At 36.7% G+C, this 72,089-nt stretch overlaps 2 protein-coding genes across 5 annotated transcripts; one reads left to right on the top strand and one right to left on the bottom strand.

The window, feature by feature from the left end:
* Positions 1–8,895: 8,895 nt before the first annotated feature.
* On the top strand, positions 8,896–14,929 carry CCDC28A (coiled-coil domain containing 28A). 3 transcript variants are annotated; one of them, XM_029962679.1, is made up of 6 exons: positions 8,896–9,003; positions 9,589–9,783; positions 11,432–11,595; positions 12,548–12,702; positions 13,343–13,365; positions 14,395–14,929. In XM_029962679.1, exons 2-6 carry the CDS (start codon positions 9,626–9,628, stop codon positions 14,447–14,449), a joined length of 555 nt encoding a protein of 184 aa, XP_029818539.1. In that variant the 5' UTR covers positions 8,896–9,003; positions 9,589–9,625; the 3' UTR covers positions 14,450–14,929. The 3 variants fall into 3 exon arrangements, with proteins under 3 accessions (XP_029818539.1, XP_025751526.1, XP_025751527.1); XM_025895741.2 differs by lacking the exons at positions 13,343–13,365; positions 14,395–14,929 and having other exon boundaries at positions 12,548–12,901; XM_025895742.2 differs by lacking the exons at positions 8,896–9,003; positions 13,343–13,365; positions 14,395–14,929 and adding an exon at positions 9,300–9,386 and having other exon boundaries at positions 12,548–12,902.
* A 9,625-nt stretch (positions 14,930–24,554) lies between these two features.
* On the bottom strand, positions 24,555–71,184 carry REPS1 (RALBP1 associated Eps domain containing 1). 2 transcript variants are annotated; one of them, XM_025895738.2, is made up of 19 exons: positions 71,064–71,184; positions 67,565–67,764; positions 59,626–59,779; positions 53,953–54,080; positions 53,310–53,472; positions 52,950–53,013; positions 51,932–52,086; positions 47,114–47,232; positions 42,438–42,518; positions 39,373–39,460; positions 38,444–38,545; positions 36,043–36,115; positions 33,745–33,863; positions 32,949–33,013; positions 31,717–31,902; positions 30,411–30,506; positions 29,800–29,948; positions 29,037–29,142; positions 24,555–27,959 (listed from the first exon to the last, which is right to left on the bottom strand). In XM_025895738.2, exons 1-19 carry the CDS (start codon positions 71,080–71,082, stop codon positions 27,891–27,893), a joined length of 2,136 nt encoding a protein of 711 aa, XP_025751523.1. In that variant the 5' UTR covers positions 71,083–71,184; the 3' UTR covers positions 24,555–27,890. The 2 variants fall into 2 exon arrangements, with proteins under 2 accessions (XP_025751523.1, XP_025751524.1); XM_025895739.2 differs by having other exon boundaries at positions 27,848–27,959; positions 29,843–29,948; positions 47,114–47,253.
* Positions 71,185–72,089: the final 905 nt, after the last annotated feature.

The raw sequence follows: 72,089 nt of genomic DNA, 5'->3' as shown, positions 1-72,089 counted from the left end.
GGACTCCAGTTCTTGGAAAATGGAAACAACCCCAAGCTGCATCTCCCCAAAGAGAAACCAAGTTACTGAAATATTATATCAATGGATCAATAATAATATTCCTGGAGTTGCCATACTAATTTTCTTCATTTGGTTGAAGCATTTCTGTGTCTTTTAACAAAGTACATTCTGCACTTCCACTTCCTCCGTGGCAGAAAAACTTTTGATATATTCGATTTTTTAATTGATAAAGTGTTTAGGTTTCTGCTTCACAAGGACTTCAGCCAGCAAAATATCATGGAATCACAGAACCATAGAATGGTTTGGTCAAAAAGGGACGTTTAAAGACCATCTAGTCCACCCCTATTGCTGTGAACATAAACACTTTCCGCTAGACCAGGTTGCTCAAAGCCCCGTGCACTCCAACCTTCACCACCTCCAGGGATGGGGCATCCACAGCTTCTCTGGGCAACTTGTTCCAGTGCCTCAGCACCCTTATGGTGAAAAAATTCCTCCTTATATCTAAATCCAACCTAAGTCACATATAACTGTTCATTATTACTGAGTATGCATACGGGTATGCATACAGCAAATTATTGTAGGACAGGAGTATGGGCGGCCTTAATTTGTACAAGAAAACTTTCATCTGGAAAAGTAAAGGCTGCAGGAATTACCGGCTGAAAATCAGACTAAACATATGGAGATTTCATAAGTACTGACCCAAGTCTTTTGTTGCTGTCCCTAGCTTTAATGACAACAGATCATGTTGAAATTTTGTGTAAATTATTTATAATTTTTTTATTTATCTAAGACACATTTATGTCTTCTCTAATTGTGTTATATTGCAGTCTCCTTTGAAGCAATTACACAGTTTACATTTTGATTAATTAACTAAATATCATAACAAAAACCCTAAAACAGTTTGAAAAATAACTTCATCAAACAAGACTTGAAATTGTATTCTTTTAACAAGGCTGATTATCTTCTCAAATGAATGCCTTGGGACTCAGAGCAAACAATACATCAAATAGACAGAAGCCTCTTAATTGCATCCCAAACACACAGACTATGCTGGTCACTAAAGCAGAATTGAATTTCTCCTTAGGTATTATCTTCCCACCACCAGTCACTACAGCTACAGCAAAATTCTTGTTTAAACTATATATATTTATATATATAACACTTTTTTAAAAAGATGCCACTGTGTTACGTTTCAGTTGATGAATACAGATGGTATGCCAGTCAGTCACAAATGAGTTTTGACACATTGCAGCAGCTCCTGCCTCATAAATAAAACACAGGGTTTGGTCACTAAAAAAACGCAGGGCATGATAAACCATCTATCAACCAGCAGAGATTTCCCCATTCTCTTCCTTGTCAGTGAGCATGGCTTGTCACTGGAATCTCTACCATGGCTGAACCAGTCACTAGTGAAATTATAGTGGGTGTGTGTGCAGCAATCTGCAACATATTCCACCACTGCCTAAACTCACCCCTCCATTTTCAGATTAAAAAAAATGACAAAATATTTTCTAAATATATATAATATACTATCCATGTTCTGGATATTTATAGGATGCCAGAAAAAAATGCTTTTGGCTTTAAGGTGACTTTTAAAAATATTCATCCGGGGAGAATTTGCAACTGTGGTAGATCATTAAAGGTCTCTGGCTACCTTGTTTATTTTCCTTTGCATAATTTCATCTACCTTGGTTGCGATGAGATCCAGTGTGTTGATGCTGCAAAGCTCAGTGGTTTTGTTTATATACACAGTCAGTCTCAAAACCTGGCATATTGCTAATAAAAAAAGTATGGGAAAATATTTTCAAATTCCAAAATAATGATTTGAAAGGCTGACAGTATTATGGCTATCTAGAAATTACATTGAGTAGTAAAGTCTACACTATATGGAGTAACAGCTGTGGATCTATACAGCTCCAAATTAGGAAGCTCAAAGCAATACCTGTGAAAACTGGCATCTTTGTATTTTCTATGACCTGTGCAATGACAATTTCACTCTTTACAGCTGGTGCAAATTATCTGAATTGCTGTTGTTGCAGAATCATTACTACTAAAATGTCTAACTTACATAAACAAAAACCTTATATTAAATATAAAATGAGACTGATATTAGAGAAAGTAAAGGAAATTAGGATTTTTAGCACATACTGCTCTCTGAATATTCCCAGAAGTTTGTGGGTACCAAATATGTGATTATACAATCGCTGTAATAAATGCAGCTGTGTTTATTTCACTGCATGAATCAGACAAACTGTACAAGCTAAGCATTGGTGTCTTGTTCATAAATCAGTACAAAAAATGTAGCACTGTATGCAAGATATACTCAGACCTTTTTTCTGTTCCAAGTGTTTTCAGACTTGGCAGAGTACAAGTTCCTTAGAGGACTATGAACATGCCCAATTTTAAGCATTTCTCGCAAAATCATTTTTCAGTTAGTTCAAGAAAAAACATATTAATTCCTTGTTTAATAGCATAGGAATCAACTTTTAAATACAGTGAAATCCAGCTAAAAAAGTTCTGTTTAGTTTTGCTTAAAAATGGGGTGAAAGAAAGTATAAAGAATTTCAGCCTATTTCCTTTCAGGAATAGCTTCTCTAGAAGAGAAAAAAAAAAAGTTGACTGTATTTGAGCCTCCTTCCAGGAGTCTCCATTTTTATCTCCTCCCAAAAGTTTGCAAATTTAGTCCCTGGTTGTACATACACAGAAAAAAGAAATAAAAGCCAAACAAACCCAAAAAACCAGTGTCAGTGATGCTGCTTTGGCTCTTTGCTGGGTCAGTTTTTCTGTGCTTTGCATTTAATGATAGTTACAACTGCAGTTTTGACTACTAACACAATCCTAGTGATCCACAACCAAAACATGTAATGCATACAGTCAGTTGTTTTCCACTGAAGTCTATAACTTTTTACAATTCTTTCCATATAGTTGGGGGTTTTTTTAATATACCTTTAAAAGGAAGCCTTATTTAAACCCATGATTCTATTATAATTAATTTAAAGAAAGCTTCAAATAGAATCCTTCTCATTAATATCTACTGTACTATAATTAACTATTAGTCTATATACAATTGCCTTCAGTGAAACAGTGCTGCTTGCATGCCCACTGTATTCCATCATGTATTTAAACCTTAAACAATTTTCTCTGGAGGCTGTCTTTATTCCACAGCAATACAGTGCCCACTGTCACAGGTATCCTTTTTGGAGATGAGACCTCTTGCTGCTGTTTCTCTTTCATATTTCCAATGCAAAGAAAAATGCTTCAGGTATTTATTTTTGCCTTTGCTAATTAGAGTTATTGGAGTAAAATGATATTAAAAAGAAAACTTAAGAATACCATTTAGTGTCTGTATTGCTTGGAAACAGTTTTCTGTACAGATTGTGTACACTTATTCTCTTTAGGGAATGGATTTTTGTTTGGTTTTAGTTCCGCATTTGTATATATCTAACAAAACAGAGTATGAAATTACAAACATGCTTTCCAATGTCTGTTTGAGAGAACAGACATTTAGTCAGTGGAACTTCTCAGCAATATGTCTTCTAGCCTGGAAAAAAACAGTCACTCGATGCTCTTAAAACATCGAAGCAGTTGTATTTGTACTCAGCCACCAAGCTACAGAGGGGGAAGGGAATTCAATTTCCCAAGCAACACAAAGAAATTACTTGAGGCCAACTACAAATCTGACCAGGAAAAATTGCAGACTGCAAATAACTCACAGGCCTACTTTATTGCTATGATAACAATCTAAGTTATATTTCTAGAATATAACTTTATTTCTGTAACTGTAAATATAAGAGATATATTTCATGCTCTTAGCACATTCAGTAAAGGGAGCCTAGCTGCCTGCCTTCACAGTTCTTTGCAGGCATGATCTTCACAGATCGTCTCAGAAAAATTACTGGATCTTCTTGAGTTGAATTAAAGTTTCCAAATAAGACCTGTAATTTTGCATATGGAGTTTACCATTACAAAACAAACAAAAAAAAGCATATTTGAGGTAGTTTTATATTGTGTGGCTTAACAAGAAAATTGTAAGTTTGCCTGCTTTTCTTTTAAGCCAAATTATCCATCAAAAAAGTTCACCTACAAATTCTTTCCTGTAAGCTATGAGTTCATCCTTGCCCATGATGCCAGTAGAACCTTTGACAAAAATGATGGTGGATCATGTAGCACGGGCTATCTAATTGCTTCCTTTTTCTTTTTCCTCTTCTGTCTTGTATTCATTTGTTGCATGGTCTGTGTGGTAGGAATTGCATTTATTTGCTCCCTGAATTTGTACAGAGTTTCACACCATTGAGATTCTTGGCCATGACTTTCAGAGGTGTGTGCTGTACACACTACAGGTGAAGCTGAAATTTAAAGTTAAACTTTATTTACTGGACCTTCCCTAGCATGCCTGTGTTACTCTGTACTAGTAATACTGTTCAGTGGCACTTCATAGAGAGAATGTGATTAGTAGTTCCTCCTACTGACATTAAGTGTAAACACTGGCAAAGAAAATAAAACCATTTTTGTAGGCCCTTAGCCAAATTATTAAAACAATTGAGCAAGTATTTTATTTCAATTGTGATCTTAAGACTGTTTGGTTTTCTGTTTTGTTTTGTTTTTTCCTGCAAGGTCTTTCTCCTCTTGTGATAAATTACTGAACAGTTTAAAAAACAAGCTACAGAAAACAAAAGATGCTCCGTGGTTCTTTGTGCTATGAGCTGCATGTTCTATCTTGTACTAAATTAATCATAAACTGTTCAATATTTAAAAGGGGAAAAGAGCAGGTGCCTGCCAGGAACAGGTGTTAAAATTTTAGGTTAAATAAAATCCAACAATCCTTTCCACACATTATTTCCATAATATACATCAGAAAACATACTCTGCACTAATACCTCCCCAGCTGTGCATGTGTCATATCTCTTCTGATCTGGTCTTGGTTTTAGAATTTATTTTTCATTTTGGTTCAGAGTTTTGCTGACTTTCATGGAATTCTGTAAACACCATGTTGCCGATCTTAGAGTGATTGTAAACATCATTACATTTACAGTGAGTAACCCGATGAGTACCTGCAAAAATAATTCAACAGGCTGCACAAGGATGAAGAATCCACCTAACATTTATTTTGATTTATTTTAAAACCTCATATGAAATTCATCATTGTCTACTATTGAACAGGAACACAAGAGTAGTATCATATTATCCCAGCCTTTTCTCAAGTCTATTAATGGGTTATTTGAGTCCCGTGAGAAAGGTTATTATGATAAAAATAATGAAATGGTGTGAGAGACTAGACTGAAGCAGGGTTAACTGTGGAATCCAACTGCTTTCTGAATATAAAAGTAATTTTATTTTAAAATTGCTTAGTGATGGAAAGATTTCCCCTTAATTTAAAAGCAGACCATCAGATGTATTTCAAACACTTTGCTAGAAACAAAGGACACCCAGTCACCTTCCATCCAAACTGTCAAACCTCTTTGCTTTATTCTGCATGCACAGAACACCTTTAATCACAGGGGGAAAAACAAACCCCACTTCTATATATCAATGGCAAGGTGGGTACATTTGTTTGCTCATATAGCATGTGAGAAATGGAGCTGAATGAACACAAACATTTCCAAAGTTACTCTGCAGAAACACTATTTATCTCATACAAATCTCCCAAATATCTACACGATTCTGTCTGCAAGTCTTGCTTTTTCCTCTTTTTGCAGTCTTCCATATATATATGTATACACATATATGTATGCGTGTAAATGAGGATTCTTCTTGGGCAGGCCTGTGGCTGGGAATTTGTGTCTGGCTTACAGTCTGTGTGAATTTTGCTGGCTCTTGTTTCCCTGTAACGCATGCCAAACCAGATATCAGAAGCCATTTGTAGTAAAGAATCAACTGTTTTGGCTTTTCTACCTGCCCTTAAGTCTTGTACCACCACCTTATTGTTTAATGCATCTCCAGCGTTATAGATTAGAGATTAATTTCTTTCTTCTCAGTTACTTACATGCAGACACCCTTAGGCTGTTTATTCCCACAGCTGATCTGTCAGTATACCACTGGTCTATCACAGATATCTTTCAACAACACTGATCTTAATGCATTGGAACTGATCCAGCTCCTCAGACCCAAACTGTGTCCTGTTGCATAGAATTACTTTCACTGCAGAGTGACCTTCAGTGAACATGCAGTCCCTGTCCTTCACCTGAGAGTCATTTCAAATGCAATCTCCCTTTGACAGCTCCCATTCTTGGACTCAAAGTGGCCATTGAGTCTCACAGCTGCAACATGCTATGCAAGTCTTGATGAGGCACTGCCATCTAATAGCCCCTTAGGTCTAATTCAAGATCCATGAGAAGGTTCAGGATCAGGGTACAACTGGAGAATCATTCTCTTGGTATCATCTAAGGTCTAGACAGAGATAGGCATGCATCCTAGCTGCATATCTGTTAAGCCATGAGAGAGCTTCATATTGAGACATATGCTTGCAAACACCAGTAAAGTTTTGGTTGATGTTTTCACTGTGGGTAATGCAGATTACGCCCCCTTTGCAGCTGGTGTGTGAATAATGTCTAAGAGTCTTCATCAGAAAACATACAGTTATGAACAATACACTTCTCAAGTGAAAACTAAGATCTCGTTGTAGGTGGAAGAAATTCAAGTAGACAAGTTGTAGAGATACTTGATACATTCATCTCTCTAGGCAGCAAACTGCTGTCACATGGGGAAAACCAGCTTAGGCTACCAGCCACAGCTAGGAAACATGTGCCGAGCATTCAAGTCCACAAAGCCATCAATGATAAGGAGCACTGAGGAGACAAGTGATGACCAGAAATGCAATAGCGACAGCACCAGGAAATAGACTTGGTGGGGCTGAACTCGTTAATCACTAAGGCTAGGTAGGCACGCCCTGCTAATAATGTTGCCTGCCTTGAAAATTAAGTTCCTGCAAGCCAACGATTCAGGACTGGAATCCAGGTCGGAAATGACACAGAGAGCTGCATCCAACTACACGTGGCAGCAGGGCCCCCGTTTAACTAAGATCGATAGCCGTCCTGGGCACATCTGTCGCGGGGATGAAGGCAGGTCCATCAGACCTGTGCCTTACCTCGGGTGCTTCCACAAGGAAAGCTCGGGAGCCGGGAAAGGAGCGGCCGCGGCGAGCTCCGGAGCGCGGGGTGCGCTGCCCCCTGCGGGCGGGGACCGGCACTGCCGAGGTGCCCGTCCCTCCCCGCACCCCGCCAGGGGCACTGCGGGGACACCGGCACGGCCCCCGGTGCCGCGGGGGGACGGTCCCTCTGCCGACCGCTCTCAGCTTTCACCTCCCGGAGCTACGGAGTCACAGAATCAATTAGGTTGGGAAAGACCTCTGAGATCATCGAGTCCAACCTGTGACTCAACACACCTCCTTGGCAACCAGACCATGGCACTGAGGGCCACATCCAGGGTCAGTGACTCCATCACCTCCCTGGGCAGCCCCTTCCAATATCTAATCATGCTTTCGGTGAAGAAATTCTTCCTAATGACCAACCTAAACCTCCCCTGGTGCAGCTAAAGACCGTGTCCTCTCATCATCTTGAACTTGCTGTTCCACCGGTGGCATTTCTAGCCCATCATATCATGGCTAGGCTTCACAAACGAAGATTTGGGAAAGGCTCTATCCACATTTGTTACAAGCATGCTGGTGGCTAATGAGACCAATACGAGATAGACTTGTCCGATCGCAAAAGGCACAGCAGAAAGACTCCTTAGATGGTATGTTCTGCAGGACACGAATCTTTCTGCGTTGTCTTTTCTCCTCGAGAGTGATCCTGCGTGCGTTCTTAAAGGAAGCAGCAGCGTTATAGATGGTGTGTCTCCAGGCCTCCCGATTGGAGGCCAGAGTAGACCAGTTATGTTGATCAATATGGCCAAGGCTGAGATGTTGTTTCAGGGAGTCCTTGTATCTTTTCTTCAGGGCTCCTCTCTTGCAGCAGGCGGTGGCAAGTTCTAGCCCATATAGCTCCATTTAAGGACTGAGCTCTTCCAGCATGTCCTCTCAGAGAGAATTCCTATTGCTGACCCCATCTGAAGATTCAGACGCCTCACACTGTCTGAGAATAATTTGCTGGAGGGCTCTGTTGCTGCCTATATAAGCACAGTTCAATTGGCTTTAAACTTGTGCTATGAAACACAGGTAAGGAAGGCTACGAATGAGTCAACTCCCCGATTAGGGCTCCGTAAAGTCAAATGCACGAAGTTCCACCTAAACATGGGGAAGAACTTCCTTACATTGAGGGTGGCAGAGCACTGGAACAAGCTGCCCAGGGAGGTCGTGAAATTCTCCCTCTCCGGAGACATTCAAAACCCACCTGGACGTGTTCCTGTGTCACCAGCTCTAGGCGACCCTGCCTTGGCAGGGGGGTTGGACTGGATGATCTCCAGAGGTACCTTCCAACACCAACAATTGTGTCATTCTGTGATTTTCCGTACAGTGTAAGACACTCGTCTGAGGCACTCAGTGCTCAGGGTAATTAATGGTCTTGAAAAGCAAAAGCAGCTGACACCTTTTCAGTACCGAGCGGGTCGTGGCCGGTAACTACAGGTAGGAGATCGCGCAAACAAAGGCAGGAGAGCACGGTGTCAGCTGGGAAAAGGACCAGAAGGTGGCAGTGCGGGGGTTTTCCCCTTGTGTTTTAAATCGGACATTTCGGGAGACACCCAGGTCTGTGAGGGCCGTGAGGCGCCGCGGGGGGTTCTGGGAGCTGTAGTTGCCGTGCCCCGCCCGCCGGGGGCGGGGCCCCACAATGCACCTCGACCAGCAAGTCACGTGACCGGCGCGCTGGGCCCGGCCGGGCTCCGCTTCCGTGGGGGTTCGCCCGCGCTCTGGGGGCGGGGCCTTCCTTCAGGTAAGGGGCGGGGCGGCTGGGGGGCGGGGGCCCTCCGGGCAGCGGCGGCGGGGGCGTGGCCGTGGGGGTGTCTGTTCCTCTTCCTCCTGTTCCCCGGCGCCACGGCCGGCGTCCCGAGGCCCCGCGGTAATAAAATGAGGTAATAAAACCCCAGCGGGCAGGGGTGTCGTCTCCCCGGGAGGTGGCGGTGGGTCCACGGTGGCGCCCGGGGGTCACGGCTGTTCCTACAGCCGGCGCTGCGGGGGAATGGGTGTCACAGGCGCCTCCCCGGCGAGGAGGTGGCGATGTAGCGCCCGATAACAGCACCTCCCACGGCACACGCAGGGCTGGGCAGCGCCCGTCGGTAGCCCGGCACCGGCAATAGCAACTGTGTAACAGCGACAGCCCCGCACCGGCAGTTTGGCCGGGGCACTGCCGCTCCCTGTGGGGGAGGCTCTTTGTCACTCGGTGTTTCGATTGGCGTGGGCTTGGCAGCCACGGCAGCAGTAGTCCACGGGACACAAAGCTTGAGATCATGTGGAGGTACCTGTCAGCTGGAGCTGGTGCAGAAGATCTTAATTACTGCAGGCCTGGGCAGCTTCTGAAAACTGGATTCTCGTGTTCTCAGGAACAAGTGACTGCTTATCTTTGAGGGCTGTATTTCCATGAGCTGCTCTCCCCCTTGCTTTTATTGTAAATGCCAGTTTTAATGGATCTTTCTTACTTTCTTCTCTTTCCTGTGAAGGACAAGATATTAGTCTACATGCAGTAAACTGGAAGAAATGGAAGAAAGGAAGATCAAGAGGAGGAGCCCCAAATCGTCTACCAGTCACCCTGCTCAGGTTGCTAACTCCAAGAAAAGCTCAGTGCCAGTCAGTAAGAGTACAGCCTTTTCCAACCCTGCCCCACAGCCTGCTGTGCAGAAACCGAAGTTGAAACGGTAAGCTCGGGGCGCATCTTGCAAGCTCAGAGAAAGTGAAAGCCAGAGACTTGTCAGTGCTCAGACAGGCTAAAGGACGTTTAGACTGTCTGTAACAGTCTTGTGAACATTTTTGATGACATATCTTTTTTTACCAAAGTGATCTGTGTTGAATGCAATATAATGGTTATTTTACAGAAAAGGAAGGTGCTCGCTATTCTTCTTGTAAGCTTTATAAAATGTAACACGATGCTGTAGAGTCATACTGGTAACAATTCAGCTGAAGCAGAGGACGTGAAAGACAGAGCTGGGTGGTCAAATCTGGGCACCAGATAGCAGAGCCCCAGATGTACAGTTGTGAGGAGCAAATACAGTACATGACTGCAAGGTTGGAACTGACAAGTATGGCAGGAAATGAAGGACAAAAATGTGTCAATATTTTGAGGCAAATATTAGTAAATACTAGTGTGCCATAAGTTGGTGGTTTCTTCAGCTGGCTATACAGTCTCAACATTATTCTGGCATGTACTAGAAATTATTTTCTTGCAGTCCACAAGATTATCTAGAGAAAAAAATGTCCTTTCTGCTTTAATTTCTGGACATTTTTGTGCAATTGTTAAACTTATCAAGCAGTGCTAATACAGACAATTTCTTGAACTTTCCCAGCAGGAGTGGTGATTGACATAACAATGTGAGGATGAACTGCTGTTGTGATAGTGGAGGAGAAGTATTTAATTAATTTTCATTTAATCTACAAGAATCTAATGAAGTAACTTTTCCAGGAGCAATACATTTTTTTAAAGAGCAGAAGCAAGTGGAAAAAACGGATGACCTTTCTGTCACGCAAACTTTTAAGTCTGAAATTGAAGCACAACTAGCTAAAGTTAAACTTGAATTGAGATGTGCTGCTGTTGAGTTGAACCAGATACCATTGTTGGACTGCTGATTGTTTCAGCATATATGGGCACATGGTGCTCTGAATAAATGTTATGTCTAAAGTGTTTGAGATCCAGGAATTGTGATGTTTTCTTGCAAGAAAGGCTGTAGAGAATTTTTAGCTCATCTGATGTTTGTTGCAGTCTGTAGGTGTTTGCGACAACAGAAGTATATGATTTTTGAGGGGTTTCTCTCAGGCTTAGAGTGTGCCAAAGCTTTTTGAGTGATTTTGTGTAGATAATGGCTGCCCGGGTAACTGGTGGAATCAACATCCATGGAAATGTTCAAAAAACATGTCGATGTGGCTCCTGGGGACATGGTTTATAAGTCAGCATGGCAGTGCTGGGTTTATGGTTGGTTTCTGATTTTAGAGGTCTTTTCCAACCTTAACAATTCCGTGATATTGCCCCATGTGTCATTGCTGGGTAATGATGGTCCACTTTAGATTATTAAGATGGCCATCATATACATGTGGTCCACTGATGCTTCCTACTATTAGTAGGAAAGCAGATTGTTGGAATCTTTCATTTTGCAGTATCAAACTGTTAGGAGAGTGATGTCATTTATTTTTAAGACAAGCTGGTGGTAATGCAGTTTTTATCTTAAAAAGACTGATTATGTATTATGTATTTCCCATTTCATTTTCAAAGCCCAGATGTACACTTTTCTTACACTGCAGATTCACACTGAAAGTGAAAGCAGGAAGTAATATTCAGTTTATTTTTTTTTCCAGTGTAATAAAAGAGAAAGCCAAACCTCCAGGAGGTGAAGCAAAAGGGGCCCAGGCAGCACCAATCCAGCATTCTTTTCTCACAGATGTATCAGATGTCCAGGAAATGGAAAGGGGACTTCTGAGTCTCTTGAATGACTTCCACTCTGGCAAACTTCAAGCATTTGGTAAGTGCATGAATTGTGTGTGTACAATAGTTGGGTTTTATAGCTGTACAATAGTAACATTTGCTAACAAGTGCACTGCATGGACAGACTTGAACTGCATGGCTTGTTTGTCACTAGACTGCCATGTGAAATTACGTTTAACATAATTAATACATCTTAGTGCATTTTTAAATTACAGTCCTATTTTAAGGTTGTTCTTGTTTTGAGATTATTCATATGCCATTTCATTGTTCCTTCTAGCATGGAAGCACCTTGGCTTATTTTAATTTAAGATACCAAGTTTAAAGCCACTTATTTATGACAGTGTAGGAAGAAGTAACTGTATTTAGCACCCAGTTTTGCTGCATATTAACACTTTTGACTATTGGTAACAACTTCCATGAAATCCAGTGCAAGCTGCATTTTATCCAGCTTATTCTGCTGTCTTAGCTTCTTACTATTCTTACTGCCTCACAGTTGATGGAGGTTTCAGAAAAACCATCACACGTTTTTGCTTCTTTTTTCCCTTGCACTAAGTAGAAAGATGCACATGTGCTTTTGCAAGTTTAGTGTTAGGTCAGTGTGTTGTGTTAATTCCGCACTGATTTTACAAGGAAACCTGAGAAGTCTGTGTTATATAAAGCACCAGTTAGAAGAAAGAAACCCCTAGATTAATCAAAATTAGAAGTTCTGTTGTGATCATATTTAAAGCTAAAAACCAGGGCTTTTCTAAATCAGACTAAAATTCAGGAATATAGAAAAGCTCTGAGGACATTTAGTAGTTAAGTTCAGCACAACATAACATCAAACAGGATGACAGAAACTTCAGTAGTGAAACAGTGAGAAATCATTGAGAAAGGACATTTACTTGTAAATTTGATGTTTAAACTCCTCTGACATAAAAAGCTGCATCTTCACACCTTCATTTGCTCTCTTGGGTTTCTTTATGTAAAGTTGTTGCTCTTCCTTTTAGGAAATGAATGTTCCATAGAGCAGATGGAGCACGTACGGAGTATGCAGGAGAAACTTGCTCGCCTCAACCTGGAGCTCTATGGGGAGATGGAAGAACTGCCTGAAGATAAAAGAAAACTAGCCAGTGATTCCAACCTGGATAGGCTGCTGTCAGATGTAAGTACTGGGCAGGCAGAAAACGTGGAACTTTGCCCCCAGCATTCGGCTCAGGAAAGCACTGCTACTGGGTGGGCAGTGATTTACAGTTGAGGAGAACGTAGTTCTGTAATGAACCAGTATGAAAGCCCTGCCCTCATCTTGGTTTTGAGGAAACACAGGACCTTGTTTGCATTTGTTACAGGCTGCTTTGTTTTGGTGAGTGGAGCAGGCAAGCTGCAAGCTGCCTGAGCATGTAGGCCTGTTCAGAGACAGCCCAGGTACCAGGGGACTGCGACCATTTTCCATGTGGTCTACCCTCCTACATCTGGGGAAGATGACACATGACAGGGAATATGCATCTGTATATCCTACACTTTCAGTCTCTCTGTTCTCCAGTGTATTTACATAAAAAACAAAACTACTAAAAATTTCTTTAAATTTCCTCAGATCAGCAGATTTCAACTTAAATTTGGAACTTCGCTCCTTGTACATAATTCAGTGTAGGTTTGCTTTGCTAATAAATCATGCATTTCAGCCCAAACTATAAGTTATTTCCTTCATTGTTTTAATATATTTATTTCATCATACCAGCATAATTGTTGCATTTATTTGACTAACAGAAGTGCCACTTCTGATACTTTCTACATTTATATTGCAGCTAGAAGAACTGAATTCATCTATGTATCCTTTTCCTAAAATGTCTATTTTGCATTATAGTTATCGTTAACTGTAATCAAATTAGGGTGTGTTTCCCCAGTAACTGGTGTCTTTATTGGAGTCAAGTCACTTCAATGACGCCTTTTCTTTTAAATTCATGCTGTAATACAGCATAGATCTTGGGTTCTTTCAGTACATAATTGACTGGATCTTAACACTTGTAATTACAGGTTGTTTTTTTCATGTGGTGAATCACTGAGCTACCGTGTACCTCTTCAGACAATGTGTTCACCATTGCTGGCAAAGCCCATCAGCACCACGGTCTTTTGACATGCACCTTGCTGAGACTTTCAGACATCCACAGTAATACTCCCATAGTATTCAGAAGTGTCTGTCCCATTGAGAAATGAATCCTATTATCTTTTAGTTTTTTTAGAAATATGTGTGGTTGTTTATCACTGATCTGACTGTGGATAGTAAACTGACCTAATTTTTTATTTCTAGGGTCAGATACTTCAGCAGAGCTTTGGTAACTGAACAAATGTGTGCTCTTAGCCCACACAGAAGAAGATAAAACTGAATGTCTTAGCTTGTCTTTAACACTGTGCTGTTGATAATCGAAGGTGACAGTTGAGGGGCGTTGCATTCAGTTCATTCCACAGTCTCGTTATTTCCATTGTTACACACTTTGTTACACGCATTGAGTAAGCTGAGACTCGGGTTTGGGGCTTAAGGTCTTGCACTGGTATCAACATTTCCTGCATAGGCTGTTTAAGGCAGACCTCATAAAGAGCACAAGTGGAATGTGATAGTATCACATAATAGCAATAAAAATAATTTGCCGTCCCCCTTGATCTGCACACTAATTCTGAGAGTATTGCAATGTTCAAGTCTCAGTGAGGAATATTAGTCTACTGGTTGAGAACTAGCATAGAACTTACTGGAATGGAATTTGTTGGGACTGGTGTATACCCCAGAGTAAGCACAGTTTCATACAGCACTGTTATCTTGTTTATACCTTTGAAAGTGTTATTCCTTAATGGTTTGCTTCAGCCAAAAACTACATTTAGCAGATGCTCAAGATATTCCAAATGGTACCACGGGCTGAGAGAACAGCTTTGTCAATTTGGGTTCTCACAGAAGCTTTTCATTCGTTTTTCCTGACAATGGAATCAGGAACAGTTGTGACTTTGTGTTGGTTTGTTTTCTTTTACACAATGAAGAATCGAAGTGCAAATTCAGGTGTTTATTTTGCACATTCCTCTGAGCACTGCATTATGTCAGGGCTCAGTACCTAGAGTTGTAAATTATTGTCATGCTGTGCTTTTTATTATTGCCTTACTTAACAGAAAAATTGGGGAAACGGGGAAGTACATTTCTTCTTAGTGTTCACATGGTTGAAAATGATAAATGTATACAAGTTCACTGACATTTCTCTAGTTTTTAAGAAGGTAGTGGTAATGTTGCCTTACTGATCATTACATAGACAATCTGCACACTATATCTTTAGTGTTTTGTTGATCAGTGATGCCACAGATTAATTTATTGTTAATAAAGTGAAAAATTTTAAATATATGATGTTTCATTTAGAGAAGCTGCTGTCGGTTCAGCTGTGTTAAGAAGATGAGTTCTGGCATTGTCCAAATGTTTGCAGAGTTTACTTTTTTCCATTACTGTGAATAATTGTAAGATGTCACTAAATTAAGAACTAGCATGCATGCTAGCAGTCCACATAATTTAAGTACTGTGAAATTCCAAAATTGGGTAAACAGTTATTGTTCAATAAATCCAGTATATGCAATATTGTAGTTATTTCTATGTTGTAAATAGTCTGGTATTAATTGGTATCATCTTTCTGCTCACAGTCAGAGAAAAAAATTCTTTAGTAGTGTAAAATCAGGCTTGTTTTAGATCCAAAATTTCTATCCCGGTCCATCAAACTATGCCTTTGGTTCTAGATTTACTTTATATTCAGTTTTTAGGTAATACATTCAGATTCTATATCGTATATGCTTACTAAACAAGGGATGAAATCTTTATCCTTCTACTTTAGCACAGAGCTTTCATCAGCCCGATGTAGACATGTGGTCAGGGAACAAAAAATGCCTTTTGTTCAGCATCTTTGGAGAAGATGCTTCTTCAGCCACAAGATGTAGTTTTGGATTCTGTTATCTCTGGCTCTGATCTGAATCACGTGTAGTGCCAAGCCTGCATCATGCAGCTGGGGACAGAAGGATCATTTAAAAACCACAGGGTTCTCTGGCTACAGATTCAGCCTTAAACATTGTTATTCCCTGCCTTACCTATCAGGCAAATCTCAGTGATTAACGAACCAGCAGGGATCCCACTTGTTGTCCCCTAAGGATGTTCTTGTTCTTTACACAATTTATCACTGTTGAGATTCTTTAGGAGTTTTGCTGGTAAAAGTACCTCGGAGTCCTCACCTGCAGCTGGGTGCGTACCTGTGCTGTGAAATCCAAAGTCAGCTTAAGAGAACTAGAACACAACAAGCTTCTCACAAAGTAGAGCAAAGATTGATGTTTGTTGTTTTGGTTTTTTTTTCCCCTGTCTTTAACCAATAATTGAGTAATTATCCTTTTCTATACAGTATCTTCTCATTGTCAGCACTATGGCTTTGTTTCTGGGCAGACTTCTGAACATCAAGCAAAAAAGCACCATTTTTTAGCCTCAGGCATCACTAAAGGTGTGCAAAAGTGTAAGGCCAGTGATGGTGGCAAAAGTCACTGGCAGAGCTGCATTTATACAAACAAAATGACGTACTTGGAGCTCACTTGGATGCAGGAGCAGAGCTATGTGCTCACTAGCAGCTTAGTGCCAGTGAGTGCAGTGTATTGCAGCATTGTAACACACAGTGGTCCCAAACCACTCTTTTAACCTCAGAGTTTAAGTATTCTACAATAGAGGCAATTCTTTTCCATTTTTGGGCTCTGTCATCTAACTCTGCTTGGCCTTATAACTTCAAACACATTTCAAATCACTTATAAACATGTTGGATGTCTTGATCTCTTGTTTCTGTAACAGTTTATGCAAGTACAGAGCACATAAGTATAATCTGAAATACAGACAAAACCAAATAGCTTTCTCAAGCAGCTGTTTAGATTATACAAGAATTAACCCCTTTTTCTTTGATCACCTTAAGGCCACAGGCAATCACAAGACAAAGAATGCATTAATTGCAAATAATTAAGAAATTATTATTCCCTTACCTCCTCCTGGATACAAATTTGTGGCTTCTATGCAATCCATTAATGGTGTAAGCTTGCTAACTTTTGGATTCATACAAGAAAATTCTGCACCAAGATCTTTGAGACTGAACTCTTATCTGGTAATGAACTAATCTCATTCCTAGGCTCCTGCAGGAAAAGAAAAAAAATCTACTGTAATATATTCATGGACAGTCTTGTAATTACAAAAGTGTGTAAGAAGCTGCAGAAAATAAGTGCCTTTTCTGTTATCTTGTTTCCTGAAGAACCGGTTATGGAGATAAAAGTGTATTAACATTAAATGTTTAATATATTTATCAGTGTGAGTTTAGGTCAGTGTTTTGGTTTAAACTCACACTGATAAATGGGTATGGTGTTTGAAAGAAGATGCTCTTTGCTGCATCACTGGTCTAGGTTACCTCGCTCCAAGAGACATCTGTGGAACCTCAATGAACTAAAAGAAAAAATAAAAATCAGGAAGAAAAACTAATAGAAAAGTACCTAGGAGAAAAGGATTTGGAGGAGGTAAGAGTCAGTGGTATTAAATTAACTGCCTCATTTTTCAAAAACAGCAAGAGAAATTATTAAGGCAGATGTCTTTTATTTAGAAAATATACTGAACTCTTAAAATAAGTTTCAACATAAATAGGAAAGGACTGGTATTTTTTCCCCTCTGTGTTTTAAAGTAGTAGATGCACACAAACACTAACATACCCATGCTGAGTTATGTCTTGATATGTTACCAAATAAAAGAGTTAACAAATAAAAGCCTCCTTAAGTCTGCATCATGACCTGTAAATTTAGTTCAATCAATAAGAAATTGGAAGTATTTACTATGGAGTTCAGTGCATGTTAAACTACACGCAACATATTGAGACTTCAGAGCTACAACATTCTATTTTATATTGGCTATTGATTGTTAATGCCTATTCAGAATCCCCACTGATCCCAGTTCACCACTGTTACCTTGCAATTCAAAGTATTACCCCTTAATTAACCGAATGTATACAGGAATTCTGCAGCATCAGTGTAGGATACTTAACATTTTTCATATGCTTTAACTCTTGAAACACTATGTATTTTTACTTTTAGTTCTCTTCATTGTAGAAATTTAAAAATGCTGCCACACTCCTCTCTATCCCAAAGCAGATAGAAAATTGAGTATGTCTTTTATTTCCTCAAATACAGGTTCACGATTTTTGCACAAATTATGCTCTAATCTTACACATAAAAAAAAAATTTAAGGAAATGTCACATTTCCCATAAAAGGCAACAAAACACAACTCTTGCCCTGGGATAGGAGCAGATGCAGGAATGCTTTGTGCACATAGAATCTCAAGCTTCTTATGAGAAACCAAACCTCCTGTTTTCATGTGGATAATTTCTGTAGATAGCAACTACTGCAGGTGTCACAGGTGCTCTGAGAGTACTTTTTTCCTATAAAGGAAATTATCTATCATAGGGAAGCTGGGCACAGAGCTCATTTCTTGAAACTGCTGATGGCAGCTGAATTTGGCCAAGGCTATACCACAGCACAGGAAGATGCAAGCAGGCTTACAACATGTCAGAGTTGTTTCTTCTGAATACACCTGCATTTCATCACTCCCCATGTGATTGAATCTGGCACTTCATGCCACCTGTCACAAACACGAATCAGTTCTGTCCAAGTGCAAACACTTAGTTCTGAGTTCACACACTGCTGGGGACTGCTAACACAGAATGTGTTTTAGCCAGCAATACTAGAAATTCATTCCTTTTAAGGTACAATTACATTCACTGTTAGCGATCTATGCCTTCAGCATCTCACTACTGTCATCACAAAACATGGATTTTTGCACAGCCCTCTTCTCTCACTATAAACCCCAGAACAGTTAACAGGAATAAGCACATACCAAATCCTCGACTGACTGCCCAGAATTACCAACCAGCATGCAGCATAAAACATCTGATAGTGGAAAGACATCAGAGCAGGCCCCATGTAACAACTGCACTGGAAATGAGAGAAGATATTTTTATTAGACCTGTATCAAGAAAGCAGAACAATCTAAACACAGTTCAAGCCTCAGCTGGCTCTCAGGACTTATGAGAGACCACCAATTGTTACAGTGAATGCAAACGGGCTGCAGATCAGCTGGCATATTTTAATTAGTTGCATGTTTGCTTCTTTGCTCTTGAGAACATGCTACTTACTCCTATACAGCATCTTATAATTTCTTTAAAATGGTTAAAAAGCTTGCAGGAAAAAAGTACTGCTCCAAACATCACCCTTTCAACTTTGAAGAAACAAAAGATATACCTTTTTTAATACAGCACCAGAGAAACTGATTGTATCACTCATCTTAAAAGTTAATGCTCTGGATGTTTAAAGATAAATTCAACACAAAATATAAAGTAAGTCTTGGAATGCAGTGATTGGTAAGGATAACAGAGTATACTGCACACAAGAAACAGCAACAGAAATGCAAGTATCTGGGCTCAATGCGATTTGGTTTTTGGTGCAAAAACACCTTGATTGAGGAGCTCAACTTCTCTCTTCATCCTAATTAAGTACCTGGCACATCTTTGCCTTCTGATGTTGTCTTCTCCAAAGAAGCACTGGCAGCAGATGCACTCTATATTCTGTCTTTAATATCAGGAAAAGCATCAGGAGACTTGGTTTCTAAGGCAAAGCAGTGTCTTTCAAAGTTCTAGATTGTCCTGAAAAAACTGTTCTTGGAAGCTCATGAATCTGCTGCAGCAGATCTGATTTAAATTTACAGTCATGGATTTAGGAAAGCATCGCATCTCTTAATACATGGCTTCATGGCTGGAGTCAAAGCCAAAATTTGGATTTTTTTGCAATGGAATGGCCTACGCAGCATGCTGGCATCAGATAGGACTGACCTTTCTCAGTGAGGGAGGAGAGTCTTTGCTCAGGAACTAGTGGGGCTTATTGGCAGAGCTTTAAACTAGATGTGATGGGGGAGGGACACACTACTAGGCTTGTCCCTGGTAAGCTGGGAGATGAGAGATGCAAAGTTTAGAGGGATGGGGTGGTAGTCAGGGCTCTCTGCCCCTTACTCTGAACTGTGCTGGCCACACTGGAGCACACTTCCAGTCTTACAGAGGCTACCCAGGGAGCCTTCTGGTAACAGAAGCCAACAGGGAAACACCAGGGAAGTACGTCACAGGAATTAAGGGGTGTACCTCTCAGGAAGGACCGATTCTGCAATTAGGCCAGGCAGGGCAGATTTCCATATTAGCACTGAACTTTGCTGAAATAAAGCTTTACAAAGAGACTTGTGGCACCCTTCCTCAAGAGCTGTAAATCCCTCTATCTTAAGCTAAAAAAAAAAAATCTATATATTTTTAAGGGTTGACTCTAGATCAAAATTTTAAATCTTTAAAAGTTAACCATTGTAATAGACCACAATTTCCCCCCTCCTATTTAGAAATAGCAATATCAGTATGAGACCTCCAATTTACAGCTCTTTAATTGTATTGAAACAACAAAAAACAGAACATGAAATAACCAAGAACAAACTAAGGTTTCTTCACAAACTGGAAGGCTGTGACCAGAGCGAATAAAAGAGTAGTTTGCAAATAATCTGGCCACACTGATCAATGTGATATATTGCAGCATCAAGCCAAAGGCCAAAATGCTGAAAAGACTGAAAATTACAAAATACTTGAACAAACACAGTCTAACAGTTAAGCATGTGCCAATAGAAGAAACATTTATATGGAACCCTAAAAATTGCAATGCACGTGTGAAAGAGAATGGATGTGCGTTAGAATAAAAATCCAGCCTTCCAGGTTAAAACCATTCAGGCTATGACTGCAACAAATAAATATTGTTTCATTTCTGTCAGGATTTTCAATCTAATTTACTGTAAAATAAACGTCACAGAAACTACAAGAAAAAAGTAAGTATTTCTTTTAGTTTTAAGCTGGCAATTCAGCTGGTTCAATATGTAACCATGGCAGACCTACTTCAACTTTCATTGTTTTTACAGGAAAGAATAAGCACCCTAACTGAGAAAATGCCCTTTTCTTACTTTCAATAGGCTAAAAGTTATAAGTACCTTAGTACTTTCAGAGCAGTAGTACAGGGCTGAATAGGCTACCAAAGCCAACAAGGTCTGAGATAAAAGCTGTACATTTATAAGGTCTTGAATTCAGAGATCCTGAGGATCTTAACAACAAAACCTTGCACTGGGTTACCTCTTAAAAATGAAAAGGAGTAATAAGCCTTAATACTACAAACATACTAAACAGTAGTTCAGAAAGAATAGGCTGGAAATTAATTTAGTAGTAAAATTAGTTTTAAAAAGTTTTAAAAGCCCAACTAACTTGGCTTATATTTTACAGGATAACAGTTTCCTTTGTTCTCATTTGAAACCTAGGCAGATTTTAGATATTCTGACAAAAACATGTCAAGAGCAAAGTCAGCCCAGACCATAAACAAATTACTAAGTTCAGTCTACCCCTTCAAACACAGACAAACTTCTTCAGCAACATGCTTTATTTTGCAGGCTCAGTAGTTTGCAGGGTAAAGTTGAGATCGACAAATCCACATTTATCATGCTGGACACAAACGGGAATTTCTCACAGCTTGTTTGATAGAAGAGTTAGTATGAATGAAGGTTTGCTTCCACAGGATCCCATGTTGGGACTGAAATTTCCAAGACAACTACAAGTAAATTGTAAATCCACATGAAACAAGAATGAATTTTGTATCAAGACTATTTATGCAACTTCATGGCAACTACTATGAGTTTGCACCAGGCTGTACTTCCAGGTTTCAGGAACGCACTTAAAATACAGACTTGTTTGGAAAGAAGGCTACATACATGCACAATTTCCCATCTACTGGGAAATTTATATGCCCAAGTGAGAAGTACACAGAAATACACATAATTTAGCAAAAGCCTCATCCAGTAAGTTCATTTTGAAGTTACCAGCTTCATCATCCAAACACATGGATGAAGCATAAAAACTGCAAATTTCAACCCTATTCTTCCTTAGTTTAAACAGACCAGCTAAATAGGTATTCAGACTTAAAAATAAACACATAGTATTTGCCCAACATGAGCTGGACAACACCACTGCATCTTACTGACACCACTACACGCAGTTGCAAGCTTCCTTTGGATCCAGCATTCACTCTATTTGCCAACGCTCTCCTCTTATCCTTACTGTTGGTTTAAAGTGTGAGGAGAGAAATACAAAGTAATAGGTAAAATAATACATCCTAATGCCATCTTCATAAAAATTTTAAATCTAAAATCCTAGCTTGGAATCAACATCACATCTACTTTCTGTTTTAGACAGTACTCACTTCAATTTATTTCAGATCAGGACAGTCTTGACCTGACAGTTGAAATGCAACCCCACTTAATAGGTAAAATTCTTCACAAGTGAAAAAAAATTTTTTTTCTACTGTTCTATGTGAACAGATACTTGCAAAAAGGAAGTTTTAAAACTTCGAAAGTTCAGAAAACTTCAACTGCAATGTTGCAAAAAGGCTACAGGAAAAAAGGATAGAACTTTTCATGTCAAAAGTACCAGTTTCGTGAACGTGTTTTAAGACATTATCAACTTTAGCACGTTTCTTGGTTAGTGAATCCACCTATAGAAGCAACTTGGTGAGACCACAGAATCCATTAAAACTACTAGCCTTCTAATTTTGAAAAAATTACATGAATTAATTCTGCTTCTCCACAGGAATTTTCTTGCTTCAATACTACTTTATCCCCAAAAACAATGTGCAGAGCAAACTATGGAATATGTTCCTTTTAGGTACCCTTCTACAGCAAAGGGACCTCTTGACTCTTCTATGATCGCACTCTTCTTCCAAAGGCAGGATACATAACAGAAAAAACAAGTTCAAGTTTGTGGCATGTCACTTCTCCATTTTCTGATAGTATGCATTGAATGACAACTTCCTATAAACTCCTTTTATCTTTTTCTTGAACTACACACTGTATTTCCATACTTAGACTAAACTCGAGCCTTGCATTAGTTCAAGATAAGCAAATTAAGGCACAACAGCACTTACTGAATTTCACAGCAGTTTAATTAAACCCACTTCTAAGATACCAGACGGGTTCCCAAAATCTTTCCTTTGCCTTCTGCAGACAAATCATATATTGCTGAAGCTACCTCCTGTACCTACCTTTTTCGCTATGTCTGACATAGCCAGTCATGTATGCTAGACCTTCAGAAGCCCTTAGGCAAGTCTTCACAGCAACTGTTGTAATGCTTGCTCCACTCCCTGCTCCCCCAACTAAATATCATGAAAATAACTGATTTTCAATAAGTAATCAATTTATCTGCTCAATATGCAACTGTTCTTTCAAATGCTAATCATTCTTACTTGCCTTTTGAATGAATACTAAGACCACAGGGTCCTTGCAGAAGACATTCCTGATTCAAAGTGCAGTTTCTTACAATTAACATGTTCCACTCCACAGGCCACTCTGTCAGTTCAAATGCAGTGTTTCTTGAGCCGAAGACAGAAATACAGTCAGACTGCTGAAGTTAGATGACAGAAAGCAAAAGCCACCACTGCTGCTTTATGGGATGGGATGTACCAAGAGTTCACATCCACTGTGGAGTAGGATGTACCTCCAACCTCTGTCAGCTCCTCTGAGACTGGGAAACAACTACTCCAGTCACAGATGGTTCAACAGTATTGCCAAAATCTGGCTTTTCATCAATGTACCACTGAACGTCAGTTGAAATTGCTGTTACTGTTTATGATGCTTTGTTAATTTCCTAGGCCTCAAATGACTAATTTCAGCTGCGTTCAGATTAGATCCATTCTTTATATCTTTAAGAGTGAAAGTGTCAAAAACATATTCTACCAGAGATGAAAGAGAATTCATCTAGCTTTCTGTGCTCAAGTATGCTGTTAAAGTGTGATAAATAGTACTGACAGCCTTCTTAAAACTTTGGATCTAAGCTGTAGGATCACAAACTTTGTATGTCATAGAGTCACAATTCTGAATTTTTTATTACCATAACTAAACGAAGGCTGTTTTGGACAATAAGTTAAATGCAAGATATTTAATACCTATATACCAGTAAGCTGGAAAAAAGTACTGTAAAATCTCTTTGGAACACACTAATAATGTACAACCAGGTACAATAAGTATACACTTTAGGTAAAAATAATTTACAATCTACCTTTAAAGCAGAAATTGTACCTTTAAGGCCATTTTGCCAATTTAAAGTAATATTACTGAAAGGAAATTACATTCAACTCCAAAACACAAGCAACTAATTCAAATACTCCTGTGAAGTTTATATTTTGCTTGTGCACTAATTATTTCGACGATCCTGTATAGTCTCATTTGGTTACTAGTATATAGACATTATCACCATTTTTCCTATATAACCCCTATTTCATTGTTTTCAAAGACTATTAAGAGAACATAACATTATTTTTTTTTTGTTACTAGGTAATAAAGTCCTTGGTTTTCATGTGTTTTCTTCTAGAGAGCTGCATTATAAATGATTACACATCGATATCCTTGGTAAGGCAAGCTGCACTTCTGCTTATGAAATTAAATTTTATGTCTCCAAAAATGGAACTCTGGGAGGTATAAATGAACTCAACTGCACACAGCCTGATTTGTAAAGTATTTAAGTAACATAAGCATGCAAATATGTTTAAAATACACAAGTCATTTTTCGATCTTCGACACAGAGTAAGAATGGCATTGTTATTACGCACTTGGAAGTAACATGATTTTGCATCATATTATGATTTCATGAAACTACATTCTACTAGAAACTAAGACTAGAACGAGTCAGGAATCAGGAGACAGTGATTTATTATTTTTTACCGTTTAGGAAAAAGTGATTAAGTCTAGGTCACCCATCAAGTGACACTGGGAGACAAACTGTTTACATAGCTGAAACCAGAAGAGTAATTCACAACTCCACCCTAAACACAGAGTGGAAACACAGCACACCCCATCCATAAGGGACAGAGACATCACACAAGAAACAAAGCTGCAAATTTATTTTCTTTAGTTTTAAGTTTTTATAACCTCAACTCTGTTTATCCCACATAAGACATATTCAGTAATATGAGTTCTTCTAGTTCATACACTATACAATTGCAAGTAAAATGAGGTGCATGTGAAGTACAAAAAAAAATGTAGATACTAGCTTACATTGGATAGACTTAAAATACTGCTCAAAACAAAGTGGCTTTTCAGCTTTTTACCTTTGCATTTTGGAAATATTCTCTGCAGTCCAAAGAGAGGCAACGAATGGAGAAAAAAGCAACTCCAGAGCAGATGGAACAAAGAGGCACATTATTAAGAGAAACAAAGGAAACGCAAATTGAATGAGAAAAGAGACTCCTCCAATCACAAAGTCCAAAGAAAAACATTTTGCAGATGTTTCAGAAATGCATGCTGCTGTCCATCCATCCCAGCTGGGTACATGAATCACACTCCACACTATTTAGTAGTCTACATTTATAGTTGCAAGAGAGAGAGCACCTCTCTTGTGCTGTACATAATTCCTTGCCCCGAAGAGCTTACAATCTAAGTTCATAAAAAAGAATGCATCAAGTAGCTGGATCAAGGTCAAACAAATAGAGAAGACAGGAAGATAATTTTATAAGGGATTAAAACTGGGTTACATTACTAAGTGAGGTAACTTCTGAACATCATTGGCAGTGATGTCCTTAAGACATAAGTTGTTTTTCAGCTAGAAGCTCTTCTGATCATGAAAAACTAGTTTAAAATGTACAGAATGATGTATTAAAAGTAATCAACCAAAATTCTTAAAAATAGACTTGTTGGCAAGACACAAAAATGCTCAGATTGCCTAAATTCTTCACTTGAGACACTAATCTGTCATTCTACTAGAAAGATATGGATGTTAGAGAAATTCATATGTACATGTAACATTTGAATGTAAAAGGCTTTTTACATTTAAGTTTAAAATGTTAAATTCTGATTTAAGAATCCTGTTGCTATTAACATACGCTTAATACTTAAATATTAATATGAAAATAGTGCTATTTTAAAAATGTATTTTAAACTTTAAAATAAACTATGGTCAAGATATAGTTGGTTCAAAAGATCAACATTCTTTAACTGCAGTGACTCACTTTTCCCACTTCTTAAAAAAGGGGAAAACTTTTTCCCACTCTGTTCCTGCTCCTTGTCAGTTGAAATAGAAGTGATCGGTCCATCAACTTTAAAGTTTTTTAGTTTAGTTTTAGGGGGTTTTTCACTTGTTTTCTTGGTTTTTTTTTATTTCCCTATTTATATAGTTTTTTGAAGCCAGCTTTATAGGTAATTGATATGAACCCTCGTGTTCATTTAGCTATAATTTCTTAATGCCTTTATGTGCAAATAGAAAGTACCAACTTTCATGCAACCATGACATTCTTTCATTCCAGGGAATTTTGCTTTGAATTATATACCTAAGCCATCTGCAACACTTCCATGACATTTGAAAAAATGTTGGAGTAGTTATAGTGGTAAAAATTCACAATTATCCAGTCTGTGTATGATGAATACACAGAGAGTGTGTGTATCCACTTTTCTGTGGAAGAGAAAAAGAGAAATATTTGTTTTTCAGTGTAACAGCCTTAACCAGTAGAAAAATCTGACTTGAACAATCCTTTTGGAAGGGAAGTAGATGTTAAGAGAATTTCATTTAAGCACAGAAGTGAGACAGTGAAGTTAAGGACTGCCAACAGATCATTTATCTTTAATTTTTAAAGGTACTCTCAAGGAAATCAAACCAGAAATGAAGATTAAAGAACTATAAATTTCTTTGACCCAAGTCAGTATTAGCATTTACTTTTTTAAAATTACATGTGTATTAAATTTGCTTATAGGAGGATACAAAAGGTGTATAGCCACAGATTACCAAGATAATTTGATCACTTCTGACAGGGAAGAAAATGGTCAAGGGATTATGATCAACCACTTCTTGTACATGACACAAAATTACAAAAAAATCCCCTGAAGGCCTGTAATAAAACCCTCCCCCTTATTTGAATGAGTTTCAATTCCCAGGTAAAGATGAATCAACAAAATTAAAATATTGTGCTGTTTTATTGGTGTAAAAATCACACAATTGCTAGTTCTGATTCTGCAGAGATACATCCATGCAGTTAAACATCTATGATCCCACAGCCAGAAGAAGCCATTAAATAGAATATCTGCTGTTAGTCAGCAATTAATGCAAATTTACATATGAGATCAAAAGGTGTGTATCGTACAATATACAACAAATCCCAATACAGTACATCAACCTGAATAGCAGGATACACTCAAGGAACTCTGTTAATAGTGAAGCCTGTCTATATGGCAGAGAAATAAGGCCTGGAAACAAGATGACAGAATGTACCCAGAATTCCTAAGAAGCAAACTGTTCATTTTTTGTTTTTTATTTTTTTTCTGGGAATTAGAAGTTTATAGAGGTATTGACACATTACTTGACAATATAATTTGTTATAGTGAAGACTCGTGGATGTGATCTGTTATTAAAAGGTAACATGTGAGACATGCAATTACAGGTGGTGCTTAGGTAATGTGTAATTAATGTTTGGGATCTGCACCCAACTCTTCACAAAAGGGAGAACTTAAAAGGATCTGTTTGGCAGACTACCAGTTGTGCCATAAATGTTTATATGCATGCGGCTGGATCAGGATCATGAATGGATGAAACGTGAACACCTGGCAATCTGTGGTTACATACTCTATAATGTATGCAATGAAAATCACAAAATCCAATCCAGTTGATATGGCAAACAGCCTGCAAGAACTCTCCCAACCTGAATAAGTTGGTGAATTGCAAAGAGGCAGGCTTTCTAGAATTGCAAACAACTTTCCAATTGCGAAAGGTAGCTTGGGAAGTAACACTGGCTGATGACAGATCACTAGTTTGTCTCTTTCCTGGCACAATAAAATAAATGCCATAGTGAAAGAAGAGTTTATGTGCTTAAAGACAACTGATTAGCAACCCTCTTCTGGCAAAGATGTTTCAACAGGAAAAAAGAAACCACTAAAAAATTCCAGTTGGAAATTTTGGCGACAAACTCTGCAAACTCAAGTCCAACAAAGATCACAGATGCCCACAGAAAATGATGTGAGAGGCAGTGTCACATTCAAGGAAAAAGTTTTTTTTTTTCTCTCTGTACTGAAATTAAAATACTTAAATACAAAAGTGGACAAACTGACAAAACAGAACCACAACATTTAATGTAGAACAGAGCGCACTGAGCTAGATGCATGGATATTTAAATAGGCCTTGAAACCAATACCCCTTTCAAAATTAGTAAATTCACAGTTAACGGCAGTAGGCTTAGAGGTGAGAGAAGGGTCGAAGTTGTTCCAGTTGAACTTCCAGGGAGATTCTCTCTTCAAGAACATCCTACAAAAGAAAGATTTTCTACTGACTGTCCACGGAGAATGGAGTATTAGAAATTTCTTCGAAAGATTAAAACTGGTAAATATCAGCTTCACTTTTGAGAATTAATGTATTTTCTAGAATCTGGTAACTCCTCCCACAATCTGAATAGATTGGCTGTCTAGTAATTACTTATCATTGAAAATCAATACTTTGCTCCAAGGTGATGCCATTTAGAACTTTTTCATTTCTTTCAAATCACCCAAACCCATACAGCTGTAATCAGATGCAAACCCAGCTATAACATTTTCAAATGAAGTCTAAAATATTAAGGGGGTAAGCTCTCATCTGATTCAGTGGATTGGAAACTCACAATTTTTTTCCCCCCGAGTTTTTCCTCTTATGTGAAATTTATACCCCTTGACTCTCATAAGCAGTAACAACTGAAATTCAGGCTTGGTGAGTTTTTAAAATGGCCTAACTTCCATTCTAGACAGGTTAACATTTTTACATTTAAGATTTTTTTAAATTACCTTGATAGTTAAAATTAGATATCTTAAGGTAGGAAAGATGGCAAGAGAAGGACATAAGGACGGTACCTACAGATAGCTCCAAAATAATGACAGCTGACCTAGATAAACAGATTATTATTATTGTACTAATTACTGAGCTGAAAGTTTTGTATTTCAGATTACTACATTTGTTTAAAAATATTTATAATTTTTTTAAGAGTTTAAGGTTTGCTTTTTCCTTGAAAAGAACACAAACCACTTCAGGTGCTCGTCTCAGTACTGCTTTTAAAGTATGTGATGACCATAAGACATAGCTTAGTATTAAGAATTTGAGGCAAAATTTTAGCGGAACTGAAAGCAAATCAATGCATTGAAAAATGTGCTTTGTAGTAGGAAAAGCATCCTTTGTAATTTCACAAAGCTTGTCACCATTAGGTATATGTGATGACCTACAAAAAGAGCTAAATATTTCACGTCAATATCATCTATCCTGTATATCAGTGGTTCGTAGAGATGCCTGTTACTGTGCGTCACTAACATCTTGCTCTCTGAGGCTCTTCTCTTAAGCAGACAAAGATTAAGGAATTACCTTTAGCTGCTGCTGTAGTTCACTATTCAATCTGGCCAAAACAGTGTTGGTTTCTTTGTTACGTCTGATTGATGCCTGAATTGCCTTCTTGTCTTTCCCCACTGATCTGAGAATATATTAGAAGTATTTTAGTAAGTCATTTTGCCACTTAGCTAAATATCTCATTTATTGTCGCCCTTCTTTAAGTGAGCGGAATCACCATTTCAAAGTTTTTTTACTTGTTACATTGTTAAATTTTCCATCTTCTGCCTGGCTTGATTACTCATGTTTGTTTGCATGGAAACACAGATATATGTGTTTCATATATGCACACACAGTTGGTTTCAATCAAAGAACAAGCAGCACATTTTAAAAACTTGTCATAATCGACTTTTTGAAGTCCCAACACACTGTACCACATTCATTTACCTCAAAGTGACTAATGTAATAGACTACTTTCATGCTAAGACATAGAGACTGCACATTTTGGAGTGTTCATAGCAACCATTTAGAATTAAACATTCCATATTAATACTTTCACCACTTAACTATGACATACTTGCAGAAGTTAAAGAGTTCCCACTCCAAAACTCAAGATCTCTAAATGGTCTCCCACTAGAAGAGGCTTTGTGATCTTCTTTAAAAACCAAGAACTTTTAAAATTGTTCAATTAATCTAAATTAAACACACAGAAATTGTTTGCAATTCCTGGAACAGAAAGCGTGTATGCTGTTTAAATGTAAACTTTCCAGTAACAGATGTATTTATACACTTCTTGGGTTACCTAGGAATAGATGGCTGTGAAGCAAGAACAGCAGCTATGACACCTGTTTTCTGTGTATGTTCCTCAGCTTCAGGTCTTAGCTCATCTTCTGATTTTAATCTTCTACGAATAGGCTTCGGTGGTGGAGCAAGTGGGGTAGTGCCTTTACCCTGGAGAGGAAAACACAGCCTATTAATTCTCTCAAACTATATTTCCCATCAGATATTTTCTGATGGACATTAGCTACATTCTCAACACGGTCTGAAAAAAAAGTACTAAATTCTACCCCCTGGTGAAAGGGCAGTAAGTTGCTACACACTGACAAAGAACTGCGCAAGCAGAAACACCATGGTACAACAGAGTACTGCAAAAACACAACTCAGAGCACACTTTCCCCCCAGTAATTATGTGTCTGCAACCAGAAAAAAGCTACTGTTAATCAAGTTCTGTACTACATGTTTTGATCTGTTTCAAAAATTTGAACACTTACGTGCCTATTTCAAGCATGTATCGGACCTAAAAAAACTGGGTTCAAGTGGAAGCATATAAAGTTGCTGTTGCAAATCAAAACAGATGTATAATTTCACATACATCAGACAACTGCACTCTCCTTAAATGTGTACTTTGCATACCACACTAGTGGGGACATTAGCTGGTGCTTTGTCTTCAACTCTTCCATCTGCTTTGGCAACTCTAAGAGAACCTGCAGAATCAGAGGGCTTCTCAACCTAAAGGGATATAAACTGTATTTAGAATTTTGCCTAAAAAACCCTACTTCTTAACAAATATTTCGTTTTCAACAACTGGAATAAATACAAGTATGCTGTGTTTCCCGATACATGAATACAGTTAACACCCAAAAATTCCAGTTCAACTCTTCTTTAGAAGTACAAGTCCAATGTTATGAGGCCCTGTACAGTACAAAAGAGGCTGTGGCCTGATGACAAGCTGCTACAGCTGTTTCTGCTATTACAGTACCACCATTATTCTATTTGTTACTGCCAAAGGTTAATCCCTCCAATGGAACACAATGTGACTGTTCCCCATCCACCTCAATGCAAAACAATCGGCAAGCTTAAATTAAGCAGTTTTCAGTGGCAGCTTAAGCTAACATAGCTGGTTTTGCAATGAGGTACGTGGAGAGTGCTCAAATGGTTCTATGTCATTGACCTTCCTGAACAAGGGAAGCAAGAACATGCTGCTGATGGTTGGAAGAACTTTAAAGCAACACAAGTACTTCTGCAACTGAGGATGCAGAAGTGCCCCAAAGAACTTACTTACAGTCTGGATGAAAGCTACAAATTATGAAAGGAAAACATGAAGTAATTCCTGTAATAGCAGTTGGCTATTATGACATTAATAGGAATAAATCCTGAGGCTTTCAAACTTTTAAGTCCTATGTTTGTAGTAGGAAACAAGGTTTTGTAAACATCTCTAACCATCTACTATAAAAGGATGCCAGAGCTCTATTCAGTTTAGCTGTTTGTCCAGTGGCTTTGAACAAATGCAAATCAATGAAATTTTAGCAATGTTTACAACACTTTGACAGTCATCTCCTCTATTAATACATGTAGTAGATCATTTTGAAGGCTGGCAAGAATGAGCAGAAGAAAGGTTTTGCCTGTGCTAAGTCTTAAATGAACCAACACAATTGTTTGTGCACATATATATGCTAATAAGTACAAAATCTTCTTAATTACAATCAAGAACTGAGATAAAAAGAATTCTTTTTCCTAGGTGTTTGGCAATTACCAAGTAAGTGCAGCAGTGTGCAATGTAATTGCTTTCTAGCAATGGATTGGGGCACCATCAAAACACAAAACAAAAAACCCTAACAAACAGCAAACCACTGACAGAAAACAGCAGAAGTAGGTTTTAACAAAGTTTCCTAACTGTTAGTAGTATTAAACAATTGACAAGGTCTTCATTTCTGCTCACCTGCAAGACTTCTGAGTGTGTTTCAATTTCATCTTCTTCTTCTTTGTTTACGCCTGAAACAGCAAATGCCTCAAACTGGCTGAAGTCTGCAAAATTTGGCTGTTCTGGTATTTGTTGAGGTGAGGTACTGGTATGAGCTATTAGGCCTTCAGCATCTACTGGGCGATGCACATGAGGACCTGCACCCTGCAATAAAATAACAAAAATATATAGAGAGAGCATTAAAGATTATTTGCCTTTTCACTGGACAAAAATTTATGTCTTGTCAGTAGGACAAAGTGCATCTCATCCAAGAAATACACATGGAAATATTTAAGAGAAAAGGAAGTTCAGATATGCTACTATCTAGGGGATAAGACCAAAGATGGATGCAATGTAGCACTAGCTAGACTCACTGAACAGTAGATGTTTCTGCTGTGACAGAGCCAGGTTAGCTAGGTGGGCTTGATACAGATTTTGAGTTTAGTTCCATAGGGAAACATGCTTATGTGATCATACTGTATGGAATATGTCTGTCATTGTACCCTCCTCCTTTGCAGGTAAATTTTGAATCCTTGTATATAATTTCTGAATCACTGACTGACTTCAGTTGCTGGTAACTCAGATTCTAACAAGTAGCTGCTGGTGAAAGAAAACCTGAAAAGTAATTTTAACTGTCCCATGTCAGATCTGCATAGCAGTTGAAGGATTTATGTGGGTGACATAAAAGAAAAAACAACTTTTTCAGGATTTGTTTTCTACCAAATCACTAACTGAAATCACTCAGACTAAGACAGCAAAGATCACCAAGTCTATGACAAAGGAAGAAGTGGGATTGCTCCTCTTGGGATCAGGCATGTTACATAAAACTGTATGCTGTGCCAGACAAATGGAAGACAAACCCTTACTTTGCAAATTTTTGAAAGGCTGCTCTTGCAGTCTCTGTTATGGCCTATGTGCTATACAGGGATAGGACAAGAAATGTGAAATGAGCTCTTTCCTACAATTCAGAGCTCTAGAGCCACTCATTCCTCCTCAATATTAACTTTAATCCTTATCTGTGGTTCTACCAGAAGCATTTTTTAGTTAGAAAAGGCTAACATTCAGCTATAGTCTAGGTTTTGGCATCATTCATATCTTGGTGGTTTCAAAAATATATCAAGCAATGATACTCATTTCGCAGGTAAATTAAAATTCAGTTAGATAAAAATAATGCACCGAGTTAGAATATGATTTCTAAAAAGTGACATCACCTGTGAAGGCTGTGGTCTTGGAGGCACTGCAGGGGGATAGGCAACAACTCCAGCCTGTTGCTGTCCTGTAAAAGAGGCATCACATTTGGCTAAGATTGTTACTCTGCACATTAGAGTGCTCTCAAATTTTCTTGTCAACATGAAGAAATGTTGCATTTTGCCTACATATTGACCTGTGGTTCATAATTGTAGTGTCACCTCCTTTTAAACTGGAATAATCTGAACATGGATCATGTCCTTTGTTTCAGCTCAAAGCCCAGACATGGTCATACTTTTCTAGTCTTAGTATCTTAGTACTTTTTTTTTCTACCCTCATTATAGGCTCTTAACATTTTCTCATACTTTGTGATCCTGAATTGAAATGTACTGACAAATCAGAAGTCCAATAAAGCCCCTTAAGCAGAAGTGACATTTAATCATTTCCTCTGAAGTCAAATACTTAACACCCATCTCAAATACACCTGATACCAAAAGAACTCTCCTTGAAAATTTATTGGCAGATGCAATTTGTTGCATTTGCTGCACAACCAAAATATTACTTCCTGACTTGCTTCCCACATTCATCCAAAGGACTACAATGCCAGAATTCAGAATTAATTCTAAATTAGCAGTTTAAGCAAAATGCCATATAAGTTTTAATATGAACAGTAAGAGTGACGACATTTTCAGCTTTTTTTATGCATAAGAGGTGTTTTAAAAACCACACCCTAAATCTTTCTTCAGAGGAAAAAAAACTGTCTGCTTCAGGAATGTATGTACTGAAAAATAATATACACTAAGAACACAGAATATCTACCTGGGGTAACTGAAAAGGATCTATTCATATCTAAAGATGATGATCGAGAATGAGAAGCATGAGGCCTTGGAGGGGGTGGAGGCGGCGCAGTGTTATCTGGAGAGGTTCCTGAATGTGATCTGCAAAACACATAAGCTTCTGTAGTGATTTTAGACAGCTACAACAGTACTAAAATCCAAAAGTTCTTCAAAGCATGCAATTAAAAAATGAAGTTTGACAGAGGTAAAGAAACCTGATTGCCATTGTTTTGAAGATTATCAAATCAGTTTTAAACTTCTGCTTCAATTTAACCATTGTTTTTATATTTCCATTTACTTAAATCTCCCTTATCCAGATTATTCTTATATTACCACAAGGAATTTATCTTTGGGAAACCAACAGCTAGACACACATCCCAAACAATGATAGTTCAGGAACAGAGAATGCTAAATATGGTAATTCCATCCAGATGGTAGTCACTATAATTTTTAAGATGTGGTCAACATCCTGTTTAGGTTTTAAATGGGGTAAGTTCAGCATCATAAAGAAGAATATTAAGTTTCTGTTGGACCTGCCTCCATGTATATCGAGCTCAAGGAGCATCTCAGTGTGAGAGATAGCAATTGAATCCTCTGCCTAAATTTTTCCAAATCTATATACTAGGCAGAATCTTCAGAAATTTTAACTCGTTCTTAGATAGGATCACCATCTAGTGGATACCTGCTGTAAGTTCATAGAGAACACATGCAGAAAGGGTAGAAGGATGAAGTACAGCACTAAGTGCCAATTACATGGGATTTCTTGTATACAGAATTTTTGTACAGCTTCCACTTAAAAACAGTTTGCAGAAACTTCCTAACTAGTCCAGTTCGAGCAGGACAGATTTACTGAAACACTGAGATGAATACAGCTAATCTTTTATTCAACTCTTAAGTGATAAAATATTTTCTATGACTGATTTCTGCAACTAGGAGAGGTAAAGGTATCCAAGTTTCACACAAAACCTGGAATTCCCAAATGTGTAAGTCCAGACAGAAAACTGAATTATCGTAATAGAAAAGTTTATTTTCTTAACATACTCTATGAAGACGCTTCTGTAACACTGTGTAACTCTCCAGCTGATGAAATTCTAATCTAATTACACTCATTCCTTGGGTCGTACCTCTTAGCTAGTCTAGTATAAAAGGCACAAGTAGAATTAAAAATGGGAGAAAGTGGTTTAAGGACATTCCTGAAGTATCATTATCTGACATAGCCTTGTCGGACTAAGGACAATGTAATCTCTATAAAAAGTTGCAATTGGTAGATGAGGTACCAGTGGAAAGAAGTAAAAGAGTAAGTGAGGTAAAAAATTTCCTGGGTGGATACTGCCAGAACTGCCAGGTCTAGACAGAAGCTACCTGTGCCATAACATAGCAACTCATCAGAAAGCTTCACTCATTTACAAAAGTTCAGCAAGATGACCCAATCCGAAATCAGAGATGAAAAGAACATGTTGAAACCACCACACTGATAGTGCAAAAACACACAAGAAGGACAGAATCAACTTTGCCATTAGGTAACAATGGAAGAAACAGTTTTTCAAGCTGCTGTACTGAGTGGCAATTGCAAATCTTTCCTGGCTATTGAAGTCATCACCCTAATTATTTTTGTTTTGAAACTTACCTCTGAAACTGATTGTAAGATGGTTAATGGCGTAGCTGGTTTTTAATCCTATTCAGGCAGATTTAATGGGAACAATTAGCACCAGCTAGTACAGCACATTCTCTTATGCCAAATGATGCAGTTGTTGGTTATGTGCTTTCATAGCTTCCTCCAATCCCTTAAATTATGCTGGACCTATGACTGCCCTTTATTTTATAAGTCCATTATTAAAAGAGATTGAGTTACTTCCATGGCATTCCTAATTTGTGTTTTATTCTTTTTTTTATGCTACAGTGTCACAAGGTTCTTCTCCAATAATGTCTAACAGATATTTTTAAAAATACAAAAAATTGGTTTCAAGCAATAGCATGATCTCCTGTGCTTACATCCCCATGTGTCTAAGGAGAAAGTCTTTAAAATTTCCGACTGAATGTGGAGCTTCATTTGATTGGCCAATCTCTTTTTTAGACAACTTTTTTTTTTTTAAATTTTCACTTTACATTAACAGAAGCAACATACATTGTTAATGCATTAGAAAACAGACTGTCTCCAGTGTTAAAGTTAGGAATCTATTTTGCCATAATTTTACAAGCTAGTTGTCAAATAACCAGAAGCCTGGAACAGGCTTCTTTAAACATCTTTCACTTCCTTTTTTTCAGCTGCTACTCTACTGACCGTTGCCGTGTTACAGCGTTTCCAATTTGCTCTGGATCTGAAGTATAGGAGTCCGAACTGCTGTAACCATCTGCTGGGAAAAGAAAGTATAGTTTAATATTTGCTTTGCATAATTAGCATGCCCTGAGAGATAGAAGTAACAAATAATTTCAAATATCCAATTTGCATCGTAAAGTTTATGTCCTTCTATTGCTTCCCTGTCAGGTATCTGGTCAGGATTCAAAATCCTTGAGTCTGAAAAATTGAAGGATCCAATACAAGCCAACTCCACTCAGTACTATCAGGTGTTCATTACTACTGGAATGTGCTGAAGAATAAAAAATGACAATAATATTGTATTTAAATACAAAACATAAGTTTTCAAAAACAATAATTTTTTAACACTTGACATTCCATCACTTCAACAATCTGGTGAACAAGAGTAAGGGACATTCAAGGAAAAAAAGCAAAGAGTAGGATATGCCTGATTTTAGAAGTGCTGAAGGATTATCATCAACCTTGGAAATCAGGAAAAGGAAAAGATAGGTACAATACCCAGATTAACTCAGTGGCTTTGCTACGACTGTAACTTCTGTACCTTCAAGGCAAGTGGTCAGCTTTGTTTTGGACTAAATCTTTTTAAAAACTTTCAGCTTTTTGTTAAGGCAACCTACAAAAATGAAAGGTGCTATTATAGCAACGCATAGATAGTTTCTGCAAGTACACCCTTACCCTTAGAACCTCTGCAAAGCTTGAGGATTTTTTCCCCAGGAAATGAGGAGTCTCATGAAAATCACAAGATTTGTATGGAATAAATGTAGACAGAAAATAAGATCTCAGGATAATTTACCACAAGGGATTATTCTAAAGTGCCAAGTAAAGCAAAATTTAAGGTGGAAAGTCACCGGAGCAATGAGACTCAGTTGTTTTGTTATAAGTGAAGAGGAAAATTCTACTCAAAAACATTAAGATTTTTCTCAATTATCTAGTCTCAAAGGATTACTTTAACCTCCTAGGACACCAAAGTTTTCAAAAGTGTTAAGACACATTAACCAGGCCCCATAGATGAAAATCCTGCAGAGATGACACTCATGATCAGCAAGGCACATTCTTACCTGTCACTTTTTTTGTATTTTTTTTTCCTTAAAACTACAGGGTGGCTATATGTTATACTGCAATGTGGTTTGTTTTATTTCACTTCGTTCTTCCTCTAGGGAAGAATACTTGGTATAACTACAGTCCCCCTTTATCAAAGATTAAGCCATGCCTGGATAAGGAAAAGGGAGTAGAGAAAGGCTCTGAACTTAGCTTCTGCATATAGCAGTAGTTCCCTACTAAAAGACCATGTTGGCTCATTCTTTTTTTTTGCATCAGAAAACTACCTAGCAAAAACCAAACTCTGCTTGAAAAGTACAACTAAAGACATGGGTAAGACATTGGTCAGAATGAACAGTGCCACAAACAGTTTTTATGAGGAAAGCAAAACACATTGCAAAAAGGTACTTTCTAAATTCCTCCTGTATCCCATGCACTCCTGATTTCCTTGCCAGTGTGGCAGTACGAAAAGCAGAAAAGGCCTTGGCTCTGTCTGAGCACTGCTCAGCAATAACAAAAACATCTCTAGATTATCAACACTATGTTCAGCACAAATCCAAAACACAGCCCTGCACCAGCCACTGTGAGGGACATTAACTCTGCCCCAGCTGAAACCAGCACACCAACCAAAATACTTCTGATCTTAGTAATGCAAAGGACTTAAAGTAATGAGTTCTTCAAACTTGATTTTCACTGAAGAAAAGTTCCCGGCTTGAAGAAAACAAAAAAAGTCTCAGAAAGTCTCCAGAGATTCATTCAAGCTACATAGGCCTCCCTTAATACTAGACAAGTGGACTAATCAAATCAAAATAATGCAACATATTTTGGAAACAAGAAATACTGAAAATTAAAAAGGCTATTAGAAGCAAATAAACAGCTGTAAAGCTGTACCTAAAACAAACTCTAGAATTCTATTGCATTTTCTTAGTAGCTAAACCATATAAGAATTGCCTGAAAATTTTGTGGTCAATATATTTTCACTCTTTAGAAAACATGTTGTTACGTGGTTCTGAGGAAGTAGAATCAAATGGTACTTAGTCAATCCCACTTTCTATACATTAAATTTATCATCTTAAGATTAAAAGAGAAAACAGGAAGATGGAAAAGAGCTGACAAAAATGAACATTCTTGAACACAAATGGTAGGAAAACAACTGCAATGACATCAGTAAAACTTTCTTAATTACTCTTTCTAATATATACTTCATATCAGAAATGCTCCTATTCTTAGGATAAGTTTATCTAATTTTAGAGCAAGTTTTCATTCACTGAAGGTCTATGTTTTGTGTAATGTAAGAAATGAGACCAAAAAGCACTTTGATACTTACTAACTGTATTTCCAGATGTAAATTTTACAGATGAACTCATTTTATTTTCTTCTGGGAGATCTGATGGTTTCACAAGTAGCGGGCTAGTAGGGTTAGCATGATCTAGATGGAAAAACAAATCTAAATAAATAAATGAAGCCAAACTAGCCCTTACTTCTGATGCCAAAGCTTTACATTAGTTTTCTGCCCTTATCAAAGTGCTGCACTCAAGACCAAATTGATGTATTTTAACTCTGAAGTTTTAGATTGTAACAGTGTTATTTCTGTTTCTCAGCATTAAGAGCTGTGAATCTTCACCTATTTACAAGGTCAAGGAAATTTTTAGTAAATGTGTTTTCCATACTTGTTTGTTCTCATATGTTGAAGATACTGCACATGCAGCCTTCATGCATAAGAGCTCAGCATGAGTTCCATGACTTTAGGAAATATGGGCACACAACTGTCAATGAAGACTCCACTATTCCTCAAGAAAATTTATCAAACCACTTTGCTTATTATTGACTAGAGTATTAAAAAAAATGCCTGCCAATACTCCTAAATGCTGTCAGGTTTCAAAATAATAAACTCAGTATTTCTGAGCACAGTAGAACAAGCTTTATCAATGCAGGCTATGATCTCCATCTTCACCGTCTCCTTCAGTATTCAGTAAGGAAACCTGGGCATTGGCCTGGAGGCCTGAATCGAATCGATATCACGATGCTCCTGAACCACTCTCCAAGCAATAATATCCTGTAGATGGTGAAATCTTCACTGTAGCAAATGGCCAAACCAAACTCTACACTTATCTGAACAGCATTTCAATTCTTAACTCAGAGCACTTCATTAATTATAGTATCTACAACTCCAGAAAAAAAGTCAGTATGTTCAAGGAAGTAAAGCCAACTCTAATTGTATAAAACTTCTCTTATTAGCAGGAGAAAATATCTTACCACTTCCAGTTCTTTTAAGCTCCATTTCCTGCATGTGGATTTTGCTTGGAGTCATTCTTATGGGAACTGGGTGCACGATTGCAGTGTCCTGTGGAGGACATCAGAGTTAAGTTATGTTAATCTAGTTTTAAATTGTTCTAAACAAAATGTCATAAACTTAGTTTATTTACACAGTTCCAGGGAATTGAATATACCCATAAAACCAAAGCTCTAAAAGCTGTAGTCTTTCTCATGATTTATAAGAAGTAACTTAGCTACTTTAAAAGGGTACTAGAATGTTTCTATAGATAACTGTGCTGTAAATAGGATCTGAATTCTGGTATATCAGACATCTGTTATCCTGAACACATCTTCAAAAAAAAACCCAATTACAGTTCAAAAGCTGACTCCTCAGCTTTACTTATGATGCCTCAAAGTTATGGCCTCTTTACATAGTATGAGCAATGCTCTATGAAATAGTTACTTTTTACTAACTTAAGATAGTTTCTGGAGTCCTCAAAATAGCGAATTCTTAGTTTCAGTATAGTAAACACTACGGAATACACCTCTAGATAGGCATTGACCTTACACTTAAGCATTCTCTTTGTAGTTCAGACAAGGGGCTCCACTGAAAGTACTTTATAGACAGCCCTTTCAATTTGGTTTGGAGATTGAGTTCAGATAGCTTAAAAAAAAAATAAATCTCACAACTTTTATGCTTGCTCCTAAAGAAGCAACCTAAAAATATGGACATAGCTGTCTGAGTTTTTTTACTTAGAATATAAGAATGGGTGGGACAGTGACAGAACAAAACTGCCCCGAGATTACATTCTATCCTAGAAATAACAAGAAAATTAAACACTACCTTTATATCAGAAATGTCATCTGTTCTGACTACTCAAGCAGATCAACTTCACCAGGCATAATACATTTACACTACTAATTTCTGAAACTGTTTCAACAACTTTCAGTACTCTGGTTGCAAATATAAACTTTTAAAACCACTTTCTAGTCACAGCTCAAGCCTGTTGCACAAGGCTTTTAGGAATAGTTAACAGTTTAAAATATACTGCTTCCCATCATCCCCATAATGGGATTATCATGAAAAGATCACTGTTGTTGGAGCTACTTCATACCTCTGCTGTAATCTAATGTGCAGCTAGTCAAAAAATCATGTCTGGAATAGTTAAATGGATTTTTAAATAATGCATTAATTCACATCATTAATCTAATTTTACATAAAACAATTTAACATGGTACCAACTTTCACTTACAAAAGGCCAATTATGCTCCCATACTAAGGGATGAATGCACTGTTTTACTCTTTCCACTTATCTTTTACCACCAAAGCAGCTACTTTTTCAACAAAAAGAGAAAAGAACTGCTCTATGAATTTACACTTTACACAGTTACTAACAACTGCTTGAGAAAGCTGATTTTCTCTCCCCTGGAAAAGCAGGAGTTGCTCAATAAATCAGTCCTACGCATCACTGTTGAGACTGCTAAAACAAGAAGTCTGCACAATGCTACTGAAAATTTGTCATTTGTTCTTATTTTAAATATGGAAAACAAAGACTCTTTCCCCAAAGCCTTTTTTACCTTAGCAAGTATCAAAGATGCTCACTATTTTTTTCTAAACTATAAGCATTTCAAGAAAATGACTCAAGAAAGTGATTGCCCAGTATAATTTTTATATTTCTAGTGAATTTCTGTTTATATACACACAGGGCTATATAAGAGTGTACATGTATACATACACGGCTATATAAGTTTTCCATATAGTATCACTGTTCTACTTTTTTGATTATTAACACATGAGAAAAAAATCAAACTTCAAATTTCTCTCACTTGTTAATTATGTGTAAAAATAAATTACTAACTTATTGTGGAAACACGACAGTGATAGCTCTTTACTGTCAAGCAATTATACATAGTAAGAAACAACTACGAACTGATTTACATCATGTTTACTTTATTAAAACATAAAAATACAGTACATTTAAAACTAGAACTATCTCAGATGAATAAGGGCTGGTTTTCACTTTAAGTAGGACATTTTCATTTGTTTTGAATGTATACCAAGAGTAATTCTGAGCATGGGGAACAGTGCAGTTTGAATTCTAGCTTCTAGCATCTAGAAATGCTATTTCTGCATAAATATCAGTGTTAACTCTGAGATCAGAGCTGTGACATATTTAAAATACATGTATACTTACATATATCTTTTCAGAACTTACATGTTTAATACTAAAAGCAGTTAAATGTGTATTATGTACACCTATTATATTTTGTTACAGAATCAAATGGACACCAAACCTGTAATTAATTAAATTAAAATGGACACTCAGTGGTAATTAAGTCTGTAAGAAAAACAGGATGAAAGCAGCAGCTAAAACCCAGCATCTCAAAAGTGCTTTAATGTCACATGCTGTGAAGCTTAAAACCAGCAGAACTTGAAACACTGTACTGTATTTCTGGCTCCTAAACTTGGCAAGATATTTAACTACATAATCCTTCACAGCACTCCTCACTGAGTAAAGCATTAGAACACCACAGGTTTAGCTGTAGAAATACTAAAAGCCTTGTTAATAAGTAACTTGTTGCAAACATTTGGAATATGAAATACCACACCCATTAAAGTCCACCAGTTTTTTTTTTTTCAGTGAAGTTAATACTGTCAGCTCCTAAGAGTTCGTGCAAATCAGGCTCTGCAACTTGAAAAAAACAAAACCACCGAACACAAAATCTAAACCAGGATTGGTTTATCACTGGGAGTAGCCCTTGCATCGACTTACAAAACTTTTCAAAAACACATTATGCTTTAATACTTCAGGTACGATAGGTTTTGACAGCAGCGTTGTATTAGGCCAAAATTAACAGGAAAAAAAGCATTCTTTGCAATCAGAGATTAAACATGAGCAGTACAAGAAAATTTATATTCCTAAAATAAGCAAAAAAGTTAAGAAACCTGCCACCATTCCCCAAAAAGCAGTCCATGGAATCATGCATAACAGATAAATACAATGAATGGAAATTCAGTGTTAATAAAATTAATTTCAAACAAGCAAGCTAAGTGATTGACTTACAGGATCAGCTGGTGCAATGTTAGAATCAAATTGGGTCAGAGTTTGTGAGCTTGAAGAGCGTTCGCTAAATGTCTCCCACTGCTGAACAGACAGAGGAGAGAAGTCAGCATGATAAGGAAGATGGGAGTAAAAGATCACTGAGGAGATTTAGCATAGTAGTTCAGAGGTTGTACTGGAAAGTACTATATTTGCACTGGACAGTACTTGGAAAAGTACTTGGAAAGCGCACAAATACATATTAAGTATTTCTATTTCAGCCTGATATTGTCGTGGAAGCAAGCTTGTTATCTGTCAATATTAATCTTTAAATTCACATTTTGTAATGAAGATACAGGTGCACAGTTAGTCCAGAAGTACCTTCAGAGTTCATGTTTGCCAATGAAAATCATCCAAGTAAAAAAGCTGGTTAAGCCATTCAAATACTGTAAAGATAAAAATCAGGGACACATATGGTGTGGATTTGTAGCCATAAAATCCACAGAAAGGTTCCTCAGCGTTATAGCTGCCAAGTTTTAAACATATTTAGTAAATGCTGATTTTCTTACAAAATCCACACATAGGAACATTGAGCAGAGTACTCCAATTACACCAGTTCAGCTTGCCAGTGCAACCCCTGAGAAGTGATTCTACGCTGTAATAGAGCATTTTTACAAGTCTAAATCACTGATAAGGCAAAGAATTAAATTCAAACATATTGTTGATTGGTAAAAGCAAATAAGTCAATCTCTGAACAATTTTATAAGATATAGGCATGGCTGTCAAGAGTCCTCATGCAAACTGAGTCAAGTTACAGCCACAAGCGGTTCAGCAAAGTACAGAAGTACAAAAAATGAGTCTGTGATCCGGAAACCAAATTTCAAATCACAACAGGAATGCTAAACTTGTTATATTTTGGTAAAATAACAAGTAAATATTAAGCAAGTTTTAAACACTACAAGATTCAGAAATTACAAATACAAAATTTTTAGTGCTCAGAAAATTTGGCAAAAATTATGTCAGTATAGTTCTGAAAACAAATCAATATTCTTGTACCATCTCTATAGGCAAATCAATGCAAATGATTCCAGAAGATAGAGGACAAACTATACGGTGTTAGTCAACCTAATCTCATGTGCTCCTCTATATGTGCTCCAAACTATATTCAGTGTATGGCCTGTATGTGAACCGAGTCTAAAAGAGGTACTTCAGAAATAACTTCATAAAGAAATCCCTGAATAACTGTTTTCAATCAGATGAAATGAAATTCAGAAAGACTAACTAAATTTGTAATCGCTGTCACATGTGGTGACACTTCTCATAGAGACAGAGCCTTATCTCGTCATTTCAAACTTTAAATTAGCAAACATTATGGAATTCTATGCATATGGGATTTTCACAGAGGTGAGTATTTTTTCTGGTCATTTTTTGTTGTTGTGATTATCTGTTGTTGATTTGAGGTTTTAGTTTGTTTGTATTTGTTTTAACACAAAAAACTATCCTCTTTCATGGATAGAATCTAAGAAAACCTTTTTAGTAAGGCTTCCCAACTGCTCTGTCCCTGTTTAATACTCCCTATATTAAACAGTTCATCTCTGTGTCACTCCATCCCTTTCATGAAAAGGCAGCATCGCATGTAGTCTGGAGCTATACAAACCAATTGAGTGAGCCAGTTTTTACTAACTCAGAAACTTAATGGCCAAGTTCTGCCAGCCTTTCCCCTGATTTGGCCTCTTACATTTACATAGCTGCTCATTTTCATCAAATGTATTAATATTTGTTTTAGGGCTACCACTACCATTTTAAATTTAATTTGGCCAGTGGCTTCAAAGTTACTAGTGAGACTGGCAAACACACCATTTGATCACGTAAATATTGTTTCTTAATGTTTCAAAACTTCCATAGGGTATACAGCTTCTATGTTATAGCTGAGATAAATGATAAAATATAATTTGTTACAGATGATGCTCTACTGCTCTGAAGCCAAATTGCAGGTACATTTATTACTTGTCCACAGGCTCCCAAGCTGGACACAGACAAATGAACATCGACACCTCCTGACCACTGTAAGAAAAGTGCTGTTGTGCTCCCCCCTGACATACTACCAGAGGCTGGCTATTGCTAATTCCCTGGTTAACAGAAAACTAAATATATTAAGGATCTACTGGACTGCATCTCAAACTCTGTGCAAAATTTAAGAGTACTGACAGGATAAAACTCATACTAGCTAAACCTAAAATACTTGTCTTCTAGAATTGCAAAAATGTTTTAAAAAGACTTTCAAAAGGTTAATTACTAGAAACTAAAATTCACAGCAACCTGAACCAAGTACTAAGAGTACACCAAGACATTCAAAACAAGGTGTAACAATTGTGAAATTAAAAGCAAATCTCCCTATCTGTGTTAAAGCTAATATGACCATATGACCGAGACAGCTTTCAACAAAAAATTAATAGGCTTTTCAATTTTTTAAGCTTCCAGAACCAAGTGTTCAGCCTTGAGACTTGGATGGAAAAGATGTCTGAAGTGAGAAAGAAGTGATGAGTGAAAAGATGAAAACGTGAAACACGTAGTACCTGAAGTTAGGTAGATTTTCATGGTGCTCCGTATTCTGAAGTTAGAGATCAATGCCTTGGTCTATACTTGGGAGCTTACAGTAACTGAGCCTGGCAACTGGAGTCTATAAATCAACTATGAGCTACAAAGAACAGAGTAACCAACAGTTTTGAAACTAACAGGATGAAACTGCCTGGAATGGCAGATGATCCAAAGATGCAGAGCTTTTACAACCAATTGATTTGTTGATGACAGTTATAAGAGGTTCAAAGAAGAAATAATTTGATTGGTGCCTACAGTAATACCAGAATTTTTTCCATGGAATTAAAACCTTGAAGACTTTGATCTGACTCATGCTGAAAACAAAATGCTGAGGAGCAAGAAGCATGCACAGCAACACAGCTGAAAAATCAGAAATTCCTTTGTGTTAGAACAAAAAACTCTTAATATTTAGTAAATGTTCAACTCTTATTTTAGTATAGTTAGTATCCAGTAGTATAGCTAGTGTGAGAACTTTTCCAAACCTCTTAAATTTTAGTAGATTTTCAGAAAGAAAATACCACGTTATCTATATAAGACAAGATTTTGCCTGACAAAATTGTAATTCATTCTTTTCCACTAGTGCAATTACTCTATTCAGTTGGTTCAAGTTGCATTAGACACTGAAGAAATCTGTTAAATTATGATGCAGCTTACCAAATGATTAGGTTATTAAATATTTATTGACAACACAAGGGAATGTATCTACGTAAATTATAATACAGATGCAGACATTTACAGGTTTTTAGCAACAACTGAATATCTGCTCCACCTCCTTCCTAAAACATAGCTTCCTACCAGCAGTCTAAGAGTTAACTCTGTCAAACAGAACAACGAAGAACCACTAAATAATTTCCAACCTGGCATTTGTGCTTAAGAAGAAGAGCAGACTGTATAAAGTCCTTCCCTCTCAAGAAAGAAAGAAAGAAAGAAAGAAAGAAAGAAACTTTCCTCTACTCCTAACTTCAATCCTAAAAATTTGCTTATTTTCTGCTCCATGCTGACTTTCCTTTGGTTTGTTTAAATCTTTTATTACCAGTGTTTTATTCACTTGAAGTCTAATGAAGAAAGTAAAAAAAGCCACAAAAAGCTCTTTCTGTGAGAGAAGAAGGTAATACTTGGCTACTGACAGAAATGTCTTAGATGCTGAAACAAGTTTTCAATTTTTAAGTCTCAAATAATAAAAAATAGTTTTCCAAATATAATTTTGTTATTTTTTTCCTTTTTTTCCCTTAATAATGAAAAACAAGCCTATACTATCCTTATATATGGCTCCCATCAGAAACTCGTTTGAGACTCTGAAGTAGCTCTTAGAATAAAACATTGGTTTATTCTAAGTCAGAGGTAAAAACCTGTTAAAACAGAGCAATAAGAAAAACCTAGGAATCAATCCCTTACAGGCCTTTTAAACAAAGGACATTTTGTGGAGGAAAGAAAAAATACTGTTTGCCAACTTCAGTTTGAAATTCGGACAAAATACAGCTCTACTACATAAGACTGCTTATGTAACAAATATGTATGGTTAAGGATGATAAAGCAGAGGTAAAAATTTACGATTTAAATAAATCTGGCCAATAGATGATTTCAGATTGAACTTTGAGTCTTTGCTTTTGAAACAAACCCAGGGCTATGACTCTTCTGTGTTACTGGTGAGATATTGCATATTTCAGGCTAAAATCAATTCCAGAAATAACTCTTAATGTCCAGATCTGTCAGAAATGAATTCTGTAGTTTTGCAAAAATGTTTGCTATAAAAGTTCTTCAGAGGTAACAAAAAAAACCCCCAACATGCCCTAAATGAAAAAATCAGGAATTAATTCAATTTTTCCAATAAATACTATGAAATAATTTTGTGATTATTATAAAGCTTAATTACCATTAATGACAACATTTTAAATAGTAGCTCATCTCACAATGAGAGAGAAAAATCAGAAGGAAAACATTACCTTTTTTACAATTTTACACGTGCAGAACCTTCCTGTGTCCATTGTCCTGCTAACTTTTTCACAGTTTGTGATGAACAATCCACTTATGAGAAATTATGGATGCAAACACAATTTAGTTATTGACTGACAATGAAATAACTCTTAAATAAAAGCACTAACCTCGCTGCTCTGATTCAATTCTGGCCAGGTCTGGTTTAGGGATGGCATTGATGGAGACTTGCTTGGAGGTGCTTCGGCTGGAGAGCTGGAGTAACCTACCTCACCAGTCTGTTCCCCAACTTCTGAAAAGACAGGAATCACTATAAACCAAAATCATAAACCGCATTCAGTTTATTTTTAGAAGAGTTTCTCACATCTCATGGCAAGTGCAAAGTACCCTTTGTTTTCTTTTGCAAGTAAATACTTAACAGCAGACAAAAAACCCCCCACCACTGCTCATTAAGTCAATTAAGTCAAATACACTGTTTATCAGATCCTACTCTTATTTTAAGGATTTTTCTGAAAATTAGACTCTATATCATACTCTCTCCCTGTACTTAGGCCTTATCTAGATTTTTTAGATTGTGATTACATATAGAATTAAATGCATTTTTTCTTACAATGTGAGAGAATAACTTCGCACTAACATTTATTACATCAAATCCTGCACTGAGAAATTCAACTTACAGAATAAAATACTTCCTTATATGAAATCTCAAATCAAAACCAGTATATCAATGCAAACACAAAATAAAAATATGAAAATAGATTAAGAAAACCATTCCCTTAGATTATTCCCCAAAGAACATTAGTTTCAAGCCTCCTTACTAAAACAATGGCATTTCTGTTCACTACATTTTGCAAACTGAACAAGTCTAGCAGCTGACACATTGCAAATGTCCACCGGTATTCTTTAGTTTTCTCCAGAAACACTCATTCAGAGCTGTACCAGTTTTCATGATGCAGCACACTTATTTTTGTTCTGTTCAAACTATAAAAGAATTGGACAAAGTAAATATATGAACAGCAGATTAAGCATTCTGCCTAACACAGTAAAATCTTGCTTATGATGTCTCCTATTCTGCTAGATACCACAATGAAAGCTAAAGCAAGGCACTGAAAGCCTCAAAAACCTGGAAGTTCCAATTATAACTGTACAATGTAAATAACAGGAACAGCTGAAAGAGTGACTGATAGGTACCTAGACATAGTAACATGATGTCAGTAGTCCACAGAATTAAAAACTCTGAGCAAGACAAAATTCTATACAACAGAAAAGATGGTTAAATTAAATTACCATTTAAAAGGACTGCTTGATGGGTGTGTGATTGAAGAAGACTGCCACAAGAGCATGTGAAATGCAAAAACAGATGGAAATTTGTAAAACAGACTGGGTTTGGGTTCCTGAAGAGCTGAACTCTGCAGCCTGCTCTTCTGCTATGACAGTTCAATATTCTGCCTGCTGATCTTCATTCAGAAGAAACTAATAACAAATCCAGTGTCAAATTGAACTGAAAACACTTGAATAGTCAACACTGACCAATTGCATCTTTGAAAACTAACAACCCAAAGTGACACCAGGGACAGCAAGAGGCACAGCCAAAACAATGAACTACAAAAAGAAATTAATTGTGCTATCTTGAGGTCAAGGGCAAGTGAGGTACTAACATGAAAAAAGCCACACACAAAACCCAATAACTCATCAAAATTTCAAAGGTCATGTAAACTTCCTGTAAATAGCCAGACATCAGGTTGAGATTCGATGTTTCCAAAACTGTACCCAGCACTTAGCATCTTGTACTACTGTCCTTTAGGGAAAACGGCATCATAAATTATTTCAGGCAGGAACAGCATCTAATACAGCTTACTTCAGACAGAAAGCATCTAGCAATAAAAAGTAGGTTAAATCAAGGTGTCATGACGTCACCAAGTAGCCAAGCTGATGTGCTGCAGTCACTGTACACAAAATAATACACTAAGTTCAAAATATGCCAGTGGCACTGTCTGGCGAATACATACTGTGTATCAGTTCATATGAAGTGCAACAGGAATAGAAATTTTTTTGTAAGTGGGAAAAACCCAAAATTCTCATTTCAATGGTGGATAACTAACTTCCAATGTTAAACACAAAGTCAAAAACATAAGGCTGAAAACTGTTGTGGATAGACTACACAGTTACATGTAATTCAAGGAATATTGCGAACACGTACATGAAACGTGCATAAGACATTCTACGGAAAACTTCAGGCATTAAAGTAATCACATTGTGTAAGACACAAAGCATGGTAGATTTTTCCTACAATGAAATGGCACTGTGCCAGCAACCCAAACAAAACCCAAATTCACAGAAAATCAAAACTTGCTTTTCAAGTTTTGTAAAGGGTTGCTAGCTTTTACTAACTGAGAAAATTGAGTTTGAAGGAATTAAAATTCTATAGAGATATACTGCTATACCAGAAAAATGGCTGACTATCCAACAGATCTGTGTCATGTAAGAGAAGTACATATCCCTGGTCATGAAACCAGATGTAAGACAAGGCTGTATCTTAAACGGGTTCAGAACACCTGCAATGGGTCACACTGGATTCACAGGGGCTGATGAAGGACAGGCTGCCAGAGCAGACCAGGAGAGTTCTTCCTTCCCTCTATCTAAAGACAGACACAGGATGCAGGGAGCTCTTTTTTACTCTTCTTTCTGCTGACCACTAGTTCAAAAGTCAAAATGGAAAGAGACAGCAAGTTTCAAGTGCAAAGCAGAAGTGTGGAAGATCAGTGGGAAAGTTTCCAATGAAAGAATGGAATCAATAACAGTACTGTTAACACTTTGAAGTTTCCCATCTTACGCATTGGTTTACAAGATATTCAAGCAATTCATCTTTTTAAACAGTTTGACTGTACATTATTCACACTGAGCCACATCAGCAGAAGATCATTCACAATTTCTTTCTCTGAGAAAGTTTTAACCCATGAAAAAAGTGCACTCAAAAAGACACTCTGGTGCCACACTTCACAGTTTCTATTTCTAAGATGACTGTTGGAAGTAACCTTTATTGAAATAAAACTTCCATGGGAACCCAAATGAAAAAATTATTACCAAAACTTAACTGGTCGATCTTTCTAGGCTGATTTACAGTCCATAAGAACTCATACAATTTAGCCTGTGTATTAGTCTACACATAGACCTATCAGTACCTTTTAAGATAGTAAATGTATACTGGAGATTTGAACTGTTGTAACTACGAGTAAAATCACAGCCACATCAGTAACTTCTTCTGAAGTATTTTATTCAACATAGAAGTTCTGTTGATAAATCATGTATATGCTATATAAGATTAGCTATTTCCAACACTGTGGGCCCAAATAAAAAACAAAATGATTTAAAAAATCTAGTTAATTGGATAAAATCCCACAAGTTTGCAAAAACCATCACTTTTCATTGTAGCTACAATAACCACAGAATCAAGTATCAAACAGATTTTTTTTTAAGCACAGCTTATATAGCAAGGTAACCTTTTAACATTGAATAGAACAGGGTAACTTCCTTTTAATACCAGAGGGAAAAACTTTCAAAAGTAGTTTTTCCTCAAATTTAAAGACCACTTTGTACCTCATGAAAATAAGTGAGAAGAATTATATTAGCAAAATTGCCTGTAAAATAAGAACAATAAACATACACTTTTTGTTTGAATGCCTGATGTATAAAGTTTCCAGACAACTTCAGTTGAAATCTACTACCAATAAAGGCAATAGAAGATGAGGTACAAATATAATTGTTTTGTGGTTTGTTTCCCCCCCCTCAAGAAAAACAGTTTATACAAACAAATGTTACTTCATTTCCTACCAAGATTTTTGCTTGGCCATCACCTTAACAAACAAATAGACAGAACAGGGAGGTTTTAGACATTTGCTAGGTATTCACCCAATTAACTGTAGATATTTCTTATGAATGTCTTCATCATAGCAAAATTCTTACTCATACTGAAAACCTTTCAGTGCCAGCTCTTTGAAGAGCCAATCTACTCCGATAAAAATTGGCTTCATTATTAAAGCATAATAAGAGCCACAGTATCTAGTTTAAGAAATCATCACTAATTGTGAGATTAATCTTTGACAACCTACACAGTATGAAGAGACTCCCTTTGGAATATTTAGTAAAAAGAAATTAAATTCTAGTAAATTCTAGTAACCGTGCACCCACAATATTACCTGACTTTCCAAGCAAAGACTGCTTGTTAAGAAGTAATCCAAAGTATTTTTAAAATATTCAGCTTCCTTTATCTATTTTAAAATAGAAAAAGATGGCCACAAACATCCTGTTTTTAAACACCACTTTAACATGTAACAGTAGTTTGTTTTTCAGTTATGGGACTGATGTTTTGGTACATATTAACAACCAGAACTCACACATTCAATGGTTTATCTGGGAGCACCCAAAGGTAAAGGACTGCACAGAAAGACAAGGTGCCAACACATGGTAGGATAAACCTGCTGTCAAGTCAGGAGTTGAATTAAAAAAAAAAAAAAAAGACTGTGTTACTGATCCTGTACTTTTCAACTACTGTCCTACCTCTAGCATTGAATCTGGGAATATTTTCTAAGTACCTTCAATAGTCATGCCATATTTTCACAAATGAAGATGAACAGAAAGCATATTCATTTGAAAGCAAATCTGAAGTATACCTGGACTGGGAATTTGGAATACAATAGTTGGTCATGAATAAAAACCATACTGTGACAATTTTATTTTCCTTAACCTTTAAAGGCCAGTCAGTATTTCTGAATGTAATAATGAATGTGTACTGTTCCTAAATAACTTCCCTGTACAGAAATACATACATGCTCAAATTAGCTCTGAGCATTTATTAAGACTTCTAAAAATTCACACTGCTTTACTTCACACTGACTAATGCTTTATCCTCATACAAATATCTGTTGATACACTGTAAAAATTATAGCATAATTTAAAAATAGTGAAATTTGTGTTGAACCATATCTTACCTGTTGAGTCTTCCAAATCAATCAGCTTGGGCATTAAACTTTCCGGTAATTTTTCCGGCAAATCATACCCATTCTTCCTAGCAACTACCAGGTGAAATGCAGCACAGAATTCATCCAATGTCAGTGCACCATCTTTATCAAAATCTGACAGTTCCCTGAGAAGAAAAACTTGGTATAAATAAAATTTCTTAAGGTTATTTTGTTTTCAAAAAACATATCTCTGGTTTGCTGTTTAGAAGATCAAAGAATACAGTTTATAGTTCACTTTACCCTATTAAACATTCATATTAGTGCTACATTCTTTACTCTTCAAAGATGATGAGCTTTTATTAGTAACAGCATACAGATCATTTAAAACCACTTTTATCTCTCCAGATTTTAAACTCATTTAAGACACTACTACACAGTATTATTGGCCCCAAAGCATTTTTGGCAAAGTATACTACCCAAATTACAGTGCTGAGGCAATGTATTTTATTTTAAATGGAAAAATACTTGAAATAGAAATCATTACACTGAAAGGAAGATAACATCTGCCAGTGTAAGCCATTTAATGATAGCATGCAATGATGCAGTACAAATTCCAGAATACAATGAAATAGAAGGCTTGCACCAAGTCAAAGCTAAATTTGTCATCACGTTCCACAAAGTGCATTTAAAAACATTTGCATGTGTACATTTCATTTAAACTTACTTAGAAATAAATAAATCAATATAGATAAGGAATTATCTAAAATTAAATGAATTTTTAACAACACAACCTCAAATAAATTACTTCTAACTCTGAAGAGTTTTAAATTTACTCAAAGTGCCTTGTAAATAGTGTCAGCCTACACCAATTAAAGCCCACTGAAGTAATACTGGCATAAATATGAGCAGGACTGAACATACTAGGGTACTAGTGAAATTGTACTTAATAACACTTTATAGCAGGTAGATTACTAGGTGTCTACCAGAGAGCTGTCACCTTTCTAAATAACTATTATGAATAATTATTTTAACTAATTATCACACTTACCAAATATGAGAAAGTTCAGGAATAGGTAGTTTTGACTTAGTGAAAAATTCTTTAGCTGCAGATCCTGAAAAATGGCAACAACCATTTTTACTATTTAAGGCAAGTTAAATCATTCTAAGACTTAGACTTGTTGTAAAGATGATGTGTTATTTAGCAAAGGTTTTGGGGAAAATGGCACTAATTACTAGGGTTAAACAAAGGGAAGAGGCAAATTAGTTTCTAGTCTTTCTTGAATTACACTAGAACATTATCAGCAAAATGCAGAACTTCCTTCAAAACAGTATGCAAACCTAAGTACAAAACAAAATCTTTATAATAGAACCAATGCACCCACAATTATATTTTTAAAGAGTAACTTACCTGGTATAAATCCATTTAGATCAGGTTGAATGGTTTTAAACTGATTAACATAATACTGCCTTTGTTCATCAGTTATTTTCCAGGGGTCATCATAACTACTTGATTGCCTACGAATTTCATTTGTTGTTGTAGCTGATGCTACAGTTCGTACTGTTGTCTGGTCCTGAAATGAAATATTTTCCCTCAGTATTATCTACCTAAAATGCTTCTACAAATCCTCAACTTCTTGCCTTCAAAAAATAAAGCATAGTTAAATCTCGCAGTAGTTTAAAAACTGCAGGAAACCACTGGCAGATTGCATCTACAGGATAATGACAGGGTATTTTTGCACACCGATACATATGGAATGACTGCAGGTATGTAAGCAGAAAAAAAGTATGGCACATATGTATGAAAAGCTAAATACAAATGTTTTAAAGTCACAATTGTTGACATTTTAAAAATTAGTAGCTTTTACTTAACCATACCAAATGAAGTCAGCTCAATGAAACAAGTATCTGTTGGGCAAATAGCACTGAATAGACTATAGCACAGATAGACAGTAAACATCTGCAATGACAATTATGAAGAAAAATAAGGAAAAAAAAAAGGATTGCAACATCAATCTGAATGAAGCAAATCAAATACCAATAAAGTGTCACACCTGGACAGAAGCAGGATGCATGGCTAAAAGAGCACTGGTTGGTGGGGTATCTGCAAAACTGACCCAATTTTCTTGATGGGGTGGTGGTGAATGGCCAGACCATATGGGATCACTAGAAGTAGATGAGCCTGAAAGTAGAAGAAACATTTCCTTTTCAAAAAGACAACCTTGGAAACTAAGAAAGAACTGTGGATATGGATATACCCTAGAATGATGAAAAAAAAGAAAAACCAAATTACACCAAGGTGACAAAGTTTGCCTCCTGACAACTCACTCCTGTAGATTTTTGCATTAGGTCAGCTTCAATCTGCACTAGAAAGACAGAAGTAACGAATGAACTTACAGTAACATGCAAAAAAACAGAAATAGGATTTTACCCATTTAATTGGTTTTGAATGAGTTAATTAACACTTCACATTTTCATTTAATTGAAATAAGCAACACTTGTATGGACAAATACTATTTAAAAGTGGAATATGATATTAGCATTCAACTTCATTATCATTATTATGGAACTTTTTTTTTAGGTTTTAGCTTGCCATTCAAGGAACAAAGCCTTGGAAATTCTTTTTAAGAATCATCCTTTTTGGCACAGATAATTTTTTTTCTACATAATTTCTAGATTAATTTAACTCAGTTGCTTAAAAACAGGTTGAGAATAATAAAAGATATCCATATAGAATGTTGACATCTGCTAAGTATTAATTATCTGGAACACAACAACTGAGATTTAACCAGTGCCTTGCTATAATCCACATCTGAAGTACTGTCAGTGTTCAATGACTTAATATTAAAATAACAATGAAGCATCTACAGAAAGATTTGGCCATCCACTGCTCTATGTACAAAACTATCAAAAATATCATAAACTGCAGTTGCAGATAAAGAATTTAAGGAACTCTTATCAGAGAAAAAAAAAACATTTAGAATAAGTCTAGTAGAATCCCATTCTACTCTTCGATTCCTAAAAGAAATTATGAACTCCTTAAATCTAAACAGTCATGAAACTGATTAATCTACTCTTCTTGCACAGTTAAATGCTTTCTCTTGAAATACATTAAATGAAGTAACATAATAATCTGTATAATATTTCTGTTTAATATCTGGCAATATGCAATTACTCTTTCATTCCATATAGAAAAAGTAATAAGAAAAATGCTTAGAATCGGTTTATCTATGCTCTTCTCCTACATACAATAGTCATAATTGTGCAGAACACATTTAATCTTGCATTACATTGAGTAAAAAGTAATATTTGCAGGAGAATTTCATCAAATGATTTTTTCTTTTTAATTTAGCTTTACTATGATAAAAAGGCTCTATTGACTACTCCTTTTGTCCCAGATTTGTCCGCCACTTTTGGAAGCTCCTAATGTGGCCTGGAGCTTTTAGTGACTTTATTCAAAAGTGCTGAGAATAAAGGCAATGAGTTTGACAATGAGGTTCTTCAGTAGTTCACGTAAGTCTCAAACACTAGAAAGAAATCTAGAGAAAAGCTCAGTCTCTTTCCACCTGGACTCTCTCAGCACAGGACTAATGGACAGTTAGATGTAGACAAGATCTTTCCCACCTCTCCTATGGATATGCCACACTCAAATTTTATTTGTGATACAATGGCTTTCCCCTTCTCTGCCTCTCAGACACTTGACATTACCACTAACCTTATATATGTTTGTTCCTCCTTCACTTCTCCCAACAACTTGTCTTGGTACAGTTCTATTCATATCCCACTTAGCACAGTATCTCTTCCAAAGCAGTACCTTGACAGCAATGGAGATGCCAGGAGCACCAAACTGTCATACCTTCAGAGTACTCTACAAGTACTACAAAAATTGTTTCCTTTCTCTCCTGTTCAAACAATCTGAACAAGAATATTATTGCTTTACTGTTCCTATTAGTCACTCTGCCATGCAACATTTTAGGACACAGGATGGGGTGGCTGAGGGACACTGAAGAGATATTACTAGTAACTGTGAACACTTGGATCTACACACACACTCATGGACTGCCTCCAGCCAGTAACTCAATTTGACATTTGAGTTAGAGATAGTCAGCCCTCACTTCCTTCTCAAACTACAAAACCAGACTGGAAACACAGAGATGGAAGAGAAACTGGAAGAAAACTCAGTCACAGAGAAGGCTCAAAACAATCAGTGTATTTTTATTTTATGATTTGTAACCCAATGAAGAAACAACCTTCCACAGTCTCTGCACATTTTCATCAGTAAGAACACTACTGACAACACTAACAACACTTTGAATGAAGAGTAAGCCTAAGACCAATTATCAGATTTGAACTAGCTGGCAAAGTCTAATGCTGTATGTTTAGTACAAAGACCTAACAAACTTCCATAGCTGTGCTGTATCTTCCTCTAGCTTGAATATCTTACCAACACATTGATAACTTGTAGGAAATTATCTCATTTCCCATGGAATAAAAGTTACCCTCTCACTTTAAGATACAAAGACACAAAAAAGTGTAAGAAATGCTCTATCTTGATAATATGTACTTTTCAGTAACTATATAAATACAGGTTTACTTACAGAGGACTAAATTTTCAATTAACTTTGTAAACAAGCAAGAGTTCTCCTTACCATCAACCTGTGGTGAAACAAAACCAGAAGCTGAGTACAATTTTGACAGTAAGATAAAATACCGTAGAGCTCTCATGCCCAGGTAAGAGTAATCCATAGCTTGTAACAAGGCCAATTATCATCAGTTACTGAAGCAGCAATGAGGAGACCAAGTATTATTCAGTCCCCTGCAACCCCAGCAAGTATCTTAGGGCGTTAAAGACACAAGTGAACTGTTAGCACAGACATGTTCCACTTCTGTCCCTGAAGTGTTCGTGAACTGATACAGAATCTCTCCCAAGAAGAAAAGAAAGAAGTCTGGCTCATACATATTCAGACACCAACACAGAACTCTGATGTAATGCCAAAAACAACTAACAAGTGTCCTATGACAGAAGGGAAGATTTTTTTTTTTAGTAGTTTGAAATCATTATTTGGATACTACCAACATAAATGTTCTGCTTTGTTTCCAGTCCAAATAGACTGCAAGGTAATAAAAAACAATTTCTAGTCCCTATTCTGACATGCCACTCAACTATCATTTGAAGTAAGGAAGGGATTCTTTCTCACAACCTTCTAGTTGCTGAAGCTGTAGTGCAAAATGAGCTGAAAAGGTATGGAGTATTTTGGGTTTTGCTCTCTTGGAACAGGTAGCTCTCATTTCACATGCAATTCTACTTCCTACAAGGGGTTCAGTTATCCATTGTATTATTCTGTGAAGACGGATCCAGATCACAGATGCAAGCTAGAACTGGGACATAACATCATGATTTTTTAACAGCTTTACCTTAGACTATTAAATCAAAGACACTTGAAAGACTTGAGACAGGTTTTAACAGAGCTGACTCTGACATCTAAGGATGAGACCTGCACTAACTATAGACATTCTACACAGGTGATCCATGTCTGCCCCTGAACTTTCAATTCCTGATATTGAAGGAAAATATATACACTCTTTGGGGCTCTCTTTCCAAAAAGTCTTGAAGAAAGATGGCAGCAAGCCTTGGCTTCTGATTTTGTAAGTGTAAGCACACTGAGATAGCTGTGACAGTGCCTGAGAAACCAGTTACATATGAAGCATCACTAACACTATCCTAAAAGTTACTGGACAACACAGTGACAAAAAACTGAAAAATGCAAATTCTTTTGCTCTTTTGAGATGAGATCAGGTTTTCTTCTTTAAGAAACAGATAACTACAGCTGTGAGTTATGCTTAAGACTCCTAATGCAATACAAGGCGTAAGATTTTTAAAACCAACAACTGAGTCGTTATGTAATCATTATTCTGCAGCCCAATTTAATAATGAAAACACTGTAACTTTGTTCATAGTAGGAGTATGATGATGCAATGGAGTCTTTACTCAGTAAAGTCAGAATCTTTCTGTTTAAATACATTGTTCTCCAAACAAAAAAATGAAGTTTTGATATTCACCCTTCTGGTTTAAAGCTACATGCCATTTATTGTATGACCCACCAGAAACATTTTCACATTATTTCAGTTGACAACCCCATTATATGAAACAGTGTTTGAGAATACAGTGAAATACAATCAGAGAGACCTGGGTTCTTATTTTTCTTGGATCACAAGTGAAAAGGCATAATGATACCACACACCTGCAATTTATCTGATTTCTCAAAAGCATCCTGCATTGGAATCAAGATGAGCTTGCAGCGCTGACTGTAAGAAAAGTAACCAACAGTCTATCTGGTTCTATCTAAATGTCATCAGAACATGATTTTTCTACAAACACTGTCTTTAAAATGTCCTCTTCCCTCAAGAGAAGTAAAAAAATTACAAACTGCCTACAACAGCTGAAATTCAAAATAAAAATTAATCGTCTGCAGTGCAAAAGAATCACCCACAATAAATTAGGATGATAATTTTTGCTAAACTAATATGTGAAAATTCGCTTTATCCTTAGCATTGGCAGAACAGATGATCCTTCTATAACAGTATCTTCAAATTACTTTAAACACACTATGAATCTGTTTCAGTATGGAATATAAAATGAGGAAATACTGAGCTAGTTCAGAAATATATTCAGACTACCAATGAAAAACTTATCTATTAAACATCACATGGAAAGCACTGCCAAACCAAAACATTAACATGGTATTACAGCTTTAGTTTTAAGAGGTCAATACTGAACTCTTCAATGCTAGGAAGAGTTTGTATACTGTCCTGCAGTCCTTGACTGTAAGTTAGAAAAACTTTGCAAATTAGAAATCAGCCACCAGACATATTTGTATTTCAGCTTCCAAGAAACACAAATTAACTAAACTATGGAAGAAAAAAAGTTGAGAAATTGAGTGCTGAAAAATAACAATGCTTGGACTGAACCCTTTGAAGTGATTATATATGCAATGCCCACACTAATAATATATTTTTTTTAATTCTAAACTGACTGGTACTTACTAGCAAACAACATTCAGGACACTGGTATAAATCTCTGCATACAACCCATTTAATGTTGAAAATTTTATTTTCTTATCCAACCAATTCTAAGAACAGAATCCCTGGTCCTCCATGGATGCTTGCAACTACAGAATGACAGTAAACTGAAAGTCATCAGACCAATTTTGGAATATCATAACTGAAATAAGTCAAGCAACCACAGTTCAGTCTCAAACCACAGCCTACAAAATCCAAGATATCATTTAGCATTAGAACCTGAACCACAATTGCTCCACTGTTCCCAAATTTATTAAGCCAGCTAATCTACCAGAAACATAATTCGAACAAACAATACATTATCTGCTGCCTTCCCTTGAGTCCCCTGTGTTTTCAAGTATAACGATAGTTCCTACACAATTTCAACAGGATTATCAGTCTTGTATCAAAAACTTTCTACTGGAAAACTTACATACTCTATTTCCCTCCCTCCAAACCCTTCGCATTTCCCATGTGACAGTAAGAAATGGATCTGCCATATTCATGATCCCAGATTCCACAGTGCTGCCATCAACACGAACACTTGAATCTGCAAGAAAGTTTTTAGGATTGGAAAATACAATGATAAACTGCCCTAAACTCATTTATTATATTAAGAACTCCACAATTTTGGGTTACAGCTGAAGCATAACAGAAGATGTTTATACCTGGTTGTACTTCACTAAATGGAGCCCAAAAAGGCCCAGGTCCAGCAAGAGGTCGTTCATTATTCCCTCCACTGGGATGGCGGTTGTGCTTCCTCCATGTATGTGGAGAGGTTGGTGGGGATTGCTGTGGTGAAACAACTGGAGATGTGGACTCCTAAAAAAACAAAGGAATCTTTTAAGTTTTTTCTAAATCATTAAACACATAAAAGCCTATCTAAAACCATTATTTCTAGAAACAATCATCGCTTCAGTTAAACTCTCATTTCAGAGAGTGAAAATTTTAGTACTTATTAAAATGAGAGAACAGGAGAAGTCAGGTACAGTATGACTGGGACTGGACATGTTCACTTCAAACAATGTCATCTAATGTATTTCTAACTTGGCATTCTTAAGACAACAGCAGTGCCAAGTTAATCACTTAGCTACAAAGTAAATTAGATTATAAGACTCACTTTCACTTGTGATAAAAGTTACATCTAAAACCAGGTCTCAAAAGAAAAAATTACTTACTGTACAATGTATTATCGTACCTAATGTTCATCAAGTAATTCACAATCAGTTACTCTCATTTAAAAAATAAACCAGAATTAAGCATTGGGAAAAAAAATAAAATCACCAGACAGGCCACTTGTTTTTTTAATATGCAAAAACATTGATGTAATTTTTTTAAACAGATGATGCTATCTAGGATATACTTCTCTGCTCTACAAATTACAAGGTAATTTTGCCCTGATATTAAGGATCACGCTCCTCTTTAATCCCATATTGTACTATATTCTTCCTGAACAGGTAGGAAAACAGGGAATCACACGTGCAGTTTCCACCTGGAATCAGTTCTCATGAGACACTGAGATTACCAGATTATTCCATTTCAAATAAAATACAAAAGAAAAATGATTTATATTGTACAAAGAATTTATATAGTAGAAAGTAATTTCTTCCCTATACCTAGATCTTTTGAATTGCTTGTTTGCCAGTTCTCCCAGTTTGAGCTAAAGTGTGCTAGTGAAAACAACAAGAAAGCCAAACTTGAACTCCGAATATCCTGAGAAGTAAAAACAAAGCTAAAAATCTCTATACTGTTTCAGCAGCAGACAAAAAGTTTGCTACTCTATGTTAACAACTGTTAACATATTATCAAGTACCAACAGACAGACTGATCACAGGCTTCCACACGATGCCCCAAAGTGAACTGGCTTACTCTGCCGAATATCCTAAGACCATTATGCTTTTTAAATAAAATTACATCTGCAAGAGTCTAAAAGTCAGCAACAAAGTTCCATAAACAAGCTTTTCTCCAAGCAAGGTACATTCTAAAACCATACGCATCCTAACAAAAGAGTTTTAGGGCCACAATGATTGGTTACTTTCTAATGTGTTGATGTAAACTTTTACCTTTTGTTGCCCTCTGATTTTCATACTTCCTGGGAAACATGGCCAGCCTGGTTAATTCTGCAACTAAGGTATTTTCTGTAAGTTATGACCATTGAGTCGGATTTCCTTAAATAAGTTTCTAGGCCACAAGATTTCAAACTTTCCATTCAAAGTATTTCAACTATGCCCATATGTACTGGCAAAGACAATTACAAAGTGGCTGGAAGCAGCATTAATCCACTTCAACTTTTAATTCAGGGACCAGCTGACTGCATAGTCTAAATCACTGTTCTTTCACAGTACCTCCACCAGTTCAAGAATATTTTTTTTGTTGCAGCTACATGCCTTTCTGAAATTTGCCTGAAGATTACTCTTCATTGCATTTGCTTGACAAGAAATTTATTTCCGATGGCAGTACATTTTTACACTTAAAGGAACATGGGGGCAAGAGGGGAAGGAGTCAGGGTATCTAAAGTGCCACTTGCAGGCTGGAAGCTAGAATCAAGGTTGAATGGTTACTGTGCTTAGCACTGTGCAAGAGGTGCTAGGAAAACCCAGACAATGCATCACTTAAATCAATAAAAAGCTCCCTCTTCCACTGGCTTTCATGAGCCATCTTTTATCAAACAAGATTTGAAGGATGTTTGAATTTTTTAGACAAAACATCATGGAGTAAACCTAGGAAAAGCTATGCTTGGATACAGATATTATTCATTTACTCCAGTACTCTTACAAAACGGATGGTCCAGAAAGACACAGAAGAAAACATGAGGCAAACAAAAGCATGACAGTCTACCTAAAGGAAACTACTCACTACTTCTAGTAACTGCATGTGAACATTATAACTTGACACACAATGCTCATCAAGTAACCTTTCCCCAATGAAGCTGACAATTGTGACTACTCAGTAAGCCTCCGTCCAACATTTGGTTTTCTTTATTCCAGAAAATATCTATATAAAAGCATGTTGACATAAATGGTTAACATTTTCATGTTAAATCAAACTAGTGAGAATATCCTTGTCAATAACTAATCAAAAAATAAAGTTACAGCTACCAGGCAAAAATTAAGTAACACATCTTAATTTAGGGGAAAAAAAATCACATTTAGAAATATTGTATAAAAGCATTATTTTTGTCAAACTGGAATTAAAAAACCAAGACACTATGAAGCACTTGGAACTTGGATATTTTTGAACTGACAAGCATTTACTAAAATAGCATGTTAATTACGGTTCTAAAAGAAGAACCTTATTGAAGATAAGTCAAACAAACTGGCATGAGGCAACACAATAATGTGCTAAAGGGACTATACTGTCCGGAGGGATGTCAACCTCACAAGGCCGTTACAAGCATACATGAGTCAAATGAGATTATAAACCTTTTCCTCGATCTCACATCTCAGGTCAGATAGAAATGCTCTAAGGAGAATTCCAGAGACACTGAAGTCAGACATGGTATCCAAAGGGGAGCTCTAAGGGTATTGTGATCCAGGTCCTGATATGACACAGCCTGCATAAGAGTTAGGGAACATATCCTTTATGAAGATAGATTTATGCTAGTGATGGTAACTGCATCACAGAACCCATGTTCTGTAATCAACTAGCATTCATTCTGAAGAACAAAACAGACCAAGGTTCAGCAAGAACTCTACATGCAGCACTACATATCTTTCAAGAGAAGGTGTGTGGTTCAGCCAATTACAAACTTGGTGGTCTGACCTCAGCAGTTTGAAAGGATTTAGATTAGATTTTTGAAGAAAATAATAATTACAACAGAGACAAATGAAAAAGGGATCAATCACAGCATGAAAAATGTTACTTAAATTGGTTGATATTTTTGTGACTTTCTAGAAAAAGGAATTGCACTACATTTAACCTGAAGCTCAGCATACCTCAGTGGGGTGTCATACAAGATAGTTACAACAATATGGAGATTAATACAAGAATCTGAGGTGTAAAAGAACAGAAGGCTACAGAAGGAACAACACTGGACTGTATTAGAACAGGAACTATGAGACTGAAGGAATGTTTCTAATAATGCTCCTGAATGACTGATTCACGCAACAAACTAATTTGATACTTTAGGTAACTGATTATGCACACTAAATAGCATGCTGATGCATTCTGACAGCAAATGTAAGGTGGCAGATGGATGGATCCCTTTCAGGATGTAAGTAACAATAAGCTACCAAATTTTAAAATGTAAAACAGTTTCTTGCATTATGAAAATTAATACCAAAGGGCATAAGGAGAAGACTGGATGCATAGGTCAACTATCATACCCATACAATATGTAAAGTATGACATATTTGTTTTATTCACAGATGTCAAAGTATATGAGGTAAGATATATCAAGAAGTAAGGAAGAACACTACAAAATAGTATTAATACTGGTGAAATATCATTTGGAACAAGAAATTCAAGTGTAGTAAAATATTTTCAATAAGTATAAATTCAAACTGGATCACAGGCAGAGAAGGATTATGAGGATTACTGGTAACTATGAGATGAAACTGAGACAATGGATTGTTTTGTCTTGTCAAGTGAAACAAAGCCGAAGTGGAATGTAACAGTTTTCTAGTAAATACTGGTGGAATTCTGCAGCAAGTACTAATGACAAAGCTGTTAAAAGAACAGGTAGAGCTAAGTTAATTGGGAATTCCCACAATATTCCCATGAATATTCCACTATATTCCCACTAAGGCTCTGGAATAGTTTTCCTCAACATGGCCAGTGTGGATAAAAGGTTGTGATTTCAAGAGAGAACACTGATTTTTTTAAGAACTCATTATCCAATACAGTTTCTCATAATAATGGAGGGTTAGACTAAATTACATATGAGGTCTTTTCCAGTTCTGTGCTCCTAAACAATTTATTTAATACCAGATATATTTTATCTGGTATTACCTGTTCAATCTACAAAACAGAAGTGAACAGAAATGGACTACTGGAAAAAGCTTAAAAGAAAGTCACACTACTTTTCATATAGTTAAAATGTTGAAATGATCAAATTCTGACTGCTTCAGGTGCCAAATTTGAGCTGTCTCCTCCTAAGGTTGCACTGATATGGCAATAAATCAATACGATCTGGAGTGCCAGTAATATGCTTAATGTACACATAGGTAGATGAGTACCTTCAGCTTTACCTTTTATTTTCACCTGGACATAGCAAGGTTCAGCCTATGAGCATTTGCCAGATACTTTTGCTCTAACACTGAAAAGCATGTATCTATTGAAGCTAGATACTCCCCTTTCCTGGAAAACAGGTAAAAGTATCCTAAAGCAATACCTGATCAACATCTGGATCATACTCAATGACACTGGAAAAAGTATTTGCTTTTTAGCTTTAACAACAAAACATAAAATATCCCTGATATTGAGAACATTTAGTCACTTGTAAGCTACTTTAAGACGACAGAAAATTCTTCCTAATCTCAATACTGCTGCTCCTTCTAAGAAAATCTGCAGTACTTTAACATTTTTAGTAGCATAGTTGCTACTATTAAGGTATAGAGATATGTATATACACTGTGGTAACACATTCACATCACCAAAAGTACTTTTATAGATGTCACATTGCCACCAGAAGTGCTCAAATCTACTTAGCCTTTATTTTTTAGGAAGAAGAAATTCTGCCAGAAGAAAAAAAAATATTTACATTCACTGTTTATCTTCACTAGGATGTGCAGTCAACATGCAATCCAGTGAGGGAAAGCATCTTTCATTATTCAGCTTGACTCCTAGAATCAGTTCTGCAGCTTCCATGACACCTAGGTGTGACTTTAGTCATCTTCTGATAAGACCAACAATATTGAAAAGATATAAACATCTGGCCAGTGTTATATTTGCATAATACTTATCTGTTATCAACTAAAAACACTACCACAAAAATGCCTAGAGATAGAAAAAGGTATTTGTGATGACCTAATTTATAGCAACTCTTTGAAAACAACCTGACTGCCATTTCCTGATGCCCTGCCTCCAAGTGAAGTTCGTTGAGGGGAACTGCCAAAATAATGCATTGATTAAGAAACAGTTTTAGCTGGGACATTTCAGTACACAATATACTAAGCAAAATTCTTCTACATAAACTATTTACAATTATGAGATGATATACTACGTATGACAAATCTCACTAATATAGGAAGCTGGACATAAATGAACCTTGTTTTTAAAGATGAAGGTCAAGATACCTTACAATTTCATACAAATAATATTTCAGCCACAGTATTTTAAGAAATCAATGTATTTTCAAGTGTCAGGCATATTATCAAAGCCAGTAAACAGTTTAAGAAAAAACAAAACCCCAAACTCCCTAACAAAGTATCTAACAGCTACATGATAAGCTCCAAAAGTGAAATATTCAAGCTAAACTGACATATTCCCCCAGAAAGCACAGTTATCCCTAGGAAAATCATGATCATGGCTAGGCTTCAGAAACGAAGATTTGGGAGAGGCTCTACCCACATTTGCTACAAGTGCACTGGTGGCTAAAAAGGCCAATACGAGATAGACAAGTTCTGCTTGCAAAAGGCAGAGCAGAAAGACTCCTTAGGTGGCAGACTCCTTAGGTGGTAACCCTAGGAAAACGATACCTTGTTATTTACTTCTCAGACTTCAGCTCTTTTCATCCTCACTGCTCAAAAAGGTGGCAAGAGAATTAAGAATCTGAAACTCTTCCTATGTTTTATAAATCTGAGTGCTATCTCCAGGTGAAGACAACTGAATCAGTAATTTCCATAAAAACATGGATAAAGTTGTACCTATCTTTTGGAAAATGACCCAATTAGAGCATTTACATGGTTAAATGAGAAACCTGGGCTCAAGCTCCTTTCTCAGCTTGTTTCTAACATGATGTCTAAATCAATAAGTATAAGTGGGACAATAAGGTTGATTGAATGAGTTCATTGTACAGTCAGACATGTAGCATCAGCCACAGAACATGCAGTTTTACAACAGAGTACAAAATCAGACAATACTTTCCTGATGTTCTAGACCATAAATACAACTTAAAACTGCTCTACTCAATGCTGTGTTGTCTGTTACATTTGTTCCAAGTTCTGTTTTCTGGGCCAGATCTCTCAAAGGACTTATATACACAGTTTCTTTATTCCTATGATCCCACACAGACTTGTGTGAAAGAGATACCAAATTGCTTCTACCAGCCAAGACAGAGAAATGAAATTTGGATGCTCATACATCTTTGTAAATACATGGCTTTTTTATCCTGAACTTGAAGATCTCAAATATCAGATTTCTTGTTGTTGTTATTTTAAAATTACACACTACGGATTCCTGTATCAAATTACAGCTGTTCACTAAATAAACTCAACATCATGATGGAAGCATACAAAACACAATTTCAACCAAACCAATTTCAGCCCCACCATCACATAACAGAAATCTGTGATTCCTGATTTCTTCATGAAGTGCTTCAGAGCTCTCTCAAACATACCTCCCAGAACTAGACAACAAAAAGGTATCTTCAGACCTACTGCCAGCTCTCTTTCATTATAGTCATCTCCCCTTTGGAAGAAAGGAAGTGACAGCCAAATACTGATTTGGAAAATTTATGGATAAATTTGGAAATTTATGGATTTCCTTTAATAATTTACTTTTTCTTTATATTGGATCAGTCTGAGCTATTTCCATAGAGACTAATAAATGTTTATAAGTGATTCCTTGATTCACAGAGACACTAAGGGACATTTGCAATCCTCAGTTCATTACAAAACAAACCCAGAAAAAAGCATACCACAGGGAAGAAAACAGGTCATTCAACACACACAGCAAAATTTAGCATTTGTACTCTTCTTGCTTGTAAAAAAGAAACAGAAGGTGTTTCCCCATGGAAAAAGAGCATAAAGATTGTAAACCCAAGGAATTATGTATGAGGTGGCACAGAGTTGTAAGCCCTTACAGTTTTCATTTATTCAGACATCTTGCAGCTGAGGATGAAAGAACCAGTGAACAAAAAGAAATCAGTTTTCTTATTAAAACACAGTAAAAAGCTATGTGAAAACTTCTGTTATTTCTGGTTCTTGTTGTCTCTACTTAACAATTAAACAGCTCAACAATAAAATGTAAGGCAGAGAAAAGCAACTGTGAAAATTTTAAAAAAATAATTCTAAATAAAGTATTTCAGATTTATATGTATTGGAGAATGTTGAAGGACTAGAATTTAGTCTTCCATGGGACTCAGTACCACTGTTCCAATGACCAGGAAACTGATAGGAACCACTTAATAAATGAATTACTAGTATCATAATGATTACAACTTGATATTTGCCATCATAGCTTAACACACTGATTTTCTTTTCTGTCTACACTCTATGTCCATTACCCTCAATATTTTAAACACAGATTATAAGCCTTCAGTAAAAATGTCTCCTACATGCAAGTATTTCAGAGGCATATATAGTCTTCATGTATAATATATAGCAGTACTTTTTTTTAAAAGAAACTATATATTGAAAGCAACAAAGCTTAAAATCCCTATCAAATTGACATGAACACAGCAAAGCACTGATTAAGAGTCCCATTTAATCTTTTAAGATAATTTACCTGTTGATCAGTTGATGTACGCTGCTGAACTGCATCATGGCTCACAGAGCCTTTTTTGACTTGTATTCTGCCAGGTGGAGGAGGAGGAATCACACCTGAATATGAAGCTGAGTTATCAGCATCTGAAGAATACAAGGCTGTGTGTCTTGATTCTTGTTCATTCTTTGACGCAACAAATCTGGGAAGAGGGAGGTCCTTTACTGTTAAAAAAAATACAGCAGGCCATTTACTATATATAAGTATGATGCTTAAAAATAAAAATGCAGTTCTATTTTGAAGATAAAGTTTCACATGTGAACCAATTCCTTACACACGGAGACTGCTCTAGTCAAACCAACACCTGGCAGCTGGAAAAATTCAAATACTTATTGTGCATTATACTTCATGACCCTGTTACCCAAGTTCTGGCTTTGGTATACAAAGATGACTTCACATAGCTCCACAACAGTTTTGCACAACTGTGCATTAAATGCAGTAGCAATTAGAAAATCTGGATTTAGTTCATTTTTATTTAGTGTTGCCAACATTTCATTACTGAAGTGTAATTTTCAAAATTTATCTACTATTTCTAGCACCTACATAACATGTAACTAAACAGTGAATCACAGCCAGCCAAAAAGTGAAAAAGTCATTGCGTACAAGTGAAAATTTTATGTTCTCAAAACAAGGAATAATACATATACTAAATGATCCAACTGACATAGGGGAAGTCTATGCAATAAGTTGTTCCAAAATGAGACTTTGGTGTGAGTTCTCTAGCACAATTTCACAAAAAAAAGAGGACTCAGAAGAAACACAAAATACTCTATTGTCTTCTTTAAAAACATGACTAGATAAATATAAGTTTGTTTAGCTGTACTAAGTTCCTATATGCTAATCTGCTCTCTGACTTTTCCTCCTAACAGCAGAAAAACCTCATTTCAACACTACTGCATTTGTTACTCTTCAGAAATCCCTCAATTATAAATGTGATAGCTGTTATGAATGGAACTAACTCTTGATAATGAATAAATTAAAAAGTTCTCAATACTTTTTATGCCCACATCGTTTCTAACAGTTTCTTCCACCAAAACCAGAATTCCATACTTAGAAAATAAATATTACTTTGAAATAGACATTGCTCACTCATGTCTCAATTTTTAGCTTCCTTGGAAGGAAAATTTTTTGGGACAGCAAAGGAAAAACAGTCTTAGAGGTTTGTAGTATAATAACTGTTCTTATACTACTGCATATCTGAGTAATCAAAAAAGCACGCATTTAAGAATTAATTGGACCACACTTATGTTGGACTTGGGATTCAAAATTTGCCTGAGTTTCCATTCAGCAACTCAGATAAAGCAAGCTTCCACTGAAGAGACACACACCGAAGAGCAAAACAGACACGAAGAGAAGGGGAAATAAAAATTCCAAGATAAAAGAATGAATAAAATTAAGAAAATCAATGAAACATGCATAAAATAGAGAGCTAAAAAGTAGGTGTCTGTAAATATAAGCTTTAACTAATTTAAAATATTTTACTTTGAAGAGAGAAAGGGTATACAGTTTAGTTTCGGATGGCTCTAACAGTTTCTCTTCAAGACATCTTGGAAATGGACTGTGGTGAGCAGCCAGTTTTCAAAGGAAGGTAACCCAAGTTCAGAATCATTTTATGATTCTTCAGCCTGCTGCATTTTAGCTGTTACAATGACACTTGAATCATTCTAGAAGCAGGAAATTCATTGATAGGACTGGAACCACTGCAACCAAGGCAACAGACCATAGCTAAAAACAGTTAGTGTAAAAATAAATGTTCTGTCTACTGTACTTGGTGTATTTTAGTAGGTTTGGATCCACTTACATAAAATTGTTCCTAGAAATCCAGAAATCATTACAAGTATTTCTAGTATTGTCATGAATCAAGGAAATGTATGTCATTATAACAGTTCCAATGGTTGCTCATTTTACAGCAACACATTTTATATTTTTGAATTAACCCTGTATCTTTATGTCAATTCTTTCCTCATATTTCTTGTGATTTTTCTTTTTTTTTTTTTAATAGAAAAGCTCCTTCTGGTTAAGGTATCTTGCATTAAAATAAAACCAAGCTTATAAAAACCCTGAAAAAAACTACATACAGATTTGTCTTTGACTTCTTCAACAGGCATTTGATGAGAAATCCCACAATTGTTTTATCAAGTTCCACTTCTATCAGATATTAAGAGTCAAAGGTTCTTTTTCCAACTTCCTGATTCTAGGGCATTCTGCTACAACTTGCTAAAGCTTTATATTTGGGAACACTCACAAGGAAAACTAGGGAAATGGTTTATAAACATACGGTGACTTATGAGCAGAAAGGAACTTGAATACTACCAAAATGTTGACTAAAACAACGTGCTTTTCCAAAAAGCTACAAAAATTCATGAAAGCAGTATATACAGCCTGTATGAGCCTAGAATAAACACAGCTGTAAACATATATGCAGCGATTTCTTTCTTTTTTATAGTTTTGTCAAATACTTCAGTTATACCAGATTGTTTTTAATATAGTCTCCTTAACTACTCTGTTTAATCTATAACCTTCAGATGCAAAAATCTCATAAGATTTCTTTTAACTACTAGCATATAAAAATCATATCATATCATGTATTCTGCAGACATAAAATCTACTAAGGAAATTGTCTTAACGCAAAGCTGTGCTCCAAAGATATTTTTAACCTGTGAGTTGTGTACTACACTGCAAGGGCTACAGTGACTTAAAACTCACTACTTCAACTTCCTAAGTCTCTTTTCATCTTACAGAGCAACAAGGACACAAATTCACTTACCTCATTCAGAAGGCTACAATAGAGCCTCATATCAAAGCTCTTCCTGCTGTTCTGAATCATCTTCCTAGACTAAGTCTTTCTCATGTTCCTATTTCATCACCCACCCACACCAGAGCTGACCTTCGAAAAATAGGATAACAGGTGATTCGGCTGATAACAGACTTCAAAGATCTTTCACAGGTCAGGTTTTTCACTAGAAAAAAATCTTAAACCAATCTTCATATTTGCACTTAAGAAGGGAAAAAACTGTCAAGCCAAGTGACAAGAAATGTAACTTCAGAAAAGATAACCTTTTGTTTGTCACAATCAAGGCTTCGTAAACCCAGCAACTACAAAAGCCTGCAAATGCTGCATTCTTTTCATTCCAGTTTACATTGCTCTTATTAGTACTTCAATTAGAGGATACAGCACACAAGTTTTCACATCAGTCACCTATAGAGTTAACTTGTACCTACACAATAGGTACAAGTAGTTCATCCACTTCATGATGAATGCAATACTTATTCAATGAGTAAGGTATTTCACCTCGTATTTACTGCACGGTAAGAAAACACTCTCTCGTAGTCCCTCTACATTTTTTAAGTTAGCAACATGTATGAAAAGACGTACCACACCAATTTACAGGGTTACTGTATAACAATCTGTGAGCCAATTCCACTTAGCAACTCAATCCCCATACCCGATCCTATGATTTACCTGTATTTAAGCTTTCCATTCTCACAGGGAGACCAGATTGGGCCACAGCAACAAGTTTCAAAGCTATGTAAAACTGACTTCTTCCAAAATAGCCAAGTCTTGTTGCACCACAGAGCTCCGTAATCTGAAATGAAACAGAGTTACTAGTAGAAAGAAACTTTAAACACAACTGCTTTACAGAAGTGATTTCGTACATTTCAGAGTAGTATGCCAGGTATACAAACACATTGACTTGCACCCCTCTTCACACTTAAGATCTGCAATCTTACTCAAGGTGCATCCCTGTTTGTGCCAGGTCACTAATAAGATACTAAGAATGACACATCCCAAATCAGACTCTCAGAGTTAAATGATCCAAACTGCCTTTTTATATACTTGGTAGTCTTATCTAGACTGCAATGTTTTCCAAATGAGACATGAGGATGCTCTTGGAACACCACAGTGGAATACTAGTTGAAGTCAGTCTAGGTGGCACCACCACTTCTCTCTCCTCAACCAGTTGTAGTCTTTCCATCACACCAGATAATCTGGTTCACAAGTACCCTTGGTAATCCTACTGTTTTCACCTTCATATGCCTAGAAAAGGCTTCCAAGCAGACTTGCTCCACAATTCCTCAGCGACCAAACTGCAGCTGACCAGCCCGCAGTTCCCCAAATTAACCTTCCTTCCCATTTCAAAGACGACTGCAACATGCCTTACTCCAGTCATTGAGACCCACCTCCGATCTCCACAGCTATTCAGAGAAAAATGGCTTGCAACGACATTAGCTATCTCTCTCAACACGCTCAGAAGGATCCCATCTAATCCTGTGAAGGTGGTATTTCTCTAGAGATCGATCTATCATCTCTTCATAGTACTATTAGTTTCTCTCTTCCTTCAATGTCATCCCCAGGCACAAAAGTCTATGAGACTTTGCCTGTGAATATCAATGCAAAGAAGGCACAAAGAATCTAAATCCATGGGCATTAATTTCTGTCCTCACGCTTCCCACTGGAGCTCAGTCATGTTCTCTTTTTGGCAAACCT

This window comes from Manacus vitellinus, unplaced genomic scaffold (assembly GCF_001715985.3).
Source record: "Manacus vitellinus isolate BGI_N305 unplaced genomic scaffold, ASM171598v3 scaffold_4_pilon, whole genome shotgun sequence".
Lineage (NCBI taxonomy): Eukaryota > Metazoa > Chordata > Aves > Passeriformes > Pipridae > Manacus > Manacus vitellinus.
The sequence above is the reverse complement of the archived record's forward strand: the minus strand, read 5'-3'. Positions and strand labels throughout refer to the sequence as shown.

What these genes read in the sequence shown, in the direction of transcription:
- REPS1 (XM_025895738.2), bottom strand. An exon ending in GTACATCAACTGATCAACAG is followed by an intron (nt 59,780 to 67,564) that starts GTAAATTATCTT and finishes TTGTTTTTTTAG; the next exon opens with GAGTCCACATCTCCAGTTGT. An exon ending in CTAATGTCCCCACTAGTGTG is followed by an intron (nt 29,949 to 30,410) that starts GTATGCAAAGTA and finishes TTTCCTCTCCAG; the next exon opens with GGTAAAGGCACTACCCCACT.
- CCDC28A (XM_025895742.2), top strand. Translation starts at nt 9,626, where the DNA reads ATGGAAGAAAGGAAGATCAAGAGGAGGAGCCCCAAATCGTCTACCAGT. An exon ending in CAGAAACCGAAGTTGAAACG is followed by an intron (nt 9,784 to 11,431) that starts GTAAGCTCGGGG and finishes TTTTTTTTCCAG; the next exon opens with TGTAATAAAAGAGAAAGCCA. An exon ending in TGGCAAACTTCAAGCATTTG is followed by an intron (nt 11,596 to 12,547) that starts GTAAGTGCATGA and finishes TCTTCCTTTTAG; the next exon opens with GAAATGAATGTTCCATAGAG.